Source organism: Schistocerca cancellata, chromosome 1 (assembly GCF_023864275.1).
Source record: "Schistocerca cancellata isolate TAMUIC-IGC-003103 chromosome 1, iqSchCanc2.1, whole genome shotgun sequence".
NCBI classification, from domain to species: Eukaryota; Metazoa; Arthropoda; class Insecta; order Orthoptera; family Acrididae; genus Schistocerca; species Schistocerca cancellata.
Window position 1 is genome coordinate 99441339 of NC_064626.1, and position 72089 is coordinate 99513427.

A 72089-nucleotide genomic window follows, 5' to 3' on the forward strand; every position below is an offset into this window, starting at 1 on the left:
GCACGCGGAAGGTCGGAACTGTATAGAGGGTGTGTAAGGGGCTCTGCACGAATCTTGTGTAGTGTAAAGGAAAAACCCTGCCAACAATATGCCCAACCACACGTTGCCATGGTTGCTTCGAGTACGCTGCAAAGTTTCCTCCATGCAGTCTCGATGGCTCCCCATGCGATTTCCATATTTTTGGAGCCCTTAAGAAAGTCACTGGCTGCAATCATGGCTACGTTGGCAGCCACAGACACTTTTAAATGATGGCACAGACTGTCTTGTCTCACACTGGGGTAAACGTATTAACAGTTGTGGGATCACTACCGAAATTATGAACAGTGTACTTACTGTGTCGTTTTCATTTAATTGCTCTTTATAGCTAAGCAAACAAGTCCAGTGTGCCGAGGAAGAGTTGTTTTCGGTCCAGTGTTCTTGAGTGACCAGGACGAAACATTCTCAAGGAAGGCATAGTCTTCTGGCCGGCTCGCACATCGAATATTTGTGACAGCAAGCTTTTAGCTTCTACTTATGTACATGGTGGTCCATTGATGGTGACCGGGCCAAATATCTCACGAAATAAGCATCAAACGAAAAAACTACATAGAACGAAACTCGTCTAGCTTGAAGGGGGAACCCAGATGGCGCTATGGTTGGCCCGCTAGATGGCGCTGCCATAGGTCAAACGGATATCAACTGGTTTTTTTTATAGGAACCCCCATTTTTATTACATATTCGTGTAATGTGTAAAGAAATATGAATGTTTTAGTTGGACCACTTTTTTCGCTTTGTGATAGATAGCTCTGTGATAGTCACAAACGTAAAAGTACGTGGTATCACGTAGCATTCCGCCAGTGCGGACGGCATTTGCTTCGTGATACATTAACCGTGTTAAAATGGACCGTTTACCAATTGCGGGAAAGGTCGATATCGTGTTGATGTATGGCTATTGTGATCAAAATGCCCAACGGGAGTGTGCTATGTATGCTGCTCGCTATCCTAGACGACATCATCCAAGTGTCCGGACCGTTCGCCGGATAGTCACGTTATTTAAGGAAACAGGAAGTGTCAACCACGACCTGCAACAAATGATAATGACCAAGTAGGTGTTTTAGCTGCTGTCGCGGCTAATCCACCCATCAGTAGCAGACAAATTGCGCGAGAATCGGGAATATCTGAAACGTCGGTGTTGAGAATGCTACATCAACTTCGATTGCACCCGTACCATATTTCTATGCACCAGAAATTACATGGCGACGATTTTGAACGTCGTGCACAGTTCTGCCACTGCGCACAAGAGAAATTACGGGACGATGACAGATTTTTTGCACGCGTTCTATTTACCGACGAAGCGTCATTCACCAACAGCGATAACGTAAACCGGCATAATATGCACTATTGGGTAACGGGAAATCCACGATGGCTGCGACAAGTGGAACATCAGCGATCTTGGCGGCTTAATGTATGGTGCGACATTATGGGAGGAAGAATAAATGGCCCCCATTTTACCGATGGCAATCTAAATGGCGCAATGTATACTGATTTCCTACGTAATGTTCTACCGATGTTACTACAAGATGTATCACTGCATCACAGGTGGGTACGTACTTCCAACATGATGGATATCCGTAGCTCCCTTCAAATGGCATCGGTGACGGATATGATGTCCAAGCAGAGAGTTTCTTTCAGCAGAAACCAGATTTTTAAGGAGCTTGTAGAGTGTCTAGGGAAACCTGGCAATGAACAACTGCACGGTGACTCACTGAGCGGGACATCTGTCATCAAAACAAGATCAGGCAAAATCGTCCGAACTCCCACGTGCCAGACGGCCGCTCACATCTGTGCTACTCTCAGCAAATTTAAGAAACAACTTCAGCGCGTGTGTCGCTAGAAAAATGCAAACGAACTACTCCTTCTCCATGACAACGGAAGGCCTCACACAGGACATGGCACCCGAGTAGGTGTCACAAAACTTAATTGGACTGTTCTTCCCCATCCACCCTACAACCTGGATCTCGCTCCTTCGTCTGGTACCGAGCGCCGCGGCTTCCGAACGGTATGGACCTCGACTGCCACTAGAGGTCTCTGCAGCCGTCACGCCGTAAGCCGTGGCTGCACGCATTCATGGCCCGTGTATAACGTGAGGGCGCCACAGTGGTCACGTGGTCCCAGCAGCCAATAGCGGCGTATCATATCCTGTATATAAGCGCCTGACTCTCGCTCAGCTAGGACTCGCACACGCTCTGTGAACATTCGCGCGCCGGAGATCGTCGCCATCAGTGTCTCGTGTGTGTGCCTTCGTCTGTGTTTAGTGTTCTTTCGTCGTCACGCATCCTCTGTTCACGTGTTCCGTCGCAGCCGTCCGTGTTTTGCGCGCCGTGTCAACTAGTGTCAGTGATGTTTTTTCGTCCGGCGTGAACGACTCTGTGTTTTTTTGTTTTTTGGTGTCTACATTGTTATGCCCACCATTTTTGATTGTATTCTCTGTGTCCCCTCTATTTTATTGTAAATCTCAAGGCTGAAGAGCGGCGTACTCAGCTGCTGGCAGCCCGCCTTGTGTAAGGTGTTAAAAATTACAATAAAGAAAAAAAAAAAGCTCAGCTAGTCCTCTCTGGCCGGACATGGGGGTTGCACCCCTCTACCATCCTCCACAGCTACGCATCCTTAATCCGTCCCATCCTCTGTTATGCCAGTCCTGCCTGGATATCTGACCCCCCCCCCCCCAATTCTATAAGTCCCTCCAGATCCTTGAGCGTCATGCACTCCGCCTCCCATCCCCCACGCGGATCCTCTATGATCTCATTCCTTTCCCCCATCTGCTCCTATTCCTCTAACATATCCGCATCCTCTACATCTCCCACCGTCTTGAACCCCCTCACCCCCTGGCTGCTCCTCTCCCCTCCCATCCCCGCCCCCTGCCACGTCTTCACCGTTGTGTCCCCCCTACGCTCCATCTCTACACCCTACATCTCCTTTCCCAAGGTGGCTTCCATCAACTCCCCCTCCCGGATGATGCCCTCTCTCCCTCCATTTATCCTTCCTATCAACTCTGATCCTCACCACCCTCCTTTCCTCCGTCCTTTCCCTGGGCTCCCTCTTCCTCTCCCCTTCCATCCTGTGTTTTCTCCCCGCCTATCCTCTCCCTATCTCCTTTCTCCCTCCCCCCCCCTGAATCCTTTTGTACTCCCCTCCTCTGCCTTCCCCACTCCCTGGCACGTCTGCTCAGCACCCCCACCCCTCTCCTGTATCCTCCTCTTCCATTGGCTCCTTTCCCCCCTCCCCCTTCACTTTTCCTCTCCTTCCCTCCCCCCCTCCCTTGTTCCCGTCATCTGACCAGTTTCCCCCCACCTGCTCTCGGGTGTGGTATGTCATATTTGTGCCAACTTTTAGTGCAGTGTTTAAGTGAGTGTTCAGTGTTGTGCGTCCTTCCACAGTGTTGCGAACAGGAATCATGCTGTCGCTGGGTGTGCTTTTTATGTCTCTTGCGAACAGAACCCAGACTGTCGCCGTGTTTTTTTAATTGTCTGTCTATTATTTTTCTGCGTCCTGTGTATTTTATTAGCATCATCCACCCTGTCTTTTATGTTTTAAGCTCCAGAATTTTCGGCCCTTTTACCTTTAACTCACCGATTTTATCGCCAACTGTTATTATTTTTTTATTATCTTCATCTTTTTAAAACAAGTTCTGTAGGCTGAAGAGCGGTGTAATAAGCTGCTGCCAGCCCGCCCCCTTTAGGGGGAATCGAAATAAAGGAAAAAAAAGCTCAGCTAGCCCCCCCTTCGCTTTTCTTCACCTTCCCCCTTTTTTATCGTCCCTCATCTGTCTAGTTTCACCCCACGTGCTCTCGGCTGTGGTATATAATATTTTAGCGCAGTATTCCAGTGAATGTCAGTGTTGTTTCATCTTTTCCGGTGTTGCGAACAGAAACCATACTGTCGCTGGGTGTGAATTTTATGTACTCTGCGAACAGAAACCAGACTGTCGCCGTGTTTTTTTTAATTGTCTGTCTATTATTTTACCTGTCTACTTCGTATGTATTTTTTTAACATCATCATCCCTTTGTTCTATTTTACGTTCCACGATTTTTTCGTCATGTTACCCTTTAAGTCTTAGATTTTATCGCCTATTTTTTATTATATGTTATCTTCACCTTTTTAAAGCAAAGTCTGTAGGCTGAAGAGCGGCTGCCAGCCCGCCCCCTTCGGGGGCAATCGAAATACAATAAAGGAAAAAAAAAAAAGCTGAGCTAGCCATTCTGATATTTGCGTGGGTCTATCGACATCTCGGCTACAGACTGAGTGTTTACCGTACTTAGTTTTCGTTTACGAGTGGACGTTGTGGATTCGTTTGGTTGTCGCTTGTGACCCCGCTGCTTCTTGCGTGTTGTCGTCATAAGCTCTTGCTCGCTCGTCCGTTTTTATTCGTTTGTTTGTTCGCGGGCCGCTCCCGTTTGGTACCGCCGCTCTTCGTTCTCGGCAACCCCGCCACCATTCTGGTTGCGGTTACAACACTTGCGACTTCCATCTATTTGGTCCACTGATGACTGCACACTGCGGGAAGTGGTGTGTGGGTGCTGAGGAGGTTACTGATGCTACAACACGTTGGAACCGACGTCCACTAGTAGAGTGTTACCATGCTGACATACAGGCCCTCACAGTAAGGTGGCATAAGGCCGTCGCTTTGAACGGAGCTTATGGTGAACAATACGGTTCCGTAATAAAAACAAAGGGGAGTAATATGATGTAGCGAAGTCGTGCAAAAAAACCAAACTGCTTTCAGAAACAAAAATTATTAGGTTGCTCAAGTAACTCCCCTCAAAACACCTCTTGGTTTGGAAAAGTGATCTTCCTAGATGATTTGGTGCGACACCGACTCTGTTTTGCCTTAGTCCTATACCTTGAATTTAGGAAACCTTCTTTTATGTTAACTGGGATGTATACTGCATAACGCAGGGTCAGTTTATATGAACTATGGTATGTTTTAGGCACACGAGGCCACCGAGAGCGTTGGGTTCCCCACTCTTGTGGGATGACTGGTGACTGACTGAACCAGGTGCCTCCCGTCGCACCATGTTAGATCCACTCATTGACAAAGAGCTATTGTATCTCTGGAAACTGTCAGCCAGTATGCATGGCTGACACTTTCCACTCCCGTATTCGCGCTCAGTCACCTCTGTGCGCAACTGTAGCATCTGAGGTTAGATTTACTGTCTCCTTAGTCACAGGAGTTGCACAAAAGTATGGAAACACCATGAGAAATGTATTCCTGAATACAAATGCAGATTCTAGTTTAACTTGCAGACGGCCCTGTTGTAACGGCACCTATGTAGTGCCCTCAATACATGCCAAGTTTCCGTCGTGGTCAGTGTTCTGTGTAGTTGTGAACGCATTATGTCACAGCGAAGTGATTTCGAACGTGGGCAAATTGTCGGTGCTCGTATGGTTAATGCTTCTACAAACATGGTAGCCTAACTGTTTAATATCCCGAGAGGCACCGTTTCGAAGATTTATACTGCAGACAGGGATAGTGGAAAAATATCATCTGCTGAATCACAACGAGAAGGAGAGTGCCGGTCGCTGTGACCGAGCGGTTCTAAGCGCTTCAGTCTGGAGCCGCGCGACTGCTACGGTCGCAGGTTCGAATCCTGCCTCGGGCATGGATGTGTGGGATGTCATTAGGTTAGTTAGGCTTAAGTAGTTCTAAGTTTTAGGGGACTGATGACCTCCGATGTTAAGCCCCATAGTGCTCAGAGCCATTTGAACCATTTTTTGCAGAAGGATTTTGGAACCATTTTCATATAACGACTATTGCCGCATCACTTTGCAACCCACCTCTCCCTACTTTTGTGTACACGACTGTATTGATATCTTACACAACAAAGGTCATCCACAAGTGTACAGGCTGATTGACATCTACGACTTTTCAACCAAAGGAATCGTGCGCTCTGTGCTCTAGAACTGTATTTGGGGTTCGAAGAGGCTGGATGTGAGTGCTGTCCTTAGGTTTAAGTAGTTCTAAGTTCTAGGGGACTGATGACCTCCGATGTTAAGACCCATGGTGCTCAGAGCCATTTTTGAGAAGGAGAGTGTGTGTTGAGTCATCGTTACAGACAGTCGTTGAAGAGGATTTTGACTAAACATAAGAGAACGAAAGCTGGGAGAGTCACTGCAAAATTTGATGTTGCACTCGTGAATACCATAAGGAAAAAAACAACACGATGGAAGCCCAGTAAGCTGGGACTTGCAGGGCGAACTGAAATTCCAAAGCCACAGGAGGAAAACGTGGTGGAGAAGACATAAAACCAGGAAACTCGAAAACGAAACTCAGTCCGAATAGACCACGGGAGCCACAACAGTACCGACGGAACACCTTGTCATACTCAGCCGATAGGTGTAATTGGATGCTGATGTAGAGGGCCATGTGGTCAGCACACCGCTTTCGCGGCCGTTTTCGGTTTTAGTGACTGGAGCCGCTACTTCTCTATCAACTTGCTCCAAAACTGGCCTCACAATGAGTGAGTCAATCTCGATTGCCAATAGCGCTCAGCAGACCCGAACAGTTACTGATCTAAGCGCTAGCCAAGCCCGACAACGCTTCACTTCGGTTATCTGAAAGGAACTGGTGGACCACTGAGGCAAGGCCGTGGATATATAAGTCCTGGACTATGAATCAATGGCAAAATGTCATCTGATGTATGACCCTTGGTTCACACAAACTTCAGCCTGAGTTTACGTGCCAATAGTGAAACGTGACGGGGGTTTGGTGATGATCTCAACGGCCACATATTGATACTCCACGGGCCAATGGCTATCCTGCAAGATCCTTTTACTGCCAAGGATTATGTGGTCATTTCGGGCGATCAGGTTCATGCTCTCATTCCGTTTTTGTTGTTGAATGGTGATGCTGTCTTCCAAGGCGACATCAAAGATGTCCACCAGTTACCATCATCTGGGAGTGGTTTGTGAGCATGAGTATAAATTGTGGCATCTGCAGTGACAGTCATCAGATCTCAATTTTGTGGATCATTTGTAGTCTACTTTGGAGAATAGGGAGCATGTTCGCTCACCACCATCATGCTTATCTGAAACTGCCGCTGTTTTGCGTGGAGAATCCACCTGTGAGAACAATACAGGAACTGAAACTTTCTGGTAGTTTAAAAGTGTGTGCAGGACCAGAATTCGAACTCGGGACTTTTGCCTTTCGCAGGCTAGTGCTCTACCATTTGAGCTACCCAGGGACGACTCACGACCCGTACGCACAGTCTTGCTTCTGCCAGTACCTCGTGTCCTATCTTACAAAATTTCAGGAAGCTCTCCCGCAGACCTCGCAGAACCAGAACTCCTGGAAGAATGGATATTGCGGACATGGCTTAGCCAAGGCCTGGGGCTTGTTTACAGAATGAAATTTTCACTCTGATGTTTGGAAGGTAGGAGCCGATGTACTAGTGGAATTAAAGCTGCGAGGACGGGGCGTGAGTCGTGCTTGGGTAGCTAAGTTGGTAGAGCACTTGCCCGCGAAAGGCAACGATCCCGAGTGTCGGTCCGGCACACACTTTTAAACTACTAGGAAGGTTCATATCAGCACACACTCCGCTGCAGACTGAAAATTTTATTCTGCATACAAAACCTGCATTTATCCATTCCGAGACTACAGGAAGCTGTTTTAAATGCCAACAGCTTTCCTGCAACAGTTGGTAATGTGTTTTGCATGTTTCCATTTTTTTTTACAAAGCCTGTATTAGCAGCGGTAATTATAAGGTTTCAATAATTATATCGACCATGAAACCAGGTAATAGTGAAAGTATTTTCCGCCTATTCACTATTCAATGTCTTATACGTTTTTCCAGTAATGGGTGACTCGAAGTAGGGCTTGGTTGTGGAATTCACATTTTTGATCAAAAAATATTCCACCTCGAGAATCCCCTCATCAGTTTTTGCACATGACGCCGAATTTTAGCATCTCCACTAGCCATCACAGTCAACATAACTCGTTATTATTGAGCCTTGGTGATCTACGTTGGACAGACGTGTGCGTGAAAGCTAGCCACTTCCAACACCGTTACCAGAACTTGCCACCGTTTTGAAAACCATATGACACCTGAATTTATACATTCCATGACGGTTGTATTGCCAACGGTTTTTCCTACACCGTATTAGGCACGGAAATATGTTGCGTTTTAAATATTTCCATATTTTTGTCCACCCCCCTGTAAGTGTTCTGTTGCATTATAATAAGAGCCCATTACAGTGTCCGACTACAGTCTACACATGGCCGAACCATTTACACGCTGTGTGCCCTCTGCAGTACGGTGACATTACTCGACAGCACCACGCAAGCACTTTGCATTTCACGAGTGTGTACTCGGCGAGCACAATAGCTCAAGTGGGCCGACCGATGGCTTCGTTAAATTTAATTACGTTCGGAACGGGCGGGCGGTCCGGTGCACGCGGAGTGGCGCAGGTGCTCGGCGGATGGCGGGCGGAAAGCAGCGCGGGGCATCCGTGCCGTAAGTTAGGACCAGCGTCTGGTTCGCGTGACCTGCGGTCGTTTATAACGGCGACCGCTGGTTTACCCGCGCCGCTGATAAAGAAGCAACGCGGCCGCCCGGCCAGAGCGTGCGCCGATTACCCGCCTCTGCACCTGAGCCAGCCCCCACCGCTAGCAGTCCAGACCCGCACCTCACCGGGCCCCTCCGTGTTCACTAATGCACCTGCAACCGCGGCTTCCTTTGATATTTTTCCTATCTTCGTCCCTACCACAGTCTCTCCATACGTTCTTGTCTCACTCTGCATACTTAACATTCACTCGCATCAGAGCTAGAACCATGAGGATGGCATGTTAAAAACGTCTAACTGCTAGCCCACTAAGCACAACAAGTTTTCCATCACTACTGTCGTGCACGTGTATTGCTATTGTGACTGCTCCTATAACGATCATAACGTAAGGGAACGCAAAAACGCAAATTGGCTATTTTTTACAGAAGCTCGAAATTTAGCGCGCACTTCAGTGCAAGATGCCTACAGTAGTTTCCACAACGAAACTTTGACTCTAAACCTAGTAGAAAATCCAAAGAGACCCTGTTCGTCTGTAGAGTATGTTAGTGGGAAGACACAGACAATGCCTTCTCTGCGCGATATCAATGAAAATACTGTCGATGACAGTGATGAAAAGGCAGAGTTATTAAACGCAGTCTTCCTCAATTACTTCACCAAAGGAGACGAAGTACATATTCCAGAATTCGACTCAGTAACAGCTACCAACAAGAGTAACGTAGAAATAGATATCCTCGGATGCAACAGCTCCATACTTACCAATCAGACACAACCGTCCAGTCGACGAAAGATCCGTACCGAAAGGCCGGATAATTGCACAGGTCACACCAATATTCAAGAAAGGTAATAAGGGTAGTCCATTAAATTACAAGCACATAGACGGCCGCTGTGTCCGAGCTGCTCTAGGCACTTCAGTCCGGAGTCACGCTGCTGCTACGGTCGCAGGTTCGAATCCTGTCTGGGGCATGGATGTGTGTGATGTCCTTAGGTTAGGTAGGTTTAAGTACTTCTAAGTCTAGGGGACTGATGACCTCAGATGTAAAGTCCCATAGTGCTCAGAGCTATTTGAACCACTTTGAACAAGCCCATATGATTAATGTCGATATGCAGAAGGAATTTGTAATTTGTGTTCGAACGTTATCAGTTACCTGGGAGAGAACAATATACTGCTACACAGTCAATAAGGATTTAGAAAATATCGTTCTTGTGAACCACAACTAACCCGTTACTGAAACGAAGTGTGTACAATCGAAAAGGAATTTAAAATTGACTTCGCATTTCTAGATTTACATAACGATTATCGTCTCAGTTATGCGACTGCATTCATGATTTCCTGCCAGAGAGGCCACAGTCCGTACTAACGGACGGAAAGGCATCGATTAGAACAAAAGTGATTTCTGGCGTTCCCCAAGGTAGTCTTATATGTTCTCTGTGCAGCAGTCTTAGGTTGTTTGCTGATGATGCTCTCATTTACATCATAGTAAACTCATCAGAAGATAAAAATAAATTGCGAAACGTTTTTGAAAAGATAACTGCACTGTGCGGCAATTGGCAACTTACCCTCAATAATGAAAAGTGTGAGGTCATCCACATGTGTGCTAAAAGGAATCCGTTAATCTCTGTTTTCATGATAAATCCATCAAATCTCAAGGCCCTAAATTCGACTAAATACCTAAGACATTACATTTACCAAGAAATTAAATTAGGAAGGACACATAGGATTAACGGAGTACATAGAGAAAGTTGAAAAGAGGGTATTTCTTTCTATATTACCGAGAAATATGGGAGAGAGTATCATGGACACGATACAGGACAAGAGTTGGGCATCATTAAAACAAAGGCGTTTCACGCTGCGACAGGTTATTATCACTAAATTTCAACTACCGACTTTCTGCTCCGAATGCGGAAATTTTTTTTGACACCGACCTACATTGAGAAAAACAATCATCATAATAAGGGAAATCAGACCTTGATATATGTGTTCACTTTTTCCGCAGTGTTCGACATTGGGATAATAAAGCATTATTATGAAGGTGGGTCGATGAAACCTCTGTCGCCGACCTTAGTGGCCACGCGGTTCTAGGCGCTGCAGTCTGGAACCACACTGCTGCTACGGTCGCAGGTTCGAATCCTGCCTCGGGCATGGATGTGTGTGATGTCCTTAGGTTAGTTAAGTTTAAGTAGTTCTAAGTCTAGGGGACTGATGACCTCAGATGTTAAGTCCCATAGTGCTCAGAGCCATTTTTGAATCCGCTGTCAGGCACTTCATTGTGATTTGCAGAGTAGCCATGTTGATATAGATACAGATAGCGTTTTTAGTAAACATAACCACAATTACCTACAGGCAGAATGCCGCATCTGAATGGCCTGCAGCTATTCGGTTGAAAGTAAAGCACCAACAAGATCCCATTAGAGACATCTATGGAACAGGTCAATGAACGTCCATTATGCCACGAAGGACAATCTTGGTCAATGGCGGCGTCTGTATCATCACGTTTGCCTCAGACCAGGGAAACTCATTAATGTGTGCACCGGACTCAAAGTGATGTGGTGCGGCCATGGAAATGGTTCCAGTCAATGGGTAGTGTTTGTGGTATAACGTACCGATACAGCAAAAAAATGGTTCAAATGGCTCTGAGCACTATGGGACTTAACATCTGTGGTCATCAGTCCTCTAGAACTTAGAACTACTTAAACCTAACTAACCTAAGGACATCACACACATCCATGCCCAAGGCAGGATTCGAACCTGCAACCGTAGTGGTCATGTGGTTCCAGACTGAAGTGCCTAAAACCACACGGCCACACCGGCCAGCCCGATACAGCACCACAGAAGTCACGAAATTGGCAGTGGAATTGCAAGCATCCTTCTGACAGAGATAGCAGTTGTGTCCAAATATATCGTCCGCAGTTGTCAGGCTGCAAACTGATACGATCTCCATCTGCAGACAAAATCCAACGCCAGTTCTGGGGCGTCCATTCTGAATGATTTGTTGCCCATTTCTAAGGAGCCGCTGGTGGTCCAATGTACTAATTGGTGGTCTCCTTGGGCGCCGGAAATGGAGATTCATATCATCCAATCGTCTCCCAACTGTTTGATGCGATATATTAATACCTGTAGCCTCTTCGAACCCCGGACGTACAAAGACTCGATACAAATAATGTGGCAAGAAACAGAGACCGGATTTCAGCATCAAGAAGGAAGAGGATCTCTGAAATAAGCATGACTCAATTAAATCTTGATGACCTCTCACTGTGGCAGCAGTAGCTGATCTAACAACTGCGCCAGACTTGTTGTCTTATGTAGGCGTTGCCAACCACAGTGCCGTACTATGAAATTTGTATGTTTCTGTATTTGAATACACATGCCTATACTTTTATTTTTCTTTATTGTGATTTCATTCCCCTGCCCCATATGAGCAGGGGAGGGCTGTCAGCGGCACAATCCGCCGCTCTTCAGCTGAGTGAAATAAGAATAAAATGTTACACACATAATGCGATAAAGAAGGGGAACATAAAAGAGAGTAAAGGGATAAAATGGAGGTAAAAGTAGACTGAGAAGGAGACGTTCCTGGAGGACAGTTTAAAAAGTCCCCAGAAAGTTAAAAAACACAGTTGGCGATTCTTCAAAACTCAGAGAAGACACTGAATGGACATGCACAGGTTAAAAGTCGGCCACAGTATTAAAAACACTCCGGAACATCAGACTTAAGACCCACTTGTAGCACACACGACAAAGAATAAAACTGCCAGGTTGGACCTGCCGAGGTAAAGGTCAGAGAGGATGCAAAAGGAGGGGAGAGCAAGGGGCAGCAGGGGAAGTGGCGGGATGAAGTGTGTAGGGGCATCAATGGGTACACAAAGAGTCAGGAGACACATGGGGTGGGAGATGAAGAGGGAAGACAGGGCAGGAGGGAGTGCAGAGATACTGAAAGGGGGCACAAGTGAGGGAGGCGGAGTAGGAGGGGGAAGCCCCTCAGCAGGAGAGAGGGGGAGGAGAGGGAGCCCTGAGGAGGAGGCACAAAGATGGGGTTAGAGTTAGTGGGAAGGGTAGATGTCAGGGCGAAGCTCATCATCCGGGAGGGGTAGACAGTGGAAGTTGTGGTAGGAAAGGAGATGGAGGGTGTGGAGATGGAGAGAGGGTGGGACACAATGGTACAGGCGCAGTAACTGGTTGGGGGTGAAGGGAGACACCAGGGAGTGAGGGGGATCAAGGCGGTGGACAATATATAGTGTGCGGATCTGTTGAAGGAAAAGGGGAAGGTGGGGGAAGGGGATGCGGTTGTAGAGGATGCGCATGGGGATGGAAGGCGGATGTGGAAGATGAGGCGGAATGCATGCCATTCAAGGATTTGGAGGCCTTTATAGAACCGGGGAGGGGCAGAAATCCAAGCTACGCTCACATAACAGAGGATAGGGTGGATCAAGGACTTGTAAGTGTGAAGGATGGTGGAAGGATGCAGAACCCACGGCCAGCCTGACAGGAGTTTCAGGAGGCGGAGGCAGTTGTGAGCTTTGTTTTGGATGGTAAGGAGATGGGGAGTCCAGGTGAGGTGGTGGCCAAGGTATTTGAGGGTAGGAGTGAGGTGGATAGGATGGCCATAAATGGTGAGGTAGAAATCATAGAGGGGGAAGGAGCGGGTGCTGCAGCCTATGATGATCGCCTGGGTCTTGGAGGGATCGATACAGAGGAACCACTGATTGCACCAAGCGGTGAATTGGTCAAGGTGGGTTTGGAGGGTACATTGGGACCGTTGAAGGGTAGGATAAAGGGCTAGGAAGGCGGTGTCATTAGCAAATTGGAGAAGATGAACAGGTGGGTGAGGTTTGGGCATATCAGCAGTGTACTGGAGATAGAGGAGAGGTGAAAGGACACAACCTTGGGGCACACCGGCAGAGGGACAGAAAGTGCGGGAGTTGGAATTGTGGATAGTCACATTGGAGGGACCATGGGAGAGGAAAGAAGCAACGAGATGGCCGAATTTGATGGGGAGAGCATAAGTCTGGAGTTTGAAGAGGAGCCCAGGATGCCAGACACGGTCATAGGAGTTCTGGAGATCAAGAGAAACAAAGACAGTGGAGCAAGGCAGTTCAGTTGGGTGGTAAGAAGATTGGTAAGGTTAAGGAGCTGGTCGTTGGTGGAGAAGGAAGGCTGGAAGCCACATTGGGTAAGGTAAAGGAGGTGGTGCTGTTTAATGTGGCGGTGAATACGGTGAGAGAAGATGGCCTCGAAGACCTTACCGAACATGGAGGTGAGGCAGATGGGACGATAGGAAGCGGTATCAGAGGGGGGTTTGTAAGGTTTAGGGAACAGCTCGACACGGGAAGTCTTCCACAGGTCGGGGTAAAATCCAGTGGAGACATGACTATACCAATTTCTTTTCAGTGTATATTATGCTCACTGCTATCGCGAGATTAAATGCCAGCTGACAGATCAGTGGGCATGTGACACGCTAAGAAAATTATATAGGCGTAGCGGTGTCGAATGGCATATAATTGCAGGGACGAAACAGGCCGTAAATGGGAAACTTTTCTGACATACTTGATTTTGATACAAGCCAGATTGTCAAGGCTCGGCGCCTGGGAACGAACGGCTGTTTCCTTGCTGATTCAGTGATCATCTATGGAAAATGTTCGATGGCCGGTTAATTGAGTTTTCCCTTCCTTCTATGAACATTTAGTGGATAGATTTTTAATTTTGGTATTTCATAAGATTATTGACCGAATTTAAAGTTCGATATGCTGTTATAATCTACTTATTAAAAGGTGTAATCCTTAGTTACAGGTTAGACGTTAAATTAGGAGCAGTGTAGCATATATGTCTCGGAGCAGTATTGTTCGAGAAATCCAGATTACCCACATTACATTCATCCAGTGTCTGAGATAGAAAGCACTTTGCAATTTAGAGCCACTTAACTTAAAATTTTGGGAAGTGCTTTCCGATGTCACCACCTCGCCCCCCTCGTCCACAAAACAATGAAACGATAAAATATTTATCACTTACTACATTTTAGGTGTTCATGTAGTAAAATTTCAGCATCAGGAATGACATTTTAATTATTTCTTTGCACACAGTATCGAAATATATCACTGAAAATACCTGAAAACCTATATCATTGTACGACACATAGTTCAGGAGATAGATATGTCATCATAAACACCGAGATGCATAAAAAACTAGAATTTTTTTTGTAAACAGGTTGTAAATTAGATAGTTTTTTCTTTTACTTTTTCAATACTCTTTGCCTGAGTGATCATAAACTAATAAAACTGGCATAATTGTGTTTTTCTGTCTTCTAAACTAAAGATTCAATGTGCTTAACCCTATGGCACAGTTGTACACTACAGTGAACAGCTGTTAATGTCGCTTCTCTACCTTTTGTAATCACTCGAGGTTGTAAATGCACGCAGGGCACAGCAGAGCAGGCGTAGACTGCGTGGATCTGCAGCCTCAGGACTGGATAAAAAACGTAAAAGAAGCAATATTAACAGCTGTCTCCTGCAGTGACCAACTGCAACACGAGGTTAACGTCAAATATTGAAAATATTAGCGCATTTGTAATCAGACGTTTGAACTGTATTACAGAATCTTACATATGGGAATTCGAGACTTTAAAATATTGGCGGGGGGCCAGCGGAGAGAGGTTACTGGTTTCTTATTAACAGTTATCTACAAAGTGACAACTGCCCTCTATTTGTGGTTCCCTTTTACATAACTGTCCTCGCTCGCATCTTCCTCAGAAATATGTACCGCTTAGTGGCTATAATATCCTACCAGAGTCCCCATGTTTTGTGTGTCCCTTCACCAGGACGCGTAACAGCTCATCATTTTTTATGAGATATGATGACTTCTGCATGCTACTACCTCTTGGCAGCGACTTACTGCAGATATAGTTGTTTGAGGATGTGTATCACTTTTTGATAAGCGTCGTTCAGACTGCTTTTCCAGCAGGCATGTCTATGCAACTGATTCGCCAGCCTGTGTCTTACCGAACGAATACTTTATCAACAACTTTTGTTGCTGTTGCAGAATGCCTTATTTTCCCACGGTGTTTACACTATGTCGGTTTACTTTATCCGATTGGTCCGGAAACGTGAGACATTCTTAAAAAGTGCCCTCTCCCATACCCTGGAGAACTGAAATGATAATTCGAACAGTCTCTTATGGTCGCTGGGCCACAGCTTGTGCAGTAACTACAGCTTGTAAGTCTTGGTCTGCAGGCGTAATTTTACAACAAGCCCCACCGGTGTTTAAGAAAGTTATACATTGATGTGCCAAAGAAACTGATATAATTGCTAATTGTGTTGGGCCACCGTGAGCACGAGAAGTGCCGCAACACAACGTAGCATGGACTCGACTAATGTCTAGATTAGTGCTGGAGGGAATCGACACCATGAATCCTACAGAACAAAATCCGTAGGATTATGAGGGGGTCGAGATGGCTTTGAACTGCACGTTGAAAGATATCCAGTACGCACAACAGTTTTCACGTCGGTGGAGTTCGGTGGCCAGAGGACGCGTTTAAATTCAGAAGAGTGTTCCTGGAGCCACTGTGTAGCAATTCTGAACGTGTGGGGTGTCGCATTGCCCAAGTCCCTCGGAATTCACAATGGAAAAATGGAATGGATCTTAGCACTATGGGACTTAACAGCTGTGGTCATCAGTCCCCTAGAACTTAGAACTACTTAAACCTAACTAACCTAAGGACATCACACACATCCATGCCCGAGGCAGGATTCGAACCTGCGACCGTAGCAGTCGCACGGTTCCGGACTGCGCGCCTAGAACCGCGAGACCACCGCGGCCGGCAATTCACAATGGACATGAATGGATGCAGGTGATCAGACAGGATGTTCAAGTACGAGTCACCTGTGAGAGTCGTATCTAGACGTATCAGGAGCCCCATATCACGACAACTGCACACGCTCCACGCCATGACAGAGCTTCCACCACCTTGAAAAGTCCTCTGCTGACAAGAAGGATCCATGGATTCATGAGGTTGTCTCCATATCCGTACACGCCCACCCGATCGATACAATTTGAAACGAGATTTTTCCGTCCAGGCAACATGTTTCCAGTCATCAACAGTCCAATGTAGACGGGCACAGGCTTAAAGCTTTGTGTCCTGCAGTCATCAAGGATACACGAATGGGATTTCGCCTCCGAAAGCCCATATCGATAATATTTCGCTCAATGGTTCGCACGCTGCACTTGTTGATGGCCCAGCGCTTAAATCTGCAGCATTTTGCGGAAGGGTTGCACTTCTGTCACATTGAACGATTCCCTTCAGCCGTCATTTTTCCCGATCTTGCAGGGTCCTTTTCCGGCCGCAGTGATGTCGGAGATTTGGTGTTTTATCGTATTCTTGATATTCACGGTACACTCATGAAATGGTCGTATGGGAAAGTCGCTTCCTCGGAGATCCTGTGTCCCATTGCTCGTGCGCCAACTGTAACACGACGTTCTAACTCACTTAAATCTCGATAACCTGCCATCGTCGCAGCAGTAACCAAAATAACAACTGTGGCGGACATTTGTTGTCTTATATAGGTGTTGCTGACCAGAGCGACTTATTCTGCCTGTTTAAATGTCTCTGTACTTGAATACGCATGCCTATAAGAGTTTCTTTGGCGCTTGTGTAGTTCCTGGCCCGACCGTCATGTCATCTTCCGTATGAACGCATATCGGACACGCTCGATATTTTCATGAGACCTGTGGCCGACCAGTGCTCTTTTCTTTGCATACGCAACCAACTTCGAAGAATTTTGTATTCCAGTCATGAGCCTGCTTGTGCAGAGGTGGCTTATTCCTGAAGCGACGGCGAATGCACTGTCCATTTGAACAGTGGATTTACTCAAATTTCAACACACTAAATAATTTCTGTTGTGGGGTATTCTCCACGTTGCTACAAACAAACAATAGCGAAGCTATGTGAAAACTTTGAACCTTCCTTTATCCACTGGCATGCTCAATGTATTTCTATCTGTTATAGTATGTCTACTAATAAGTAACTTAAATCTGTTGTTTCTGTTTTGAATTACCCAGTCTTTAGTGCTTCTCAAAGGCCGCCGTCCTCTGGGTTCCCACTTTACTGAAAACATGTGGATTCATCGCTGCCGATAAAGGTACGTAGAGTGTTCTTGAGGGCTGTCGTGGTTCTTTTCCAAGAGATTAGGCTTGTTAAAGGCAAAATGTGTGTGTGTGTATGTGTGTGTGTGTGTGTGTGTGTGTGTGTGTCCGAGTCCTGAATCCTGAATGACGATGAAGTGATTTTCAAGGTGGAATGTCTTTTGATCAGCCAAAATGAGTTATACAAGCAAGGTCTCCGTCAAGCCGTCAATAATTGGGAAAATTCTTAACACATTAAAAGGAGAATATGTAGAGAAGTACTAACGCCTTCGCAAGGATTCGTGGTCGGGGTGTGATTTTTTCGATGCTATAGTTAAAACTTTGTCACTAACTCTCGCAATATCTTAGTTGAATACTTGAACTGTCCTGTTCGCGAATCCTTACCGACATTTTCTCGACCTTTATCATGCTGTAAAGTTATCTCGAAATTTCACAGAGGGTCCTACAGGTCTCAATTCATGAATCGTTTACCTTCCTAGTGCTAGTACTGTCTTTTTGAGTCTGAGAGTTTAGAAACGACGATTTCCAGCTCCCCCGTAAAATTTAACGGAATTCATTAGCTGGAGAAGGGAACTGTAGCAGAGCGCCCTAGCAGCCCATAAGCGGTTAGCGGGAACGGCCTGGGCAGCGCCTGACGGTGCGGCTACCCGCAGTGCGGCTCCCACCGCTAATGAATTGGTGGGTCCGCGAGGGCCGCTTACCACCTGTTTATGACGATGGCTTCGGATCAGAGATGCTATTGTGCGCAGCCGATAGGCGCAGTGTGCAATATGACATAGCAGTACTAGGAATTCTATAGTGTACGTTTCTAGACTGTGTGTACATGTCTGAAAACTAGAAGCGTGTGCGCTTTGTACTTCATGGTTTAGCATTTTTCCACTTCATTCGTTTCGTACCCAGCACGTGAAGTACAACGCAAAACATACCTTACGTAGATCTCATTCTTGAGCTCGTGTTTGTAGTAGCTGGAAGATATATCAACACGGAACCTGCGTGTGGATAGTCTCAAACTGAATAAAATTTCGCAGATTCGATAATATGAATATCTGCAGATACTGGTAGTTTTAATTAAATCCGTTAATTCATGCAAGGGGCTATATTATTGTAGAAGATTAACATGATAATCAGTGAAATGGTTTGTCCCATAGAAGTCGTTTTCAGACCATGTGTACGTGTGTAAAAACTACACACGAGTGGGCTTCGAAGCTCACGGTTTAATATTTTTTGTCACTCCATTCATACCGTAATCAGTACGTGAACTACGATGCAGCTATATAGACCTCATTCTTACGGTCGTGTTTGCAGTCCTTGTTAATTACTCCTAAAAGCTACATGGGAAAGAGGAATTTTTTGTTTTAATAATCAAAAATCTAATAAAATTTCGTAAAGTTGACGTTATGAATTTCTTCAGGTACCGGTAGCAGCTAATTAAATCCGTAAATTTCCGAAAGCGGACTTTTACTGTGAAAGACTGACATGATAATCACTGAAATAGCTTCACCCACAGACTTACTTGTTAATTTCATACACTGAGTAAAATACGCCCTGCAAACTCGTACATGGAGGAAGAGCGCTTTAGTGAATTCTTTCACTTTAAATAATACAATTTCCTGTCACGATCGTAGTATGAAATATGCCAAATATTTGCACTATTAGGAAAAGAAAACATTTTTAACATATCAGATAGAAGCAGAACTGACAGGAAACATTGAAAGTCGTCATTGAAAGCAGTGTTCTGTACATAATAGGAAAAGTGAGCTGAATTGTCCACTCATTACCACTCATGCAGAAAGAATACAAACGCTCTGTCCACAACAACTGCCTTTGACATCTTGAAACTGCTGCGTTCCTTTAAGACTCAAATATAGACATACCAGGTGGGCTAAAATACAGAGGAGATGCCTGTGTTTCTTACAAATTAGCTTCTTAAAAATTTTAATTGGTGAAGCGTGGAAACTTATTTAGTTAGGATATTGATACTGCTGCCATTGTGAAGAGTCTGTGGAGCACTACTAGAACCCAAAGTGAGAAAATGGCAACGCAAATTGGTGAAGCGTGGAAAGGTTTTTAGTTAGGAGATTGATTCTGGTCTCACTGCGAAGAATCTGAGGAGGACTACCAGAATGCAAAGTGAGATAATAACAATACTCGCAGGAATAGAAGTGAAAGTCGGTATTAGCCCTTACAGTACCAAAGTATTTCCTATAACGCGCCGAAACAATGAGTGCCGACCACAAAAAATTTTTATAATTAAAATTTCTTTAATTTTTTGACCTTTACTATCAAAATATTGTAGAAACAGCTGTTTATGTGCATTAAAGGTCCAGAAACTATAAATTTCTTCTAGTACCTTCTATTAAAAATGCAGTTAGTATTTTTAGTTTTTTAAACATTTAAGTTTACTTGGTCTTATTTTATTGAGTAGTATCTCCTATCATTGATTATAAAAGCCATTACAGAATTATTGATGAACACTTGATTATAATTCAAAAACAGTGTAGATATTTTAGGTTAGGTAGCAGTTTACATTACGCAGTTTCTGGGATCACTTATTCATCATTTTCTTCGGTAACGTCTTCACACTTGGAACATATAACAGTTTTCTTGCTTTGTTTACTACATGTGTACCTCTTACAGTTCTTGGAGATCATTTTTTTCTTTTTGTCCACTTTATTACACTTCACTGCTTTAGATTGCCTTTCACGACAATACAAATGACATCTTCCCCTTTCCCCCTTCAGTTTCTTTTTAGTGGACCTCTGATTTATATTCTGTCCGAGAAACCTGTGGCTGAAACCACACAATTCTGGAATCCTCTACTATTCGTAGCCCTGTCTTCAATTATGGTTTCGTGAGATGTAGTCCCAGTTCTTGAAGAAAAAGCCGTCGCTTATTAGATTTCGTCTTATTCCACTTGGGAAGCTGAACAAAAAAGTTGAACAAAAAATATTGTAATCGTTTAGTGCTGTTATATCAAGAATATAGAAAATAGATAAGCTGCCATCTTCCTATAGCCCTCTTAGCTGAAACTTTCCTCGCCATTTGATCGAGTGTGTTAATGCCACCTTTCGTCTCATTATAATATAAATTTATAACTGTTTTTTTTCTTAGTGTCAGTAGTTGAACCACCTGCAGCGTCATAATGTTGAGTCGACAGGAACAAAGGTTTACTTAGGGGTGGGGGGTGGGGGGGGGGGAGGTTCACGGGGAATATAAGAAACAATTGTGATTGGAAAATTTCTAGTACTATAATCACTGAAAAGAACCTTAGTTAACTATAATTCTGTTCTTGAGATGTCTTTCAGTTCTTGAGGTATGTGTTTCCTATTAGCTTGTAATGTTCCCAAGGGTGTTAGCTTGTGATTGCTCCTCCAAACAACGTCCAAATCAGCTGAAGTGTAATATCTGAGGTGACATTGAGGTTTGAATTATGTATAGGAACAACCAGCCATTTCACAACAGCTGCAGCTGAATTTTATTGCTGTGGACCACCACGGCTCCAAGTTGAGAATATATCTGGCTTTACAGTCTGTGAGCATTCGTATAAGGATACCATACTTTCCAGGTATTTCCTTCATGAAGACCCCTAAGCGCACCTGCCAAGGAACAATGAAAACATCTTGTCAATAACTGTGTACCTCCCAGTAGGATAATATCTTGGCCGTAATTCATTCATTTTATCAAATAATTCTCGTACTGCAGCAAACTTGCCATGTTTCCTGCGCTCGTTTCGCCTCCGTCATCAAATCTTACTATTTTAGTAAACTAACGAATCTCGCTCTACTCATAGTAGCAGCGTAAACAACCCTCCTGAAGTGTGGAACATAATTCGGAATAGCTCTCCTTCCTCACAATAATAAGTAACCCTACATATGCTATCAATTTAAGTTTGTCTTTTTTGGGTAAACTCTGTCTCACTGGTTCTTCGTTGCTATGCTTTATTATGATTTCAACAATTTCTGGAGTAAATCTTTTCATATAATTCTCTTATTGTTCCTACTTTATCTTCATTTCTTACGCCTTCTCGGTCTTTCACTACGTTTTGTGCTACTCACTTTGTGATAAGAGACGATTTGGACGTAAAAACTTTTCCTGTGGTTGTAAAATACTTCTCACTAACCTCATCAGCTGCGTTATCATCCGCTGCAGATTCCCAGAGTTCCTCTCCAGAGTCTGTTTGTACGCCTTCAATCTCTACAGCCTTATGCTCAGTTCCGCTCACCACTTCAACACTATCACCAAATTCAATTTCAGAATCTGTGGACTCATCTGAAGTGTCTGACACTTCTCTCTCAGTAGGACAGCGACGGTACATATTCAATCATAGCTGTCCCAAACACTGGACAAAACGGCACTTAATAAGAAAGAACAAGAAACAGTCGGAACCCAAAGAGAAATGAATCACTGTTGAGATCACTGTTGATACCTACACTGCCCTAATAATATAATTTATGAGGTAAGGCATCCGTTGTCAAGTCAAGTCTACTACTAACTTTATAATGACCGCTACTAGGTTTAAATTAACGGAATTAGAGCAAATGGAAACATTTATATATTTATAAAACCTCCTTTAGGAAATATTAAAAACAATAACTACTTCTATCTGGTTGTAAGAGCTCCCAAAGTATAATCAGTCAACTGTGTCGAAATTATCTGACTGTTTCTTTTAGTTTTTTAGTCATGGCTAATGAAAAGGCAAGTACTACATACCTGCATAAAAACAGTTTTTAGACGGGCAGAGTAACAGTGCTCCGCCAAGCCTAGGTAAAATATAAATTACATTTTGTTTTGCTTTTTGGCAGGGCGATGAACGCTGTTTCCGCTATTCGTTTCGAACAGCACACAGCAGGTAAATCGCGGTAGCGTATTAAGCAACTTCAGTGCATGTTAGGTAGCATACCCCAGCCACTAGAATTACAGCCCCATGCTACAGATGTCAAATTGGCATGATGTGTTCCACGTGGTTGGTGATGTAAATTGTTACCACTTCGGCGCAATTACGCAATACAGGTAGGAGTAGCACCATGTAGACTTTATATAAGAAAAAGTCTGTATGGTGCATTTAATAGCCTGTACATTGCTGTCACCTGAGTTCATCATGTCCATATATGAACTTCGTGCAACAGCACTGTGTTTGGTGCTAAATACACTTTGCATTTTGTTACTATTTATTACCTGGGGACACTATCAGCCTTATCATCAATCATTGATATATGAAGGGCTTATTTCAATAGTGGTACAAGTCCATTTTTGTTTATTCTGAGACACAGAGTCCTAAAGTTAAATGAGCGCTGAAAAATATCCATTTGAGATACCAGAAATAATCAAGTATCTCATTTAACTTTAGGACTCTGTATCTCAGAATGAACAAAAACTTACTTGTACCACTATTGAAATGAGCCCTCCATATACTCATTTCCAGTAATACGGTGACTGGTTTATGAGATCTGATGTATGTTACATGGATGATGACATGTCGTTTAGGCATGTCGGACATTTTATGACGTTCGAACTTGCGCATGAATATGGCTATAAAGCCGAAATCATGATTGTGTGAAATAAACGAATACAAACTTGTAGTCAAATGGCGGAAATTTCTTTCATAAAGCATTTGAATGTTGTTTGTGTAGTTATGTTACGCATCGTGTAAGAAGGGAAAAAATCTTCCACCATGTGTCGCAAAGCAACAGCTGCACAGTCGCGACATATTGGGACTGAGGTTTTTTTAGTACACGCTATTGCTTATCGTATTGGTTGGATACCCAGTAGGTCATTACATAAACCGCTGCAGGTTCTCAAAGTGCAACTAAAGCTCCAGAAGGCAGACATATTGTTCCCTCGACAGTGAACTATCTTACAGGCACATCAGATATCGTGAATCAGGAAATGGGCTTAGGAATTATTCACATGTACATTGTGACAAAGCGTGAAACAGCACGAACTTTCAGTATCGCGACAGATTTTGATGGTTCCTTCATCCTAGCATCAGCATCGAGTATAATGACTTTTCTGGAGACTAAAAATCTACTCTGTAGGAATCAGCATAGGTTTCGAAAAAGACGGTCATGTGAAACCCAGCTCGCGCTATTCGTCCACGAGACTCAGAGGGCCATAGACACGGGTTCACAGGTAGATGCCGTGTTTCTTGACTTCCGCAAGGCGTTCGATACAGTTCCCCACAGTCGTTTAATGAACAAAGTAAGAGCATATGGACTATCAGACCAATTGTGTGATAGGATTGAGGAGTTCCTAGATAACAGGACGCTGCATGTCATTCTCAATGGAGAGAAGTCCTCCGAAGTAAGAATGATTTCAGGTGTGCCGCAGGGGAGTGTCATAGGACCGTTGCTATTCACAATATACGTAAATGACCTGGTGGATGACATCGGAAGTTCACTGAGGCTTTTTGCAGATGATGCTGTGGTGTATCGAGAGGTTGTAACAATGGAAAATTGTACTGAAATGCAGAAGGATCTGCAACGAATTGACGCATGGTTCAGGGAATGGCAATTGAATCTCAATGTAGGCAAGTGTAATGTGCTGCGAATACACAGAAAGATAGATCCTTTATCATTTAGCAACAAAATAGCAGGTTAGCAACTGGAAGCAGTTAATACCATAAATTTTCTGGGAGTATGCATAAGGAGTGATTTAAAATGGAATGATCATATAATGTTGATCGTCGGTAAAGCAGATGCCAGACTGAGATTCATTGGAAGAATCCTAAGGAAATGCAATCCGAAAACAAAGGAAGTATGTTACAGTACGCTTGTTCGCCCACTGCTTGAATACTGCTCAGCAGTGTGGGATCCGTACCAGATAGGGTTGATAGAAGATATAGAGAGGATCCAACGGATAGCGGCGCGCTTCGTTACAGGATCATTTAGTAATCGCGAAAGCGTTACGGAGATGATAGATAAACTCCAGTGGAAGACTCTGCAGGAGAGACGCTCAGTAGCTCGGTACGGGCTTTTGTCAAAGTTTCGAGAACATACCTTCACCGAAGAGTCAAGCAGTATATTGCTCCCTCCTACGTATATCTCGCGAAGAGACCATGAGGATAAAATCAGAGAGATTAGAGCCCACCCAGAGGCATACCGACAATCCTTCTTTCCACGAACAATACGAGACTGGAATAGAAGGGAGAACCGATAGAGGTACTCAAGGTACCCTCCGCCACACACCGTCAGGTGGCTTGCGGAGTATGGATGTAGATGTAGATGTAGAGAGAGATGCATCGGTAATGGTACTCCCAACAGCAGTGGACGTAGCAGTGGCATACTTACGTCCCAGTTCGGCGAACAGCATCACGTTGGACATATCGATGTGTGAAGGCCCCAAGGGATTGAATATCTCCAGACACCATTTGTTTTTGTCATACAAGCCCAGCACCTGGAGTGCTGGCTGTGGTGGGCCAGTAGATATAATACATGACTGCATCGGGCTTGCACAGCTGGTAACTTTGGCAGCAGCCAATCTTACACTATCCAGCGACATAGAAGCGGCCACCAGACATAAACCAGGATAACCACCTTTCGCAGTGTGGACCACTGTGAAACGTGCAGGAAGGGTGTCACTGAGGTTCCGGAAGGTACCGACAAGTATGTGGAGCCATGCGTACTCCACTGCCACGCCCGTCTCTGGGGGGAACAACCTGGTGGAAGTGGGAACAGTTTCTCGATTGAGTTTTAATTCATGAATTTTCGTGGCTAGCGGAGTGTGAACCACACACATAGACTGCCAGCTGTGTGACATGTTGGATTGGCCAGATGGTAGATGCCATCATGCTGAGGGAAAGCTGACTACCTGTAGAGTTGGATATGGTCCCCACTGATAGATGCATATTTGTGTTGATCCACTGTGCATTTCGTGGGAACGTGACGAAAATCTTCCCTAGACAGAAGGGCTCCCTCCTCCAACTTAGACCCTTCCAGATATTGTTACAGGGTGTTCAGACATTTCACAACGATGGTGCATAAAACGTGATTCGTTTCAAAAGGCCACGTGTCCCACTCAGTGGAGGCCAAGCTGCAAAACTGGGGTGCACATTCTGGCTGTCATCGCCAATGAACAGAAGCCAACATGGATCCATGAACCAAGCACCAGCTGTGGAAGCCCATACTCAGAAACGTTTGCTGAATGGTCGTTGAGGAGGCACTGTTGCTACCTCCTTAGTTTATCTTGGCAACCAGTTGCTCAACTGTTGCACGTCTTTTCGAAGCCATGATTCACCCCCATCGGTTTTGGATAGTGCCATTTTGCCATACACAATGTGCTATAACAACAGCGGCATGCAGTTTAGCTTAGCTGATTCGGAAACGTTTCCACGCTTCGCCAGAACGCCAGTGGTCATGCCCTTTTGGACGTCACATTAATCACTTGGTTTCTCCATTACAATGACTGCACTGTTTTTCGCTTTCACACGACCCTCCACTACTAGTACTGGCGCATGCTATCTATGTGTGGTTACTGCACGTTGACATCAGCTTCACACAGTGGACACAATATGACTGTACCATGTTTATATGGCAGGTTAAGGCTTATGAATGCTCTTTATCTTCGTTGTCTCCGTGGTGCTACATTCCAAGCAGATGCAAATCTGCGCGATGCTCTTGTTGTCATGACCCGCCTCGGTACAGAGAATGTGAAACCATTGCCCTATTCACTCATTCTCCATATCTTTCATCCACTCAACACAGCGGCTGGCACACCATAATTCGCCGATCACTACACCTGATGAATCCCAGCACAGGGCTGAAACAACATCAAATGGCATAATCGTATCTGTTATCCAAGCTCAGCTCCACTCCACACACAACTGAGTTAGAACTGTTGTAGGTGATAAAGCTGGGAGCACTATGTATTAAATTTTGCACTCAGTATATTACCAAATTACTGACAACTGAAACTGAGCACTCTTTCTAGTATACCGTAGACATTATTTGTTATTCTTCCTTTTTTGTGATTTTAATGGGTGAAACTATAGTATATATATAATTTCATTCGCTAGCTATTTTTGAAAATGAGACTTACCCTGAAAGTACATCCTTCAGTTGAAGGTAGCTGTTTTCTGCATATATTCGTCGTGAAAGGAACTGAACAGCCACTCCTGTACTTGCGACATTCCTTGATAAATACAGTAACATACAAATTTCTGATGAATCTAAATTAATAAAATAACTATAGTGCTTCATATCATTCATGTATGCAAAAAGTATCGAAAATACCTACAAAATATACCGAATAATTATGCCAGCAGGATTATCTTCCACTAACTACATGAAGAATAACTCTGATAATTCTTCCATTTGGAATTCTATAGATGATCTAACATGCGTGAGCCTGGTCCTCCTCTATCGGTCTACCGCAGCTGCACAAGGGCACTTTATGTGTGTTTTAGGAATTTGGTGTTGAATCTACGGCCTGTAAGGTAGAAACATACCATCTCATGCATACAGAGTTCAGAATAGTGCAGCAGTACGGACAGTGATGTAATCAGACCATGATCTCAATGTCAGTTCCACTACACTCTCTGTAAAGGAAACACTATCGCTGACAGAAATTAGTGTACGGGTTCAGGCGTAACTATGTTTTAGCGAAAATGAAAATCTTAGAGCCGGTCCGGGGAGGCCGAGCGGTTCTAGGCGCTTCAGTCTGGAACCGCGACCACTACGGTCGCAGGTTCGAATCCTGCCTCCGCCATGGATGTGTGTGAGGTCCTTAGGTTAGTTAGGTTCTCTAAGTACTGGAGGACTGATGACCTCAGACGTTAAGTCCCATAGTGCTCAAAGCCACTTGAACCAGCCAAAATCTTAGATTTTGTTATTAAGGTTCGTTTGTCCTCTAAATATGACTTAATTACTTAGCAATGTTAGCAAAATTGCATACAGAATGGTAAAATATTAATACTGGGTCTTCACAACTGTGAAGCGAAATTCCTATTATAAGGTACTTTAAAGGTAATATGGTTGATGGCCATTACTGAGGGCGATACAAATACATTCAAATTAAATGCAATTGGGGCCAGAGATATCAATTAAACTAAAATGCAGAATTAAAATACCCAAAATGGAATGGGGGTGGGTAAAGAGCAACCAAAAAGAAGTACACAATGAAAACTTCGTAACTCTACAATGGCTGATCAGTCCTTATATTGGACATCTTGTGTGGGTCAATTAGGCCCGACAATTATGAATGTGTATAACTACAGGTCATGGTTGAATGTACGAAAACAAGGCGAGAAGGAGACGACCACATTTCTGAGTGTTAATTATTTATCACTTGCTAGTCAAGTGCGAGCGCGTGTGATTACCTTGTGTCGGCGGCAGCATTGGCGGCTGTCGGTGCGAGCTGTGAATCTAAGAATCTACTCTAAATCTCTCTCGTCTGTTAAACGACAGTCTGATACATTTTCTATTTCTTCGGTCAGACAGAGACTCCTATTTTTCCCTAACTAAGTTAATTGGCATGGTACACACTATTTGGCTGGAATAGTGCAGACGTCATTGCCCTTAAACCGCTTGCAAACATTAACTGTCAGTGCTCGTTGTGATTCTCTATACTAGGAGACTTTGCAATTTAACTTCTTACGAGTTAAGACGAGCATGTGAACAATTCCATCCCTTAGGCACCCTGTAAGAGACGAGTGGGCAGGGCCCCACATTGGTGACGAGGATTTACAAGCAAACCCCGCTCATGACGGCCACGGAATTTTAATTTTTGTGTTTCCTGGCACTTTAAGACTCTCTTATTTTTACTTTGCGGGGGCGTATACATGCTTTAACAGTATCTTCTCGTTTTTGTTAATCAGTGATATCAGGTGGGCGTTGCAGAATTTTTTTTTGCTTTTGCCCTTATTTTGCTCGCTTGCCTTGTCTCTTTATCCATTTGTCTTTTCCAACATGCCCACCCCACCTATCCCTCCACCTGCTAAGGCGCCACAGTCGCAAGCGTTAGATGCGACACAGCTAATGCAGATGTTTCAGTACCAGATGCTACAGATCTCCACCCTGCTCAACACGGTGCAGCAGCTAGTGGCCAACGCTGCACGCCTGACGGAACAAGCACCACCTACTAAAGCTGCTATACCACCTTTTCCACAGTTCCGTGTACAACGCGAGCAATGGCTCGAGTGGTTGTCCCAATCTGAAGCTCATCTACTAGCTCACAACGTACCACCTACTGTGACACTTCCTTATCTAGTATCAACGGTAGGAAGTGCAGTGTTCAGTCTAATCAACAAAACTTTCCTAATGCCACTCCGAGTGTATTTGTTTACGACCAAGTGGCACAGTCGCTAACTAACAATTATGACCGCCGGCCGGAGTGGCCGAGCGGTTCTAGGCGCTACAATCTGGAACCGCGCGACCGCTACGGTCGCAGGTTCGAATCCGGCCTCGGGCATGGATGTGTGTGATGTCCTTAGGTTAGTTAGGTTTAAGTAGTTCTAAGTTCTAGGGGATTGATGACCTTAGAAGTTAAGTCCCATAGTGCTCAGAGCCATTTGAACTATTATGACCAACAAGCGAATGTGGTAGTAGCTAGGTATCAATTCTTTAATTGCAAAAAAACGGTGGGAACTAACTTACTGTGTGTGGGTAGCAGATTTTCAGGGTATGATAAGGAAATGCAAATTCAGATGTGCTTGCGATGATTTATATTCAAATGTTATGTTGCGTGATGCGATTGAATACAATGTATCTGATGTCAAACTCAGAGAACAGATTTTGAAACAGTCTGATCCGTAATTTCAGCAGGTAGCGCAAATACTGGATCAGTACGATTCAGGTACCCTGTCAGCCGTCCAATTTGAGCAGCTACCTATTTGTCCGGTTGAGTCCCTGGTTTGTTATCGGCCCCATTCAATGGCAGCTTGCGCTAACCACTCCGAGTAAAGAGTGTTTCACGCTGCGTAAGCAGTTCACTAAACAGGCCTCTACACAGGAGAACAGAATTAAGTCTTGCCCTAGGTGCTACTCACGGCAAAAACGCCAAGACTGCCCCTCCCGACAAGCTCAGTGTTACGCTTGTGATAGGAAAGGACATGTACAATCCATATATTTGCAACGCAACAAACATAGGAATTCTGCCCACTCACAAAAATCTACTCACAAGGCCCATGTCATTCATACAGTTTATTCCAAGTCCGCAACAGACAATGGCCAACTAGCAAGCGTGCAGTTTCTTCAGTGATAACACACTCAAACAAACTTTTTGTTCACTTACTTATTTGTGGGAAACGTGTCAAATTTCAAATTTATTTGGCCTTGCGTGCCTCTGTCACATTGCTAAATTGTCACACATAAGAACTGTTAGGCTCCTCTCGCCTGTCTAAATCTAGCACGCAACTGACGGCTTATAATGGACATTCCCGTTCTCGGGAAGTGTACTTCGCTTGCCATGTATCGCTCGCATACGCGAACAGAGGCTTGTACGCGATTGTGAGAACGTATTTGGTCTTTATTCTGTATACTTGTTTCCCTTTGATCTCCAAGACAATGTGTTGTCAGTGTCTGCATCCAGTGCTAAATACAGACTCGCTAAAAGAATTCCCCGACCTCTTTTCTGAAGGTTTAGGCGAGGCTAACATTTTTGTTGTACATAGTACTCTGAAATACAATGCTGAGCCGAAATTTTGCAAACCCAGAACCGTTCCCATTGCATTACGGGACTAAGTCACTGCTGACCTTAAAGAATTGCCAGCTAATGGAGTTATTGCACCCATTTCAGCTAGTCAGAGAGAAAATCCACTGCCGACCGGTGTGGACGTGCGGTTCTAGGCGCTTCAGTCTGAAGCCGCGTGACCGCTACGGTCGCAGGTTCGAAACCTGCCTCGGGCATGGATGTGTGTGATGTCCTTAGGTTAGTTAGGTTTAAGCAGTTCTAAGTTCTAGGGGACTGACGACCACAGATGTTAAGTCCCATAGTGCTCAGAGCCATTTGAACCATTTGAGAAAGAGACTTTGGGTATTGTGTATGGTATCAACAAATTCCACCACTACTTGTATTCTACTTAGTAACGGATCACAAACCGTTACAGTCCTTGTGTCATCTGACGAAACAGGTTCCTGTACGAACTGCCCAAAAATTGCAAAGAAGGCCTTTGTTGTTGTCTCAATAGCAGTAAGAGACTGTGTGTCTTCCGACGGCTCAACATAGTAATGTGGACGCAATCTCAAGTCTTCCGATTGGCCCTGATACTGACTTTGACGCTTGTGCTGCATCTTCTTGTCCCATCGATGCTCAGGATTTGGAACTGCTCCAGTCTTTTCCGCTAAACTATAGGAAAATTGCACAGGCCACGGAAGCGGAATCAGATTGGAACATATTCTAACATACATTCGCACATCTTGGCCTCGTTCCTTGCATAGCATAAAGAATTCGGTACTGCGCCGGTACCTTGCAACTCGGCGTAGCCTCACTGTACAAATGGTTCAAATGGCTCTGAGCACTGTGGGACTTAACATCTGAGGTCATCAGTCCCCTAGAACCTAGAACTACTTAAACCTAACCAACCGAAGGACATCAAACACAACCATGCCCAAGGCAGGATTGGAACCTGCGACCGTAGCGGCCACGCGGTTCCAGACTGAAGCGCCTAGAACCGCTCGGCTACTGCGGCCGGCCATCGCTAAACAGAAAGGACTGATTCTTGTTCAAAATGACAGTGGACAGTCACGTGTGTTGATCCCTAAAGCTTTGGAGAAAGAAGTGTGGCAGTTACCTCACCAAGGACACTGGGGGATTGTTCGTACGAAACAGCTAGCGCTTCGACACCGTGCTTGACAGGGTATGGACGCCAAAATAGATGACGTCACAGTGTCACACATGTGCAGAAAAGCAGTCCGCTCCGCCACAAAAATGGTCTACTTGGCCTTAGTCGCAGTCACCAAGTCAACGTGTGGACATAGGCTCTGCTGGACCTTTTCGGAACACTCGGTGGTTGATTGTGGTAGATTCTTATAGCAAGTTACCTTTTGATGTGCCAATGAACCCGCCAATGTCACGTAGCACAATACAGGCGTTGTCCTCTATTTTTTGTCTCGGAGGTTTGCCTGAAGTCATAGTGTCGGACAACGGCCCTCAGTTCAAAAGAATTTGAAAAAGATGCAATGGCATCCAGTATGTAACTAGTGCTGCGTCCCATGCACAGTCAAAAGGCGAAGCGGAGCGTTCCGTCAGAACATTCAAGTAGCAGATGGCTAAATTTCGCACCGCAGCACCAGGGCATTGCAACTGTTTCTCGCCTCCCACCGTTCGCATCCACGAGGTGGACCGTCGCCTGTGGTATTGCTTCACGGCCACCGCCACCGCCACCGCACACTGGTCCACTTGCTCCACCCTCCTCAGCATCCGGTGCCGAAGGAAGGCCGCGAGTATCGCTTCGCGCCGCATAATATTGTATTTTACAGAGTTTTTAGCGCCAGCAGTCGGTGGGTGTGAGGTGGGATCGTCCGACACCTTGGCGCTTGCATGTATCTTATTTCAGCTCCAGATGGCTTGCAGCGCAACCATCAAATCAACTTCTCCTCTGTCATGTGCACGATGATCTTTCAGTGTCTCTTCCCACAGATCCACGGATCCAGAGGACAGCGTGGCCACAACATCCGCCAGAGGGTGTCATCACGACACCGCGGGACGACCGTATAGAGACGGAGCCTTCGCCTCCTCCGCCTCCTCTCAGTCTAACGAAGGAGCTGGACTCGCCCACACCACAGCAGTCGCCGCCTTAACCCAGATAACCCTGACGTCCTTCTGGAAGGACGACGTAACTCACTGTTGAAATTATTTATTTTTGCGAATAACGCATTGTTGCAGCGGACTGTGACGCATTGTTATATGAAGTAGGCAGAGCCAGTTGCGCGCTGCGACAGTCAGTTTGACGCTGTCGCTCATAGTGAGTGAGAAACTGTGTGTTGAAAATAGGGCCGATTTTACCATGGACGAACTGACTGATTTTGTCATCGAGGAAACAGAGTTAGGAATTGTACTCTATCATTTGTAGATAAAATGATAAAAGAAAATAGAGGATCATATGGAATTTGTTCTGACTCAGCATCCGGAATTTCCATTGTACGCTGGAATAACGCTTTTGTCACTGTAGCCACCAACTTTGACAGAGTGCACCCACTACGCTCTGTAGCAAGATTTTCCAGGGAACAAAAGAAAAGGATTAGCGTACTCCAACCTAACTTATTACACTCCTACAATACTCATATGGGAGACATAGATCGAACTGACCAAAATGAATCCCTATATAGATGCTCTATAAGAGGGAAAAAGTGGTATTTCCCGATCATTGCACATTTTATATATATTGCAGAGCAAAGTGCCTGGGATCTTTAGAAGCACAACGAATAACCCATAGATCAACTGATATTTCGTCGTCGAATCGTCACTGCAATTCTTGAAAGTATCAAAAGAGTCACTACTAGCAGAGGATGTCCTAGTAAGAGGGCAAAAGTAGATTCTAGATTTGATGGAAGACAACATTATGTTGCTGGATTACCAACGGATGAGATAACAAAAAAGAAGAAGCAGCTGAAATGTCGAAGTTGCCACAAAAAACTACTACTATGTGCGTAAAATGTGACGAACCACTTCATGTTTGTTGCTTTTTCTCTTATCCTACTATTGCATAAAGTATGTGTATAGGTTATTTTCTTTGTTTTTTGTGTTTATTAGCTGTCTTAGCCCATAATTCAAATTTATTTATGTTTATTTGAAAGATTAAAAAACCAAAACAAGTTAATTGTGCAATGTCATATACTTTAAAAAAATGTTCCCTTATTTTCCTGACGTCCTTCAGGAAGGACGCCCATTTTTGGAAATACTAAATAAAAATAAATACTCAAAAGTGTTTTTACTTTCTTCCTTACAACCTTGTGAATGAATGTAGATAAGATATAAATCAATTTTTTGAAAAACAAGTAATTCAGGACTATCTGGTTTAATCTGGTTCATGGCCGCAGGAGGTGGACGCGTACCCTTCTTGTCGTTTCCCGGGTGACGTTTTTCGCCAGAGCGAAGGCCGGATGGAGTGGTACGACAAGAAGCTTGACGTCCCCTGCAGCCACAACCGAACGTCGATACGAAAATGAAGAAGGGCAGAGAGGGCTGTGTGACGACGTCAGCCAATAGCTCGTTGGCTAGGCTAGGACGTCACCTCGACAGGAGCGGCCTCTACCCGAAGAGAATGCAAGTGCCGCTCCTGCCAGCCTCGGCCGGACAGTAGAAGTTCCGGACAGTAGTAGAACGGCACTAGGAGATCCGCACTGTAGAAGAAGGGCACTAGTACACCCGAACTTGTGATAAATATCCATTACTTGTATGGATATTGTAAATAGCGAAAGACATTGATTATTTGAATGTCGGTAATAGGTTGCGACACGTTATTGTAAACCGAAGTTAAGTACTGTAAATGTACAGGGCTATTACAAATGATTGAAGCGATTTCATATATTCACTATAGCTCCATTCATTGACATATGGTCACGACACACTACAGATACGTAGAAAAACTCAAAAAGTTTTGGTCGGCTGAGGCCGCACTTCAGGTTTCTGCCGCCAGAGAGAAAATGGCGTAAGGAGCCGAGAAAGCGTATGTCGTGCTTGAAATGCACTCACATCAGTCAGTCATAACAGTGCAACGACACTTCAGGACGAAGTTCAACAAAGATCCACCAACTGCTAACTCCATTCGGCGATGGTATACGCAGTTTAAAGCTTCTGGATGCTTCTGTAAGGGGAAATCAACGGGTCGGCCTGCAGTGAGCGAAGAAAGAGAAGTCGACGAATAAAGCAAGCAGGGAGCTAAACGTACCACAGCCGACGGTTTGGAAAATCTTACGGAAAAGGCTAAAGCAGAAGCCTTACCGTTTACAATTGCTACAAGCCCTGACACCCGATGACAAAGTCAAACGCTTTGAATTTTCGGCGCGGTTGCAACAGCTCATTGAAGAGGATGCGTTCAGTGCGAAACTTGTTTTCAGTGATGAAGCAACATTTTTTCTTAATGGTGAAGTGAACAGACACAATGTGCGAATCTGGGCGGTAAAGAATCCTCACGCATTCGTGCAGCAAATTCGCAATTCACCAAAAGTTAACGTGTTTTGTGCAATCTTGCGGTTTAAAGATTACGGCCCCTTTTTTTTTTTAGGGCACATATCGAACATTTGTAAATGCCTAAAAAAACTTTTCGAGTTTTTGTATGTGTGTGCAAAGCATTGTGAAACTATCTCAAATAATAAAGTTATTGTAGAGCTGTGAAATCGCTTCAATCATTTGTAATAACCCTATACTTTATTGTAATAAAAACCATTAATGTGATTTGTTCGAATTGTTGTATAGCTATCCGAGAAAGCAGCATCCTTTAGGCACCCTGTAAGAGCCTAGTGGGCAGGAGCCCACATTTCCAATACACCAGATACTGCGCCTTTGGAAATGCAATTGGAAGTCATTGATTTGCGAAACTGCACTCAAGTGAGGGACAGATATTAAACACAACCAGTTGCTTAAAATGGCACCGTGATGATCATTCAGAAGGCTTTCCAAAGCTACACGGGAATGCAGCAACCATTGTATCTGTTTGGCTCAGCATATGTTGTTGTTGTTGTTGTGGTCTTTAGTCCTGAGACTGGTTTGATGCAGCTCTCCATGCTACTCTATCCTGTGCAAGCTTCGTCATCTCCCAGTACCTACTGCAACCTACATCCTTCTGAATCTGCTTAGTGTATTCATGTCTTGGTCTCCCCCTATGATTTTTACCCTCCACGCTGCCTTCCAATATTAAATTGGTGATCCCTTGATGCCTCAGAACATGTCCTACCAACCGATCCCTTCTTCTAGTCAAGTTGTGCCACAAACTTCTCTTCTCCCCAATCCGATTCAATACTTCCTCATTAGTTATGTAATCTACCCATCTAATCTTCAGCATTCTTCTGTAGCACCACATTTCAAAAGCTTCTATTCTCTTCTTGTCCAAACTATTTACCGTCCATGTTTCACTTCCATACATGGCTACACTCCATACAAATACTTTCAGAAACGACTTCCTGACGCTTAAATCTATACTCGATGTTAACAAATTTCTCTTCTTCAGAAACGCTTTCCTTGCCATTGCCAGTCTACATTTTATATCCTCTCTACTTCGTCCATCATCAGTTATTTTGCTCCCCAAATAGCAAAACTCCTTTACTACTTTAAGTGTCTCATTTCCTAATCTAATACCCTCAGCATCACCCGACTTAATTCGTCTACATTCCATTATCCTCGTTTTGCTTTTGTTGATGTTCATCTTATATCCTCCCTTCAAGACACCATCCATTCCGTTCAACTGCTCTTCCAAGTCCTTTGCTGTCTCTGACAGAATTACAATGTCATCGGCGAACCTCAAAGTTTTTATTCCTTCTCCATGGAATTTAATACATACTCCAAATTTTTCTTTTGTTTCCTTTACTGCTTGCTCAGCATATAGTTGTTATCAATTGTTATGCACGTCGTAGAGTGGTGGATGAAAACTGCTGTAATGTCCTAGCTGCAGAACACAACACTGAAGAGCGTTTTGCTCCTTGCAGCAGTAAGGAGTCTCATTTCAAATATTTTGTCTCTCGCATCAAAAAGAAACAGCTTGTTTCACAAAGGTCATAAAATATTTGTATTTTTCACTTGGATTGAGTTTTTTCTTAAACAAATCGTGCTAAAATGGCTTTACTTGTTCACTGTCCCCTCACTACTCAGTTGTTATATGCGTTGTTTACTATTCATAAGCGACACATTTGCTCATCCAGGTTCACGTGCAGCCAGCTCCACGACTGCACGGACATGTGCAGTGTGCACACCCCTCTCCAGCCCAGCCCCTCGGCTGGTACGCTTGCTGGAGAAGGCTAGAATGGAGATTTCGATTCAGACCCCATCGTTCTTTCCGTGCTTTCGGCTCTTATGGAAGAACAGTTTTGCATTTTCACACACACACACACACACACACACACACACACACACACACACACACACACACACACACATTCGGTCACTCCACTGAAAGTGCTCCAGCTGAGTTGAGGCGTACGTGTAGGACACATAGGCACTGATGGTGTCCGGATACTTTGATCTGTGGTGTACAAACATTTGTAAAGAATTGACACAGTTGTCGTGTGGGATATTGGTTGTGGCTGGGTGCATACACGTACGAAGCGCAGGACCAAACTCCATTGACCAACAGAGGAACCACCCCAAATCATTACGCAAATTAATTTAAAACCAGGGTACTATCACACAACGGAATCGTCTTATTTAAATAAATATTAATAGGGGTGACTCAATTAAGCATTAAACGAGTTGGTACCACAACATTCACATCGATATACCGAAGTCTCACTGTTGCTTCGGTCCATTTCTTGTTTTCATGAAGGAGAAATATCTGCGAAAGAGACAAAAATTGTGAATTTTATTTAATGGATCTCGATTTACTTCATGGTACTGTAATTTCAGTTCCTGAATATTACAATTCAATTCCACTCCTAAGTGTTATAACAATGATAACTAACAAAAGTCTCAATGGGTCCAGGCCCCTTATTTGTTCTATATTTCCTCGTATTAGTTATTCAAAAAACAAATGTGTGTGAAATCTTAAGGGACTCAACTGCTAAGGTCATCAGTCCCTAAGCTTACACACTACTTAACCTAAAGTATCCTTAGGACAAACACACACACCCATGCCCGAGGGAGGACTCGAACCTCCGCCGGGACCAGCCGCACAATCCATGACAGCAGCGCCCCAGACCGCTCGGCTAATCCCACGCGGCTATTAGTTATTCCTGCGGTGTTTTCTTCCGGTTTCATGAAGTCAAAATGTGGATATTTCGCCGTTTAGCAGATACAGAACGTCTACAAAAGAGTGGGCACGAAAAACTCCAAATAGTAATGAAAGTCACAACTCTGTGATGATAGGAAAATCACACCCGAAGACAACATTTGTTTCCACATCGGCCGGTGAAGTTGCAGCGTATGATACTTTTTTAGTTTTTAACTGCGCTCATCTCGGCAGTCTGTGGGCTCCTCAGACCTAGGATTTAATCTAGGAGGTTTCACACTGTTGGTACTGAAGAAAATCAGTAACAGGAGAAGTGATGCAGCTGACATTATTCTTACTCGGTTTGAAAATAGGGTTACCTAAAAGGACAAACAAAGGAAAGACGACTTGAGGATGAAGAGGAGAATGCATATATTTTGCATTAGTTCAGTCAGATAAGGTAATGTCTAATATAAACATTGTCAAATTTTTGCTTCAGGTTTCCCGTAGCTTACGTTTTGGCAGCTTTATGTAAGTCTACCTCACAAATCATTCAGGTTTAAATTTAGCACGCTATTTGTCAATACTATAGTGAATTTTCATTTACTACAATAGTAAGAAATTTATTTCGTATATTTTTTTCGCAGAAATTTATAGAGCTGTATAAATCTAGCATAAGAAGATATAAGTATTCAGTTCCATACGTATCTGTTGTAATGATATATCGAACTTCGTACAGAAAATGATTTATATCGTTCTTACAGATTTTTCAAAAAATGAACATTCGAACTCACTTTGTCGGAAAAAATTCAGTTGCTTAAAATTAGAAACTTATAACTTCAATAAGCATGAAAGCATATGTGTGTATACATATAACATTCCCTTGCAACTGTGCCAAATTTGACTACAGTGTTTACTGACATTCTGCGGCTGGTGGCTGAAGTGGTGGACTCTTTTGTGTCGAAAATGGCTCTGAGCACTATGGGACTTAACATCTATGGTCATCAGCCCCCTAGAACTTAGAACTACTTAAACCTAACTAACCTAAGGACATCACACAACACCCAGTCATCACGAGGCAGAGAAAATCCCTGACCCCGCCGGGAATCGAACCCGGGAACCCGGGCGTGGGAAGCGAGAACGCTACCGCACGACCACGAGATGAGGGCTTTTGTGTCGATTTACATGTCGCATTCCCTTCTCCCTTCCCTCTATTTCCATCCTGGTGTATTTGACTGCATGGAAGTGAAAGTTTGTACCAAGCGAACCTTGTGAGAAAAACTCAGCGAAGCGATGCCAGTACCAAAGATGAACCGAGTTAACATAGCAGAGAGTGTCAGTTTGGTCGCTGCCATGGAGAACCCACCCCCTCCACTGAGGTTGAACAGAGAGCCGCTGCCCCTCTAGTTACGCCGTATTAAGCACAATTGTCTGGCTGGCGAACTGCGCTGACGTGTCGGCCTGAGTGGCCGAGCGGTTCTAGGCGCTTCAGTCTGGAACCGCGCGACCGCTACGGTCGCAGTTTCGCATCCTGCCTCGGGCATGGATGTGTGTGATGTCCTTAGGTTAGTCAGGTTAAAGTATTTCTAAGTTCTAGGGGACTGATGACCTCCGATGTTAAGTCCCATAGTGCTCAGAGCCATTTGAACCATTTTTGCGCTGACGTAGCTGGATGCCGCCCCTCATATTACCGTAAAAAAGGGGTGTTTGAATGTTTTGTTAAGTGTGCAGAACGCTAATAACATTCCTTTCAGAATCAGTTTAGTCAGGGAAACCTTAAATGATATTTTAATGATCTTTAATTTGGTGGATTAGATGGTAAAAGAGGAGGACTGAGTCACGAGTTAATGTATAGTGAGGAACATCTGCCCACGCTCTTATTTCGAATGCAGGGTATTTTATCAGTGTATCGGTGTTGCTTGAACGGTGTTCGTTTGGTTCATTAATTTCACAGTTTCAGGCTTTTATTTGCATACAGTAGTTGGTCATATGTTGGCGCTGCTTGCTGCGAAGTTGGTTAACTATGCTGAAATCTCAGTCTAGTGTCTGTTTCCGATTGTGCTCTAAAGGTAATACGATTGCAACCATATTTAATTTGTGCCGTTTTCTTTGTGACTTGTACCCAGGCACGTGGGCACGCCAGTGGCCATCTGTTAGAATGTATGTGAGTAATTTCTTTTTCGCCCACTTTAGCGCACTGCAAAGTTAAGTAATACACTATGAGTAGACCTCACCAACTTTGTGTGAGAAATTCATTATTTTTACCGTGTTTCTTTGTGAATAGTTCCGATGACATGGTCATGTTATTAGTCTCCAATAGGGAGCATTATCCCTAGTATGCACTTTCACGATCTACATGCAGTAGAAGTTTAAAAAGCGAAATATTGGTGCACCGATACCAATTTTGTGGGGAAATTTTATTGCATTTTGGGTGTTTTCTGCGTAATTATCATCCACTCACATGTACACATTTCTTACTAAGTGTCATATTAAGGTACGCTACTGTTTCAGTTTAATAATTTTGTATCCCCCCGTCCCACCGAACTTACTTGAATGTTGTTTACTGTCGGTGACCCATTTTGTATAGCAATTACCATATGGGAATTTAATAATTTTGATTTGGTTCCATTGTGAGCTCAGTATTGACAAAGCATTCTCGCCTTTAGGGTCCACCCTGTATTTAAAACTGATCACGCTATCACCAGTAATCCTCTTGCTGTCACACTAAACTCAAGTAATGTCCTAGTTTAGATTTTTCGTTGCAAATCTTGACTTTTCTGGTTACGTTCAGACCTCCCCCTTGTCTTCGTACGGCAGTATTTGGTTCGGGTCTATGTGGACAGATATCATTGTGTTCCTTCATGTTACTGTTAAATTTACTAAAAGAATATTATGCGGATTAGCGTAAATCGGCGAAAAAAGTATAGCCAGTTGTGTGTTTCGCAATAGCGATTTCATAAACAGTTGTCACCAGACAAAGCGTTAGAGAATATGGGTTTTCCGGCCATATATAGCCCAGGGGAGATCGAGAGTTTGGCGACGTGGTCATTAATTACATAACCTTTGATGCACGCCCTATATTACACTAATACAATGCGCGTGGATTTCTATAGAATCCAGATTTACTGGTCGTTAAAGGATGAGCTTGAATATTGAGGCAAATTGTTGTCACTTTATGGTTTTCTAGCTTTAATATGAAATAAATGTGAATCCCAACAAAGGTAAACCTTTGTCATTGCTCCTCCCTCTCACTCAAGCCAAAAGAAAATAATTTAATGCCTTTGCCATTGGTAACGAAACTGTGAGATTAATCAGGTAATCGAAGTAGAAATCCTACAGGAAAGTAATCTCGGGATATTGAAAAAAAAAAGTGTTACATTCTCCAGTGCTGTCCCGTGGTAACGGGGCGTTATCGATTTCATTCCTACTTAAGGGGCTCCGGAAAGGCTCAAAATCATGAAAAGTTCAATTTTTACTTTTTTGCGTTTTCTGAATCTGCAGACTATTACCTTTTAATAGATATATAATTTATTCAGTTCCGAAGACTACAACAATTTTTAAATTTTTTTTGAAATGTGTTCTACATGGGCGTGACCCACTGTGGCGCTGTTAAACTGCTGTCAAATGGTGTTATTATTAACGTCCGTGTTGATCAGGTACATTTTAGTGATGTGAGATAAAGTATGTGTTGTGGCTAACCTATTTTCAGAGACTTAGCAACACCTGAACTGTTGAAAAAGTGTATTCACGGAAAAACTCAAAACCCCAATGAAAGTGTAAATAGTGTTATGTGGTCGAGAATCCCCAAGACTGTATTTGTTGGAATAGAAACACTTCACTTTGGTGTGTATGATGCTGTTGCGACTATCAATGATGGCAACATTGTAAGGTGCAAGGTATTTAGAAATATGGGAATGAAGATATGTTCTAACATGGTACGAGCGATGCTTGCATTAGACAAGGAACGCCTTCGGGCTGCAGACAGGGCAGTAAAGAGTCTAGAAATACAAGCAAGAGTAAACAGGAGGAGGAACAAGAGGAATCTGGAGGAGGAGTTTGCAGAGGATGAAGATAATCCATCCTATGGACCTGGAATGCACTAAAAAGTTAATCCAATCTTCATCGCTCGATTCCCAAAACTTTTATTTTCTCATACTAATTACATGTTTTCTAAGGATCTTCCAAACATATTTGTTTCAAACTTTCAGTAAATGTTACACAGTACCTTCTGCATAATTTAACACAGCCTTTTTCCAAAAAACTGTATATTTTTGAATATATAAATAAAAAATTGCAAAAAAAGTTGTGAATTTTCATTACAATTGAAAAAAAATCATCTTTAATAACTGAACTAAAATTTTGTACAATCCCTGTGTTAAGTTGTAGCCCATATTCCAATAAATAATCTGTAAAAAATTCAACTTCCTACCTCAAATACTTTGTGAGGAAAGATGTAATTTATAAGCGTTATTTTAACATTGCAAGTACAGGGCATTCCGGAGCCCCTTAATATCTGTTAACAATTCTGAGGAGGAGTTACATTGACCCTTGCACCAAATACACTGATGGGCCAAAACATTACTAGCACCTGCTAAATGTCTGATTTGTCCTTCTTTGGAACGAGACACGTCACTGACTCTGCATATCACGCTCCGACAATTTGTTGGCAGGTTTTTGGCGGTAAGTGCATTAGACGTTTACGCACAGGTCACGTAATTCGCGTAGATAACGGCCCGCTGATGTGCGTACGCGTCGATGACGCCCGATAGCGAACCCAACGGGTTCCATAGGATTTACGTCATGCGACTTTGGTCATCGCCAAATCAACGTGAGTTCGCTGTAACGCTACTCAAACCACAGTAGCACGGTTCTAGCTCCGAGACACGCACGATTGTACTGCAGGAAGAGTACATCGCCGTCGGGGAAGACATCAAGCATGAAAAGATTGACGTGGTTTGCTGCTGTCAGTTTACCTTCGATTACTGCCAATGGTCACATGTAAGCGCAGGAGAATGTCTCCCATAGCATAATACTGATCCCATCAGCCCGTGCCCGTGGCGCAGTGCACGTTTCGAGCTGCCGTTCTCCTCGATAACGGCTTTCGTGGAGACGACCATCGACCTAGTGTAGCAAAAACGTGATTACCCAAAGGGCTGACACGTTTCCATTGGTCGACGGCCGAATCCCGATGGTCTAGTGCCCTCTCCAATCGTAATGTGAACCCGTAGGTGTGATCCGCTGCGGAGCTCTTATGAAATCTGGTTTCGCAGGACAGAGTGGATCAGGTTGTGGAAGGGACCAAGGTCATTTACTGTTAGTTATACAAGAACAAACAACTTTATTCCTCAAACCAATGCACAGTTTTCTCTTTAAAACAACAAACATCAATTCACGGCTGAGGACCCAAGTATTTTCTCCTAAATAAGTTTAAATGATTCCTTTTAAAACACCAGGATTTAGAGTAACGACTGAAGGCCTTACTTAAGTAAAATTGCAATATCTTCTCGGATAAAGGCCGAAGTAGTATTTTAGATTAGGTGAGGAAATTCTTTAAAAGCCAAGCATTTAAAAATTTCGACTAGAGGCCATATTAAGAGAAATTCAAATTAATTCTTCGGCTCAAATCCAATTAAAAAAAATTACTTTACATAACAAATAAGAAATTTGAAATTTGGATTAAAAGTAGAAATGAAGACCAATACAAAAATACAGAAAAGATCATAGATACAATGAGGAAGAGACGGCTAAAATTTTATGGACATTTAAAAAGAATGGAAGAAACACGAATTACAAAGAAAATTTTTAATTACGTTAGTAAGCTGAAAAACACCGTAGGATGGATAGAAGCAGTAAAGAAAGACGCCAACAAAATAGGTGTTACAGAAGAAATAATACGTGACAGGAATAACTTTAGGCTACTTATAAAAAACGCAAACTATGAAGAAGATGCCCCAAAACCTCGACCCAAGAGAGTGTGGACAGATGAGCAGAGACGAGCAGTTGGCGAGAAAATGAAGAAGTACTGGGAAGAACGGAAGAAAAAGAAACACCAGAAGTCTTAAGTTGTATGCGGTCCATAGCTGGCCAAATTCATAATTAAAAAAAAAAAAATAAGAGACTTTAAAGATAAGTTTTTACACAGTACAACAGAAAAACATTCTGAGGAAACGTGAAGTATCTTGTCGGCTGAAGGCCCAAACAATTACTCAAGAATAATTAAATACAACCTTGAGATTAACATTTAAAGAACACGGCTGAAAGCCGTTTCGAGAATTCAAGATAAGTAAAGAGAATCCTTCGGACAAGGATTTATATATTAAGGCCACAGATTCAGAAACGAACGCGGCTGAAGGCCTAAATATAGAGCAACAAGAATTTTAAATAAAACACGGCTGAAGGCCTAAGCTTAAAATAGCTGCCATGAAATTCGGCTGAAGGCCATATAGTAAACATAAAACAGACAATATTAATACACACCTGAAGGCCTGGCACAGTATCTACTACCAAATAAAAGTACAATCACAATCAATAAACGGTAGTGCTCAGGAGTGTTCCAAGTATCGGCCTGGGGAGGAAACTTAAGCACAGTTTAGGTGAGACAGGCAGCCAAACCTAACGCTAATCATTTGGGTGACAACAGGACCTAGGGACAGCTGAAGAACCAATTCCCTTCCACCCGATACACTCAATGCTCTATTTCAACCGACGGACTCACTACTCCAGAACGGAGACATCATTCATCTGCTCAATGGATATCACAGAAGCTACACACGGTTCCACGTAAACACACTTGCGCAAGAACTCTAACAACCGTAAAGGCAATCAGTGTGGAACAACAAGGACGAATCGATTCGACACACACAGTTTCCACGAGCGGTCGGCGACCAAATACACGTAGTCCAATGAAACAACCAACCGAACGACCGACCCAGGTCGTTGCCACTGAAGTTACGTTTGTCGGTAACGGTCGGGCGAGTCTTGGCTGTCCGGAACTGACTGAAGCTCCAACCCGACTCAACTCGATGTCCGTTCGGAATTCGGAGACACGGCGACCCGGGCACATTGGCTCGGAGCCAACCATGTTAAGGGAACACTTGCCCTTTGGGCACCCGACATCTCCGCGCAAGGAAGGAGCCGACCCACATCCGGCAAGAAGACCAAGTGACGAGGCCCAGAAACGCTCAAAAGACAAAATACACGTCGCCCGATGAGACGACCAACGGGACGACCAGCCAACGGTCGTACCGCTCCGATCTCCTTCGCCAGCGGTCGGCAAGTACTGGCTGCCCGCACCTCGCTATCGCTCCGTCCCCGACTGCTGCTCTGTCGCCGACTTCACCTCTGCTGCGTGCCGACTGAGCTCCCAACTGAACTCCAGACACACGACGACCCGGAAATACTAGCGGTCGCTCCAGAGGTGCACTTATCGATAAGCGCGGCTGCTGCCACACACGGGCAAGCAAAACATCAACCAACTGACACCAGTAAATCGATTTAAAAGAAAAAAACTAGGAGACAGATCTATAAAAACAAGAGGACGAGCAATAAACGGCATGAGCGTGAGCCGCGCACAACTCACTCTTTTTTCTACAATTTACGGTATACGGTGTGCTCTGAAACGTACGTGGCACCAGCATTGTGCTCCTTCGGCAGAGATGCCCCAAATCTCTATCAATCCTACTTTTCAGAGCAGAAAAACCTCCAAACGTCAAGTTCTGTTAAGAGTCGTGGGTGTACAGTCATTTAGCGCCTAGTGATAGTGCCATTGTCGTTCTTATTGTGTCTAGGAATCCTGCATACTCTGTTCGCTAAACAATCAGACAACTCGTAATAATGACTTTTACTACAAGACAACTACAAATACTTCACTCTGATCTGAGAATTCTTGTAGTCCTTTATACATGCTCATGCACAAATACAATTACATATATGTGTTGCAAGCAAAGGGCGACGTACAAAATAATCAGTGTTCATCAGAGTAGACAAACGCAAGTAGCACTTCTGGTCTTAGCGACCGCTACTAACAAACAGTCTGTCAACTGTAATGTAGTGACTGCTGATCTCTAACTGAGGCTAGTATTAAGTGGGCTGCCACAAGTAGAGAGCTGCGCTTGTTGTCTTCACCTAAGGACCGCTTCTGTCGCGTTCATGTCCTGAAGGTAGGTCGGTCAGCGTGCGATTGGCTGTCCTCTTCTCACAGCCTTCTCTTCTCTGTCGTTCCCGACTGGCGGGCCAGCGCCGACTTCACGCCGTAACAGTTCTACATTTCTCCGTATATTCTCAAGGGAGTAGCATGTGAACGTTCAAGGAGCTTCGCCGTTTCTGAGATCTCGTTCATAGGCCCTGAGCCTCTGTTTAATTATAATAAGCCGTTTGTCAAATTAGCTTATCTCAGTGGATTTCCCAACCTGAAGCCCATATTTTCGCTGGGGCGATCCTCCGCCTTGTTTGCTCTGCTTGTTGTGATCGCCACGCCAGAAGAACGAAGTGAGTCAGCGTTACAAAACATTTTCGCGTAATCATCAGTCCAGCTTTCAAAGTGACATCGCCATTTGCTAAGTTTTCTCTTCTTCCACAGGATGACCACAGCATATACGAAAAGACTAAGTAACATCAGTATGACCTTTTTGTAATTCCTTTTAGCCTGAAGATGAGGTTTAACCCTCGAAACATGTCGCTAAATAAATAAGTAATACCATAGTTGACAAATTTTGTGACTGGTAGCGGTAATTTAAAAAAAAGAAAGAAAAAAACCTTTACACATTTCTTGAGACAGTCGCGGTCGAAAAATAGTCAAAGTGGCTTCGAAAACGGAAAAACGTTACAGTAATAGACTACCAAAAAGTTTGCATTTAAGGGCGCTACTGCAGCATATAAGCAACGTACAACTCTGATGTCAGTACAGAAGCACCGGCATGTATGCGACGTATTAGTGTGGCATTCGTGCCTTGCAGCAACGTGAATCATGGCGACGTTTTACCAAGTGTGCTGTTATAATTTTCTTGACTACTGAGGGACAAGCATCGGCAAACATCCATTGTAGACTGAAGAATGTACATGGGGCTGCGTCTGCCAAAACCAGTGTTGTGGAATTCCTTGCCGGTCGTGATTCGACACCAGACACTGGTCAATCTGGGAAGCCAGCCTCACTCATGTGCAACCTCTCTATAGTCCTGATCTCTCCCCATGCGATTATCACGCCTTCCGTCCCTTACAGAAGGTCTTGAATGGTCGGACGAGGGTGTGAAACGAGCAGTTACAGACGCCTTAACGCAGCAGGACAAGGTGTTTCACCAGACTGATATCTTGAACCTGGTGCAGCATTGGGGTGATAGTCTCAGTGTTCATGCACGATTTTGCCTGACTGGCATACTGCTTCACGACTGTATGGCATTCGAATGGAACCTTTCTGATCGCCCCTTACACCAGCGAGAATCGAAACAGCGGCTCTACAGTTGTAAATCTTTTCTGCTACGTCCATAGTTACCAACGATAATGTAAGGGGAACGAATAATTCGAAACCAACAACGCTCGAAATCTTCTGATATTCAAAGGAAATTTTATCGAGTCTTCTTAAGAATTATATTGCATTGCTTTAGGAAACTGATATCCCAGCTTAGAGCTTCTTGTGATAAAAGTATTAAGTTTTTAGCCTTTTCTCGTAATTTTGATAAACACAAGAGATATACATAACTGAGATTTTAGTCATAATATATTCTCCTTGACTATTTACAACAATATGCCAATGATGGGGTAACTTTCCGTTTCCGCGAACCACTTGTAGAAACCACGTGGTTTTGAGACGAAAAACTCATCGAACTATGTTCGGAGCGCATATTCATCCGGACAGGAAGTTTCTTGAATGTTCTTCGACTTAGAAGAGCAGAAAATGTGAAATTCTGAGGGCGCAAGATCAGGTGACTAAGGTGGGTGGGGAGTTGCTCTCCATTCCAACTCCTGTATAGTGTTTTTTGTCAGTCTAGCAGAATGTGAAAGCGTGTTCCCGTGGAGTAGTAACACTTCACGCAGTCTTCCTGGCCATTCGTCTTGGCCTGCGTCTCCAGGATCTACATCTACATTTATACTCCGCAAGCCACCCAACGGTGTGTGGCGGAGGGCACTTTACGTGCCACTGTCATTACCTCCCTTTCCTGTTCCAGTCGCTTATGGTTCGCGGGAAGAACGATTGTCTGAAAGCCTCTGTGCGCGCTCTAATCTCTCTAATTTCACATTCGTGATCTCCTCGAGAGGTATAAGTAGGGGGAAGCAATATATTCGATACCTCATCCAGAAACGCACCCTCTCGAAACGTGGACAGCAAGCTACAGAGCGATGCAGAGCGCCTCTCTTCCAGAGTCTGCCACTTGAGTTTGCTAAACATCTCCGTAACGCTATCACGGTTACCAAATAACCCTGTGACGAAACGCGCCGCTCTTCTTTTGATCTTTTCTATCTCTTCCGTCAACCCGATCTGGTACGGATCCCACACTGATGAGCAATACTCAAGTATAGGTCGAACGAATGTTTTGTAAGCCACCTCCTTTGTTGATGGACTACATTCTCTAAGGACTCTTCCAATGAATCTCAACCTGGTACCCGCCTTACCAACAATTAATTTTATATGATCATTCCACTCCAAATCTTTCCGCACGCATACTCCCAGATATTTTACAGAAGTAACTGCTACCAGTGTTTGTTACGCTATCATATAATCATACAATAAAGGATCCTTCTTTCTATGTATTCGCAATACATTACATTTGTCTATGTTAAGGGTCAGTTGCCACTCCCTGCACCAAGTGCCTATCCGCTGCAGATCCTCCCGCATTTCGCAACGATTTCTAATGCTGCAACTTCTCTGTATACTACAGCATCATCCGCGAAAAGCCGCATGGAACTTCCGACACTATCTACTAGGTCATTTATACATATTGTGAAAAGCAATGGTCCCCTAACACTCCCCTGTGACACGCCAGAGGTTACTTTAACGTCTGTAGACGTCTCTCCGTTGATAACAACATGCTGTGTTCTGTTTGTTAAAAACTCTTCAATCCAGCCACACAGCTGGTCTGATATTCCGTAGGCTCTTACTTTGTTTATCAGGCGACAGTGCGGAACTGTATCGAACGCCTTCCGGAAGTCAAGAAAAATAGCATCTACCTGGGAGCCTGTATCTAATATTTTCTGGGTCTCATGAACAAATAAACCGAGTTGAGTCTCACATGATCGCTGTTTCCGGAATCCATGTTGATTCCTACATAGTAGATTCTGGGTTTCCAAAAACGACATGATACTCAAAAAACATGTTCTAAAGTTCTACAACAGATCGACGTCAGAGATATAGGTCTATAGTTTTTCGCATCTGCTCGACGACCCTTCTTGATGACTGGGACTACCTGTGCTCTTTTCCAATCATTTGGAACCTTCCGTTCCTCAGGAGACTTGCGGTACACGGCTGTTAGAAGGGGGGCAAGTTCTTTCGCGTACTCTGTGTAGAATCGAATTGGTATCCCGTCAGGTCCAGTGGACTCTCCTCTGTTGAGTGATTTCAGTCGCTTTTCTATTCCTTGGACACTTATTTCGATGTCAGCCGTTTTTTTCGTTTGTGCGAGGATTTAGAGAAGGAACTGCAGTGCGGTCTTCCTCTGTGAAACAGCTTTGGAAAAAGGTGTTTAATATTTCAGCTTTACGCGTGTCATCCTCTGTTTCAATGCCATCATCATCCCGGAGTGTCTGGATATGCTGTTTCGAGCCACTTACTGATTTAACGTAAGACCAGAACTTCCTAGGATTTTCTGTCAAGTCGGTACATAGAATTTTACTTTCGAATTCACTTAACGCTTCACGCATAGCCCTCCTTACGCTAACTTTGACATCGTTTAGCTTCTGTTCGTCTGAGAGGTTTTGGCTGCGTTTAAACTTGGAGTGAAGCTCTCTTTGCTTTCGCAGTAGTTTCCTAACTTTGTTGTTGTACCACGGTGGGTTTTCCCCGTCCCTCACAGTTTTACTCGGCACGTACCTGTCTAAAACGCATTTTACGATTGCCTTGAACTTTTTCCATAAACACTCAGCATTGTCAGTGTCGGAACAGAAATTTTCGTTTTGATCTGTTAGGTAGCCTGAAATCTGCCTTCTATTACTCTTGCTAAACAGATAAACCTTCCTCCCTTTTTTTATATTCATATTAACTTCCATATTCAGGGATGCTGCAACGGCCTTGTGATCACTGATTCCCTGTTCTCCACATACAGAGTCGAAAAGTTCGGGTCTGTTTGTTATCAGTAGGTCCAAGATGTTATCTCCACGAGTCGGTACTCTGTTTAATTGCTCGAGGTAATTTTCGGATAGTGCACTCAGTATAATGTCACTCGATGCTCTGTCCCTACCACCCGTCCTAAACATCTGAGTGTCCCAGTCTATATCTGGTAAATTGAAATCTCCACCTAAGACTATAACATGCTGAGAAAATTTATGTGAGATGTATTCCAAATTTTCTCTCAGTTGTTCTGCCACTAATGCTGCTGAGTCGGGAGGTCGGTAAAAGGAGCCAATTATTAACCTAGCTCGGCTGTTGAGTGTAACCTCCACCCATAATAATTCACAGGAACTATCCACTTCTACTTCACTACAGGATAAACTACTACTAACAGCGACGAACACTCCCCCACCGGTTGCATGCAATCTATCCTTTCTAAATACCGTCTGTACCTTTGCAAAAATTTCGGCAGAATTTATCTCTGGCTTCAGCCAGCTTTCTGTACCTATAACGATCTCAGCTTCGGTGCTTTCTATCAGCGCTTGAAGTTCCGGTACTGTACCAACGCAGACTCAGTTGTTAACAATAAATGTCAGCAATGATGCTTAGACCTCTGGGAAGTAATTCGTAGTACACCGCGATCCGGAATAAATATCATCGATGTTGTTTATGAGCTAACTGATGACGAGCAAGAAGAGATGCACATATGACCTACCGCTGATTTTTGTAAGTTTGGCTTAGAGCATATGGTATCCATACACCCGATTTTCGTACCTTCTCCAATGCATTCAAGTGTTGCACTTGGAATGACAACATTTGCCAGTTCTCGAGTACAGTGACGTGGATAGTTGTGGATTAATGCGTTTAAACGATCTCCATCAACCGCTGAAGGTGTTCCTGAATGTGGAGAGTCGTTAATGTCAAAACGATCCTCCTTAAAGCAAGAGAACCATTTTCAGGCCGTGCTCTGTCCAGAGGCATTACTACCACACACGGCGCAAATGCTTCTGTCTGCCTCCACTGCTGTCACCCCTCTACTAAACTCAGATAGAAGAGTACGTCGCAAATATTTTCGCCACTTGGCACTCCATTTTGAAGCGTTTAAAACTCCAATCACTATCTCCAAATGACAAAATAACAGCTTGTAAACTCAAGTAGTAACAGAGTGACAATCGATAAATAAACCGTTGTTGTTGTTGTGGTCTTCAGTCCTGAGACTGGTTTGATCCAGCTCTCCATGCTACTCTATCCTGTGCAAGCTTCTTCATCTCCCAGCACCTACTGCAACATGCAACCTTCTGAATCTGCTTAGGGTATTCATCTCTTGGTCTCCCTCTACGATTTTTACCGTCCATGCTGCTCTCCAATACTAAATTGGTGTTTCTTGATGCGCAGAGTATGTCCTACCAACCGACCCCTTCTTCTAGTTAATTTGTACCACAAAATCCTCCAAAATCCTATTCAATACCTCCTCATTAGTTATGTGATCCATCATCTAATCTTCAGCATTTTTCTGTAGTACTACATTTCGAAAGCTTCTATTCTCTTCTTGTCCAAACTATTTATCGTCCATGTTTCACTTCCATACATGGCTACATTCCATACGAATACTGTCAGAAACGACTTCCTGACACTTAAATCTATACTCGATGTTAACAAATTTCTCTTCTTCAGAAACGTTTTCTTGCCATCATCAGTTATTTAGCTCCCAAATAGCAAAGCTCCTTTACTACTTTAGGTGTCTCAATTGCTAATCCAATTCCCTCAGCATCACCCGACTTCATTCGATACATTCCATTATGATCGTTTTGCTTTTGTTGGTGTTTATCTTACATCCGCCTTTCAAGACACTGTCGATTCCATTCAACTGCTCTTCCAGGTCCTTTACTGTCTCTGACAGAATTACAATGTCATCGGCGAACCTCAAAGTTTTTATTTCTTCTCCATGGATATTAATACCTACTCCGAATTTTTCTTTTGTTTCCTTTACTGCCTGCTCAATATACAGATTGAATAACATCGGGGAATGGCTACAACCCTGTCTCACTCCATTCCCAACCACTGCTTCCCTTTCATGTCCTCTGGTTTCTGTACAAATTGTAAATAGCCTTTCGCTCCCTGTATCTTACCCCTGCCACCTTTAGAATTTGAAAGAGAGTATTCCAGTCAACATTATCAAAAGCTTTCTCTAAGTCTACAAATGATAGAAACTTAGGTTTGCCTTTCCTTAATCTTTCTTCTAAGATAAGTCGTAGGGTCAGTATTGCCTCACGTGTTCCAGCATTTCTACGGAATCCAAATTGATCTTCCACGACGTCGGCTTCTACCAGTTTTTCCATTCGTCTGTAAAGAATTCGCGTTAGTATTTTGCAACTGTGACTTATGAAACTAATAGTTCGGTAATTTTCACATCTGTCAACACCTGCTTTCTTTGTGGTTGGAATTATTATATTTTTCTTGAAGTCTGAGGGAATTTCGCCTGTCTCATACATCTTGCTCACCAGATGGTAGAGTTTTGTCAGGACTGGCTCTCCCAAGGCCATCAGTAGTTTTAATGGAATTGTTTCGACTTAAATCTTTCAGTGCTCTGTCAGACTCTTCACGCAGTATCGTATCTCCCATTTCATCTTCATTTACATCCACTTCCATAATATTGTCTCCAAGTACATCGCCTTTGTATAGACCCTCTATATACTCCTTCCACTTTTCTGCTTTCCCTTCTTTCCTTAGAACTGAGTTTCCATTTGAGCTCTTGATATTTATACAAGTGGCTCTCTTTTCTCCAAAGGTCTCTTTAATTTTCCTGTAGGCAATATCTATCTTGCCTCTAATGAGATAAGCCTCTACATCCTTACATTTGTCCTCTAGCCATCCCTGCTTAGCCATTTTGCACTTCCCGTCGATCTCATTTTTGAGACGTTTGTATTCCTGTTTGCCTGCTTCATTTACTACATTTTTATATTTTCTCCTTTCATCAATTAAATTCAATATTTCTTCTGTTACCCAAGGTTTTCTACTAGCCCTCGTGTTTTTACCTACTTGATCCTCTGCTGCCTTCACTACTTCACCCCTCAGAGCTACCCATCCTTCTTCTACTGTATTTCTTTCCCCCATTCCTGTCAGTCGTTCGCTTATGCTCTCCCTGAAACTCTGTACTACCTCTGGTTTAGTCAGTTTATCCAGGTCCCATCTCCTTAAATGCCCACCTTTTTGCAGTTTCTTCAGTTTCCGGTAACAACCGGAAAAAATATTCAAAACGAAAACGCTATGAAGTTATGCACCAACTTAATACAAAGAAAAAATAGGCGACTCGGTGAAGTCCCCTTGTGGGTATCCTACGTCACTGTTGAGATGCTCCCTACATCTTTCTCTCAGAAGGGCCTGAGTGAGGTACAGCGGGAGGTGAAAAGTTGTATCTAGGCGTGGCGCGGGCGTTGCGGGCGCGGTATTCGGCGGCATCTCGCGTGCCGCGTCCGCTGGCAGGCGGAAAGCCCCCGTCCGAGCGCGGCCACGCAGTTGGCAGCAGTGGCTTCGCCTCAGTGCGCCGGCGACTACGGAGCAATCTCATAACGCGGCCGCCACGGCCCGACCAGGAATTCCCCGATACGCGCCGCTCCTCATATAAAAGTGCGTCGTCACCGGACCGCAGGTATGTGGCGCGCAGCACACACACACACACACACACACACACACACACACACACACACAAAACAACCCGGCCACCAAACTCTTCTCCTTTTTCACGGCGGCGAGCGTTTGTGTAACGGCCGCGAGGCCCGACGAGGCACGGGATATCCGAGGTGAAATTAATTGGACGCAAAATAAGTTTAGAAAAGCTGATTACGTGCCAAGCTCCGTGGGCTGTTGCCGGGCGCTTCCGACGAGTACAAAAATAACTTGCTGCTGCTGTTACTGCTCCGCGGCAGTTTCCAGGGAGATTAAAAAAGGAAGAGACAGAGAGACAGAGAGAGGGACTGAAACAAGACGAGGCTTAAAACATGACATCCGCGAGTGAAAACACGTTTGATACTTTTTGACTTCATTGTCGTGATCCGAAAAGCGCGCGCTGTGCGCAAAAACCATTCTAATGAGCGCGCTACATAAGCTCTTTGTTCTTCTAACTTGTGCATCAAGTTTAAAATGTTGCAGTAACTGCCTTGTTATCTCGATAACACAAAAAAGCCGTGTTCTCTCACTGGAAAGGTTTAAAATATTAGTAAACAAAGTGTCGACAACGCAACTGCGTTTTCACGGCTCGAATCACATTGTCGTGAATGTGGAGACAAAATGTTTTTATTATCGCAGAAATTTCTGAAAAGTGAGCTAAACAAAACAAAGTGTTCAAAACCGGCCATGGACATCAGTAAGGAGTGATCTGCAATCGGTCTCTGTTGACCCATCATAGACAGGGGATATCAGCTAGTCAAGTAATTATCAATGAAATTTGTCAACAGCCGTGTGGTTGAGATGTTATTCTTTTTTATTTTGATTGCAAGTTTCGGCATTCTACAACGCCATCTACAGGCCCCACATGCATCTCTCAAAATTAAACGATATCGTCATACAGTACCAAATATTCCTGGACGTCGTCAATTCAAAACTGTATCCCATGTGCTGGAATCAAGTTTTCGGATGAAGCACTTGGGATATGCCTTTGAATTCACGACGTCCAGGAATATTTGGTACTGTATGACGATATCGTTTAATTTTGAGAGATGCATATGGGGCCTGCACATAGCAAAGGAGAATGCCGAAACTGGTAATCGAAATAAAATAACATAACATCTCAATTAAACAGTTGTTGGCGAATTTCATCGATAATGATCTCAATCGTCACATCCAGAAAATACTGGTAATGTGTACATTTTATAAAGATAACGATATACACTGCCTGATGGGAAAAAAATGAGGAGCATCCAGAAGAGGGGAATATGTGATTGATTACAAAGTAGAGTCAAACTTACAAAGAACCTGACTGAATGAGCCCACTTATCGGTATAAAATTGTGCTCTATGCATGCACTGATACTAAAGAAAGCCATTCTATTCTCTTCTAAGACAAGCTGACCCAGAACTTTGTAATTGGTCATTAATATCCTCAGCACTAGACTGGGACGGATTTGACATCCTGGCTACGTGTGAATGATCACAAACCTATTGTAAAATGGCACCACGATATCGTCGCTTCTGAGGTAATACGTCAGCGCGCAGGATGCTTTTCGCCACCAGAGTTCCCTCAATCCCTCAGTCGTAGTGATACCCACTGGCTTCCCTCGGCATGACGGCAGGAGTACCATTGCTGTGGCTTTCCAAAATACTGTAAGAATGAGAACTCTCCCCTCGTCGTCACCATATTCGTCGACGATCATAACCCAGGTGTCATGCCAAGTACCGGATGTTGTCCAGATGTAGATGTGCACCCAGGGTGCACGCAACAGAGTAGTGCTCGAAAGCAGTGCAACAGGTCTGCCTGGCGGGTTGTCTACTCTACATGCATCTGCCGTCGGTTCTCGATATATCGAAAAACATGTCGATATATCGACATGTCACCGGAGAACATGTCGACGTACCGGCCAAAAATAAAAATCTGCTTCGGCTTATAAATATACTTCCAGCTTTAAGGCTGTATATTAAGTACTGATTTATTATTAGATATTCAGTATATCAAAAGCTAGCAGCCGCCTTATCCCGCTTACAGCAAGAACTGAAAGGAAAACGATGCACGTTCATGCTTGGTGATAACTGCGTTGCTAATAATGGTAGCTGCGTGTAAGCGGCACAATAAAAGGTGCCAGATGCATTCGTCGTTCGGTTTTGTCACATACTGGATTTGTCTGGAACACTTCATGTCGACTTGCCCGTTTTTTTCATTTCAGCATACGTCAGCGAACCAACAGTCGTAGTGTCAAAATTATGTGGTGAGGTTATACGTTGCCGTATCTCTTGGTAACGCCGAGATCCGATTACGTGCACCCACACCAAGACAAATCTTTTCATTCAGGTTTTTGTTTCAGCACCCATTTTTGAAGAATGCCGATGTGAAGGTATAGCACACTAATTGTGATATAAATTGTTTTTTAACGCAACTGGTATGCTGTTTCTTCACATCGAATATCTTGTTATTCCATTCACACAGTCGCCCCTCCACCCCCCCCCCACCCTACCCTCCCCCGCACATCCCTACAAGTGCAATCGGACTTCTTCTTTGTGTCACCTATAATTGCTTCACACAGTCAAAGAGAAAGGCTGGATGTGAACAAACCTCAAAAAGTAGTACGACTTCTACACACAGTGAAACTAAGATTATTTTCTAGTACAACTTCAAACGAATAATTGCAAAGAAATATAATGGAAAATCGAAATATCGGCAGTCTATACCGCCATTTCGATATCGATATATCGAAATATTTGTGATAAAATATCGCTGGTGTACGTAGACAATTTTGGGAGAAACGTCGATATAACGATGTCTTATCAGATGTCCTAGGTCGTACACTGGCACCCATGTCCAGTGGGCCAGCGTTGGAACGATCTGAGTCCATCTCAAAGGTACCACATTGCAGTGCCTGTGTTATACTGAGAACGATGCTAAGTTCCTTTGGAGATGCATGCCTGTCCAGAGGAACAGGCACTGCGGTGACTACAGCCGTTATGACATTCGTTAAATGCATTCGCAATTGCGAATAACGACCACCATCAGCTGTAGAATGGGATGTCGACAGTGAAAATTCGTGCTGGTCTGGGACTGGAATCAGGATTTACCGATTATCGCGAGAAGTGGCTTTATCATTTGGCAATCCGTGCATGGCACACGGCCAGACCCAAACTTCCTTATGTCGCCAACCATGCGCCTACGACCTGCACTCGTACATCAATTATTTATATCCCCCTACAGGTCAGACGTTCTACTTGAAACTCGCTTGCCGGTTTCGGTAGATAAATAGAATATTGCAGTGCCAGTATTATTCTCATGAAGACGCAAATTTTTTGGACACGCCTGTATGTCCAAAAGAACTTTGCATCTTCATCATAATAACACTGGCACTGCAATATTTTGAACATTTTTTGAACGAATTTTCACTGTACTCTTACTCTGCAGCTAATGGTTGTCCTTATTCGCAACTGTAAATGCATATAATGTAATGCACCTCAAATGTTTTCCGTCGAGTTCAGGTCGGGACTTTGGGCAGGGCAGTCCTTTTTAGGAATGTTACTGCCCACCACCCATTGTCTCATAGATGATGCTTTATGATGACCGATCGCTAAACACGGTGCGACGCCATTCATCAGCAGTGTGTGGTTTATGACTGGCTGCATTGTCATGCTAATGTAAACAATCAATACCTCCGAACTTATTCTCTACTGCATGCAGTACCCAATTCTGAAATGTGTTCATATCATTGTGCACTTATCTTTATGAGGATATTACACTCTGATACTAAAATGTAGACTTTCACGGCCGGAAATATCATGTCCATTATAATAATCCGGGCTGTTATGCCGTGGTCGGTTGACGAATTCTGTGTCGATTCCCAACGTTTCGTCTCCGACTGCGGGAAACATCTTCAAGGGGGTCCGTAGCTCAATGGAAGGTCCAACACACCCACTGGCACGCTACTGACTGAGCCATGCAGTCCGTAGCGAGCCAGTGGGTGTGTTGGACCTTCCATTGATCTACGGACCCCCTTGAAGATGTCTCCCGCAGTCGGAGACGAAACGTTTGGAATCGACACAGAATTCGTCAACCGACCACGGCATAACAGCCCGGATTATTATAATGGACATGATATTACACTCTAACCACGAAAAAAACACCCCCCCCACCCCTCCACCATCGCGTACTATAACACCAGCTACGTTCTCCAGGCACTTATCAAACCCGAACTCTTTTATCGGACTGTCGCTAGCTGTAGGGTGATTTACCACTAGAAACCACTCGGTTGCAGTAAACAACTGTCCAGTGGCGTCGCCTTTTACACCAACTAAGGCATCGCTCAGTTTTGAATACAGAAATATGTGCGTTATAGGGAGCTTATCGACCACTATACCGCATTCCTTTTAACTCGCAATGCACAGTCATGGTACTAGGTGGACTGCAGGTAGTACTTTAGTACTTTGGAACTCTTGAGTGAGTCCCTCCCCAGATTTCATGCTATATTTTACAGTCTCCCTCTGCGAGGCTTGACGTTCCCCGTCCGTCAGTATATGATAGCATATCAAAGAAGATTGTTGCTCAGATAACGATCTTACAGCCGGGTCACTCCCAATAATAAGATACCACTTCATGGAAACTCAAAACCCAATCATCTCCCCTTGACGAAGCCTCGCATCTTGGACACTTGTGAGGTAGTCATGTGTTGAGATCACTTGTGTCTTGCCATGTTTTTTTGCCAGTAGTCTGGCATATAAATGCAGGAAACCTCCCCCCCCTCCCCCCCCTTTCTCGCGTTACTATTTACTATAATTTTAACGATTTTCTCCAAATATTTACGCTTCCATTCTAAGGAGTATATAAACACATGGTTTTAAAAGTTTCACAATTAACACAGTGCAATGTTTAAACACGTTACACCGACATCACAAGTTGGACCACTAGTACAGCGTGATAGTTTAATTAGATAGAATAGATAGAATTAGCACAGAGTAAGAAATACATACCAGGTCTATCCCTGCATTATTAATGTGTGACGTCACTACAAGACTATCCCTAGAATTTGGTAAATAACAACTGGAAAAAGTCGATTTCCAACAAAATGGTTCAAATGGCTCTGAGCACTATGGGACCCAACTGCTGTGGTCATAAGTCCCCTAGAACTTAGAACTACTTAAACCTAACTAACCTAAGGACATCACACACATCCATGCCCGAGGCAGGATTCGAACCTGCGACCGTAGCGGTCGTGCGGTTCCAGACTGTAGCGCCTTTAACCGCTCGGCCACTCCGGCCGGCGGTTTCCAACAAATTAATAAATAATAACTTTTAAAGATTTCGCCGGCATAGGGTAGGAATGGCAGGGGAAATATATTTCATTCAAAAACAAATTTAAAAATGCGAGGAGAAGAGCGAAGTTTAATCGTCTCAGAGATCGTGTGCGGATAACCAGCTTAGTCCCTATGCCGCTAGAGGGAGCCGCTGCTGCTGCCCCTTCCCCACGGGTCTTGCAAGTCTCCAATCGAGTTTCAGCATCACCACAGTTGGAAGCCCAGGGAAGCACTTTAGTTGCCCACACCTGTGTGTCTGCAAGAGGCAGAACTCAATACGTATTGGCTGGCAGTAACTGCTGGAACCTTCCTATGCATATGGCAAATGGAGAATTCCCGCCCTGCTAATGGTTAAAGAGCACCCTGCCCGCTTTAGGAAGCATCTGTCTGGAAGTCGCATGTACTTCTTCCACGTGTCAAGTGTGGCTGCTTCGCTTTATTAAGATGCACGCCTCCCGTCAGCACCTACACACTGACATCCGAGAACCCATGATGTTGTGTTAAGACCGGTATGCTATCGGAAACAGTTAGAATCTAGAGGACACAGAAGTAGGCTGCAGTAGCCACTCCAATAACTCTTCACTACATTACTTTCCAAATCCCGAGAATATTTCCAGCAACTATTGTTACAGACACTCAACGAACTCGACATACTACACGACTGATAACACAGGTTTTGGTTTTCTAAGCCCATACTATAAAAACGTTCTGGGACATTGATAAGACAATTAGGCAACACAGTGATGGAATCATTACGTTTGAATTTGGTTTATGGGCACAGTGATAAACTATGACTGCTGTATCACCTGGCATTGTGCAATGCGCGCTTTGCCTCTTCAGAACCGGAAATGAAAGGAATTCGTGGAACACACTGGCAGGAAGCAAGGACAGAGTGATATGACGCGTTACCTAAATCAGGGTGGCTGGATGGAGCTTTGAAACGTCATCTTTCTGAATATCAGAATCGAGGTGCTCACAGCGAGTTGCTGCTCGAGATAAATGTAAGGCGATGTATAGCGTTATAGATTAGCCAGGAAGCATATATCGTCGGACCCAAACTAATAGCAAGCGCTGATACACTGCTACTGTGTCCTTCGAGACGAGGTGAAAGTAATCTGGCAAAATCCGAACAGAGATGCGAACCTGGAATTTTTACGTTTCAAGTGCAATCGCTCTACCAGCTTAACGATCCAGGCAACATTCACAATGTACCTTCAGAGCTTCACTCCAGGCAGTACCTTTCTATACATACTGCAGAAGTTCTGTTCATTAATGAGTTACGGCATTTCGTTTTGGGTCTTTGCGATGTGCTACGGTACTGCGGTGCTGGGATTTCAGCGTGTATGAGAACTGCAGACACGTGCAAAACGCTCAGAGAAGTGATCACCCATTTTTTTCGAGTTGATAATTAAGAAGGAAGGAAGGAAGATTGGGTTTAACGTCCAATCGTCATCGAGGTCATTAGAGACGGAGAACAAGCTCGGAATGTGTGGAGGATGGAGAAGCAAATCAGCCGGACCCTTTCAAGGGAGCCATCCTGGCTTTGCCTGGAGGGATTTAGGGAAACCACGGAAAATCTAAATCTGCATGGCTGGACGTGTGCTTGAACCGTCGTCCTCCCGTGTGAAAGTCCAGTGTATTAACCAGTGCGCCACGTCGGTCGGTGAGGTGATAATTAAAACTGTGTGGCTACATCTCTTACGATTTATAGTCAGCCTAATATTTGCTCTCAATCAAACATATAATGTTACACTGACCATCACATGCGTACCACAGCCAAAGAATAATACAGAAAACATTACGTACAAATATTTCGGTACAAACGATGGTATCCGCACGCGGCTGCCGACAATGCCATGGCAATGGGTGGCGCGGAATCAACGATGTTGGCAGCCATCAAACTGGGTACGTCGGCGGTCGACAGGGGGCGCCCGCACCGTGTGTACTGGAGGGAGACTCCAGTTTCCAAGGCGAAAAGTTATGGCGCCGCCGACTCAAGTCACTTGTATTTTACACTGAAGAGCCAAGAAAACTGGTGTAGGCATGCGTATTCAAATGCAGAGATATGTAAACAGGCAGAATACGGCACGGCGGTCGGCAACGCCTATATAAGACAAAAGTGTCTGGCGCAGATGTTATATCGGTTTCTGATGCTACAATGCCAGGTTACCAAGATGTGAGTTGGAACGTGCTGTTATAGTCGGCGCACGAGTGATCGGACACAGAATCGCAGAAGTAGCGAGGAAGTGGGGATTTTCTCGTAATACCTTTTCACGAGTGTTCCATGGGTATCAGGAAGGCGACAAAACATCATATCTCCGACATCGGTGCGGCCGTAAAAAGATCCTGCAAGAACGAGACTAATGAGGACTTAACAGAATAATTAAATGTGACAGAAGTACAACATATACGCAGATTGCTGCAGATTTCAGTGCTGGGCGATCAACACGTGCCAGCATGCGAACCATTCAAGGAATCGTCATCGATATGCGCTTTCGGAGCGCTTTCGAAGCACTCGTGCACCCTTTATGACTGCACAACGCAAAGTATTACGGTTCGCCTGGGCCTGTGAACACCGACACTGGTCTGTTGATGACTGGAAACATATCGCCTGGTCGGACGAGTCTCGTTTCAAATTGTATCGAGCGGATTGACATGTACGGGTATGGAGACAACCACATGAATCCATGGACCTGCACGTCAGCAGGGGACTGTTCAAGCTGATGGAGGCTCTGTAATGGTGTGGAGCGTGTGCAATTGGAGTGATATGGGCCCCCTAATACGTCTAGATACGACTGTGACAGGTGACACGTACGTAAGCATGCTGTTTGATCACCTGCATCCATTAACGTCCATTGTACATTCTGACGGACTTGGGTAATTCCAGCAGGACAATACGACACCCTACAATATAAAAAATGCTACAGAGTGGCTCCAGGAACACTCTTCTGAGCTTAAACACAAAACTAACCAGACATGAACATTACTGAGCATATCTTGGATCCCTCACAATGTTTTGTTCACAAGAGATCTCCACTCCTAGTACTCTTAAGGATATATGGACGGCCGTGCAGAATTCATGGTGTCAGTTCGCTCCAGAATTACTTCAGACATGAGTCCATGCCACGTTATGCTGCGACACTTCTGCGAGCGCGCAGAGGTCCTACACGATATTAGGCAGGTGTACCAATTTCTTTGGCTCTTCAGTGTACTAGCGTAGCAGCCTGTCTTTGGAAAATTTGGTGTTAGGTGTTCGTGTTTTTAGAATCTCTGCTTGCTGATCTCTTCAACATGTGTGCTATTGACGTTCTGACTTTTGTTCTGGTCTTTCCTCATCGAGCGATATAATTCGTGCTGTTGACGACTTAACGTGGTAGGATATAAAACAAAATTTACTAGCAATCGAATCATTCACAACAGATCAGATGCTTGGGCCGATATGTGCATTTCAGTGTCATTCGCCATGGCAGACCGGAAAAATGTTGAAGTCTAGATTCAACAAACACCCGTTAATAAAATAAAATAAGGCCAAGTGAAGTTGCATTCTGCCTTTTCTAGGCATTTGAAAGCAACTGACCACCAACTACCAACGCTGGACGATCTTGAGATTTCTTCACGGAGAATTGTAAATTCTTAAACATACATGCACAATCAACGATCGGCTGATTGGTAAAGATCGGAATTATTTCGACTGCACGATGTGAAATTCTAAAATTACTTAATAGGTTTTGCGTTTTATAAATTTTTTAAACTTTAATCTCTGTTCTCTTCTATGTTAGTCTCTGTATTCTGCAGACTTCACTGTTGCTACCAGTGCTTACACATCAAGATCTTCCTGCTGATTTTAGGCTTTTGTATTTGTACATTTTTATATTTTAGTTCATTTTTGTTGAGACGTGCTGCTAGCGCGCAGCCTATTGGTCCCATATGGAAATGTTCCATCCCATTGCGTTTGAAATGTTTTGTTTGGTAGCCTAATTTTTAATTCCTGTTATATGTTTTAAATTAAATTTTTAATTTCAAAATTAATTATGCACCCCCATCTGTGTGAGTTTCCGCTACTAAGCCGCACGAGGAGCCTGTTTCAGTGCTTAACTGTTTACGTGCTTGACGTGTTCGTCCGTATTGGTCAATTTCACTGAAGTGTGTTTAAATGAAGCCACATATCTGCAACTCTGTAAGCGTGGTCCTTCCGCTGGGCCGCCGCGATCTGCCGTTATGTGTGTGTCGAAGGAAATGTTAACACTTTTCAGTTTTGTCTCTGGTACGGTACTGCTTTTCCATTTCTTAAATATATTGTATTACTTCATATTTATTACATACCTAGGTGCGTTTTTTAGCGCCGATCAAAACGTATGCATATTTCCCAGCACAACAGCAAACGTAAGTTTTCTTTCTAATGGTTGTTAGATCGTCTCTGATATTTTCATTTGGAGCTGTACCTCACAGGACCATATTCCTGGCTATTTGTATTTTGATATCTTCTTTCATGTAAAAATTTGATGATGGCTTTAAAATGTTAAACGCGTCGTTAAACAATAATTCTCGCAAGCAGGACTGTCGTTCTTCAAAATAATCAAGACATGGTTGCTGCAACGGCCAGCCTGACGGAATCGGGAAGGTTTTATATCTTCTACAAAATAAAATTAAAATTACGAAGACGTCGGTGAGCGCGCAATTGAGCGACCAAGCTCGTTCCTGTTTACCTTTTTAAACATTTAAAGAAACGCAAGAACCAATATCCAGGTAAATCCAATTTAGAATGTGCTATACTTCTTATTTACGAAGAAAATAAGAATATTCACAAACAAAAAGATAGATATAATGTTTTAGAGCTATTTTGATATAGTGAGGCTCCTAATTGATGATCGTTTTGATGAAATAATGAGTCATATCAATATTTGTGATAATAGTCAGCTGACAGCTAGAATGCACAGCAGATGTAAAACTGAAAAGTAAGGGAAAAATGTATTGCCAACCATCACGAGATTTGGCTGAAACAACAAATTCCTCATTCCTCATTTCGTTTTGCGGAACGCACATTAAAACTCAGAAGTACTGAGTTCAATGCGCAGCAGCGTCAGCTGTTAAACAAGCACAATATTCAACAACGGCTAGATGAGAAGGCAGCCACCTCTCTAGTACTTGACATTGAAGTAGTTGTAGATGAGACAACTACTAAATAGCCTTAAGAATTAAAGATAGCTTGTACAGCTTGCAAATCTGATGATGACCTTAAAACGCGAAACGCGTCATAAAACAATAATTTTCACAACTAAGACCTTTTCCTTGAAAATAACTATATTTGTCCTCTCTCTACAGAAAAATTTCATTTTTTCTCGCCTGTCTCACAATATTGTGATAATCAAGTAGCCATGGTACACCATGTAACCGGCTATCGTAGATATTAACTCGTCCGTAGCGAGATGGCACCAGCCGAGAACGCATGAACAGGGAGGTCGCAAAAAGTGACCGAGAAAAAGGACGCAAGACGACCGAAAGATTGCCCGTTGCACCATAGGTAGCTCTCCTTCGCCCCGCGTTTCTCTCTGCCATCTATAAGAAGAAAGTGGATCGTTCGCAAAAAAGTAATTGCAGAAAATACGGTCGTTCGACCATTACCTAAATGTTGTTCGTTACTATGGCATCGATAACAGATATGTTTCATAGAGGAAATAGAGAAGATCCAAAGAAGGAGCAGCACGTTTTATTGCAGGTTCATGTACGCTCATGTTCAGAAAAATCAGTACAACTTGAACGTTCAGTGACAGGATGTTCATTATTCGCAGGACATGTACGTTACTACGTCCTGCGGAAATGATTAACACTTGAACCATGTCGGTCCGCGGGTTCAAGGTCAACATCGATATCGCGGGGCAACACCACCTCTTGGTAAAGTGTGCCTGCTGCTCTCCGGAAGACCTGAACAGTGGTGCAGACGTATGAGAGGACCGTTCCGTCAAATCAGTGAGTTTGAAGAAAAGGCCACATTATTGGCATGAGAGAATGTGATGCATCCATCCTGGAACTTGCTGCCCAAGGTGTTTCTTCAGTACAACGGGCGTGTGCAGAGTTGTTCACGGAAGGCCGTAGAACACAATGACATTAGTTAGGTCACACCACACAGAACACCTCCCGAGACGATCGACACCTCATCGGAATGGCACTGCAGGGCAGATCTGTATCCACGTTGGCTCTGGCGCAACTGTGGAACAGTTAAAGACATCGTGCAGCATCGGGGGTGACAGCGCATCGCCGTTTATTACGGCATGGGTTACGTGTGCGTCGTCCACTTCTCCACCTGCCTTTGACGAACATGCATAAACTTGCTAGACGGCAATGGTGTATGGAAATGGCAGATATGGCATCAGTTGGTGTTTTAGGACAAATCCAGGTTCTGGTTGTTTGAAAATGATGGCCGCATTTTGGTGCGCCACAGACAGGGGCAGCGCCATAACAGTGACTGCGTTCACAGAAGACATACAACGCCAACTCAAGGCTATTATGGTGTGGGGTGCTGTTGGGTGCAACAAAAAATCACAGTTGGTGAGTTTCCAGCGCACTGTGACTAGTGCGACCTACGTGAATAACAACATCCTGCGACCCGTAGCCATAGCCTTTCTGCACAACCCCCAAGGCGCCAGTTGAAAATGTGTGATATATGGTGAAACAATGGGTGCATCACTGTGACGCAGTACCAACTACCACAGATGAAGTTTGCCGGCCGGTGTGACCGAGTGGTTCTAGGCGCTTCATTTCGGAACCGCGCTGTTGCTACGGTCGCAGGTTTGAATCCTGCCTCGGACATGGATGTGTGTGATGTCCTTAGGTTAGTTAGGTTTAAGTAGTTCTAAGTTCTAGGTGAAAATTTTTCACCGAGTCAGACTCCGTGCCCCCTTCCTGTACCGCCGGGTAGGGACTTGGCCAGCAGCTTCACGGCTGGAATCCGCCTTGCTCTGGACTAGGAGGGAGGGGGGTACAAAAAAAAAACCGGGCTGGAAAACGCACCAACTATGACTTATGTAATTTAAGTTAGACGTAGAAGATAGGATAAGGCTTTAGGATAGACTGCAGCGAAACTAAGTTAAGGGCCAGCCTAGTGCCAGGGGCATGCCCACTGGGATTAGCTCAGTGGGGCAGGCCAACATCCATTAGGTTTATAGTAGCACTGGCACACCTGTAACGCTGCAGGTAGCATTAGTTTCTTTGTAGATTAAGTAGATTAAAACCACATAGCGGTAAGAATACAATTAAGATTACCTGTAGTGTAGAATAGAGAGCTGCATTTCTTCTGTATCAGTAGTAGGTCCCACTAATGTAGTTAGGTAGTGGGTTAAATATGTATAATGTAATGAAATGAATAAAGATTTTTTTTAAAGTTATAGGTGACTGATGACCTCAGATGTTGAGTCCGATAGTGCTCAGAGCCATTTGAACAGATGAAGTTTGGAATCAGGTGAATGAAGCATGGATGGCTATACCACATGACGCCAATCGCACCTTACACGCGTCGATGCCACCACGCATGGGAAAAGTTGTCAGGGCCCATGGCGGAACTTGTGCCTACTAGAAAACAGTACACATGCTGAATAGAAGTGACTGAAATGCTAATAATTTCTGCAGAACGTACTAATGTACATGTCCTGTGAATATGGACGTTACATCCCTAGTCGTTCAAGGTGTTGTGTTTTGTTTTATGAACATGAGTGTAGTAAGCACGAATGTGTCAGAAATGATCAGCCAGTACCAATGGCAGACGCTGCAAGAGAGGCGTTCCATATCACAGTGTGACTTGCTGTTGAAGTTCCAAGAACGTACTTTCCTAGAACATTCAGCAAATATATCGCTTCCTCTTCGGTATATATCGTGAAAAGTCTACCGCCACACACCTGGAAGGTAGAGAGAAGAAGGTAAACGCACACGGTTGTCACAGTGCCATTTCCTGCGGCAAGTAGCACAAAGGCCCTCCGCACACCGACCGACTCAAATTAAACCCGTTGCTGATGTTAAGGTGTAATCTCTCAATTGCGAATCACTTCCTGTGTAGTTAAACAGGGCTCCGCAGACTACACAACTGCAGAGTGAGTCAACTGTAAATCGCTTTCAACGCCGTGCCAGCCAATTGCCAGCGACTCAACATCTGCGTTACTGAGCTATGGACTGGTTTACTTCGGAGGGGAACAAACAGGTTGTGAATATTACCTACGTACGGGAGGTGGAGGAACATCCCGTTTTATACAGATATAAGCCCCCAGGCTAATTCAGAAGGGATTTGACAGAGAAAGCATCGTTCAAAATTGTCTCTAAGCAGTATGGAACTTAACATCTGAAGTCATCAGTCCCCTAGACTCAGAACTACTTAAACGTAACTAACCTGAGGACACCACACACATCCATGGCCGAGGCAGGATATGAACCTGCGACCGTAGCAACAGCGCGGTTCCGAAATGAAGCGCCTAGAACCGCTCGGCCACAGTGGCCAGCCAGAAAGCATCGTATGAAAAGGAAAAAAATATTTCTCACAACATACACAGTATATGTAATGTACTGTACTCTGTTGTTATAATACAATTACGGGTATGTCAATAGGAGCGAGTGAACACAAAATGTAAATCGTACCGGAAGTATACTTTTGTGTAACTATCAGTCTTTTTCGTTCTGTAAAATCACATTGTCAAATGGAAACAAACAGTGGCAACGGCGGAAAAAGACAGAAAAGCCACAAACCTCAGATACGTGTAAACGCAATGTTGTTCACATAACGAATGATTTAACGAGCACAAACCGCTACCACCACATTTCCGTATGTATTAATCTCAGGACTTCTAGGTTTTCAAAATAAATGTAACGATATGTTATAGCGAAAAAAATCTACTGTGCCAAATCACTGTAGCTCCCTTTAGTACGTCTGCAAACAGCCACGAATTTCTAATCTGTCTATTGTAGTTTCTTGGCTGCTACGTACAGACGGCAGTGTATAGTTGCTTGGATGTATGTATCTAGAATTTTCTTCGTTTTCTCATCCGTGAGTAACATAAATTGAGAACGACATCTTCCTCTGTGTTTGAATCTATACTTGACACGCTAGTGTAGGCTAAAGGTACTCTGACAAGACCAACAATATTCCCTCTCACCCACGTTCACACACTGCAACTGATAGTACAGTTGCGCCAAGTGCAGAAGTGTGTTGCCTTCTAGTCTGCATCCAGTTGACTATGTAGATCCCCTGCCTGTTGGGTCCCTCTTCAGTCGCTCCGTGTGCGTCCGCACAAAGAAACAAATATTAGGGAGCAGACTTCTATCTCTAATGTTGTTTATCAGCAGTGCCCTGCTGCCTATACAGCTTGCTCATATTCAGGAATCGAATTCTTTGCTGCTCTTTCGATAAGGTATTTTAATATGTTAAAGGTTGGCCAGCTAGAGGAGAAACGAATAAGATACTTTACTGAGGGTGTTTTGTATTGATATATACCGACTGGGGAATGGATCCTGAATATTTGCGGTACGGTGCTTCAAAGCGTTTATTTTCTCTTATTGTTCTAAGTGAAACGGAAAACGGAACACACATAGATCACACTACTGTACCTTACATCAATAACCTGCCAGCAAGCGCCTTGAATGAAAGTCACGTGTTGCAGTGATACTTTTAATTTGTTGTTTGTAGTGTTTTCATCGATACTGTACACTTGTTCGCCCACTGCTTGAATATTGCTGACCAGTGTGGGATCCGTACCAGATAGGGTCGATAGAAGAGTCAGAGAAGATCCAACGGAGAGCAGCGCGATTCGTTTCAGGATCATTTAGTAATCGCAAAAGCGTTACGGAGATGACAGATAAACTCCAGTAGAAGACATTGTAGGAGAAACACTCAGTAGGTCGGTACGGGCTTTTGTTGAAGTTTCGAGAACATACCTTCACCGTGGAGTCAAGCAGTATATTGCTCCCTCCTACGTATATCTCGCGAAGAGACCATGTGGATAAAATCAGAGAGATTAGATCTCACACGGAGGCATACCGACAATCCTTCTTTCCACGAACAATACGATACTGGAATAGGAGGGAGAACCGACAGAGGTACTCAAAGTACCCTCCGCCACACACCGTCGGGTGGCTTGTGGAGTATGGATGTAGATGTAGATGTATATATACACTCATTGACAAAAAAAATTAAAGGAACCAGGAGGGGGGAGGTAAATGAAATGAGGGGATACGTGAAGTTATTTCAGCGACTACAACAAAGAGTAGAATTTAAAAATAAATTTGCGGTATGAGACCATTTATGACGCTGAGCTTCCTATGACCTGGTTGTACGAAGTGATTCGGTTTAGAAGAATGTATCTTAAAGTCGTTGCATTCTCTCCTAAGATAACCTGGGCTTCAGCTGTCCCTTGTCCCCTGGGATGGAGGTGACGTCAGAGCTAGCCCCACACATGCTCTACCGGGGACAGATTTGAGAATATGGCTGGCAGCGGAAGAACCTCCACATCACGTAGATAGTACGTAGGGACTCGGCCAATGTGTGGAAGAATAATGTTCTGTTGAAAAATTGTACCATAATGCTATCGCACATGAGATAAGGCATAGTGATCCAGGATGCACGTGTTTTACTTTTCTGCCGTCAGAAAGCCATAACGCTAGGAGTAACACCGCTACTTCTTCTTCTACGTGATCAGGCCCAGTAGACCGCACCTACTCCATTGTATTCTGTCCATTTCTGCTATCCGCCGTCCATCCACGGAAATACCTACATGCCTCTCCAAAACTTTGGCGGAGTGAGGGCACTGCCCAAGTCGGCACCACACTCACAGATGATGGTTGTCCGGCATGTATCTGAACCACGATTGGTCAACAATCCACGCTTCCCGGTAACAGAAATTCTTCAAAACCAGTCATTTGTGTTGTGTTAAAGGCAGCCTATTGTACTAGTTGCCCTGCGAGAACAATACTTATTCATATGGAATTACGAACATGTTTCTTGAAAGACGCACGTAAAAAGTACAGAAGAAAGGATTTGTTATTGAACGTAATTGTATTTAAAAACAATATCGATTTATTATGTGCATATTTCTTTGTTGTATGTTAAAAATCTTAATAACTGGGAAACAGTCGAATGATTTAGTGTAATTACTTACTTTGGTCTTGATCTTGGATGAGGATAGTAGGCGTGAGGGACATTAGAAGGGTACTTATTTTGCATTTTGTTTAAATATGTGTATTTATTTACTCTTAAAACCTTTATTTACGTATCTTTAGTAACCCTACATGTTAGGAATCAGAGCGCGCAATACAGCGCGAGCCTATGAATGATTGTAGGCGGCTATTTGCACGGCCGCTACCTCCTACTTTAATATTGCCAATATTAAAAAGCACGTTAATAACTTACAAAGTTTGCATTTCAAATACGTTTCAGTGTCATATTAATTGATTTGAAAAGACTAACAGTAGCTTCCATTAAATTCTTGTGGTTGACGCACAACGGCTATCTTTTATCTCTGGTACGTAAATTCACGGAAATTAACTTACTACGAAATGATCGTTGATAAATATTTCACGCAATAATGTTTCTCTACGCGAACCCATGACGTGAACGTACGAGTAGTATTAATTTCAATGAAATTTCAATGAAAAAAGAACTTGAGACATATTGTTAACATACGAGCTAGTACGATGCTTCACACGGAACGTAACGTGTTTTATAATGGGGACATTAAACCTTCAAATAATACTTCAGCAAAAAAGTCTGTGTAATTTGCCCTCAGTAATGTGACTGGCTTCATGTCGTGTATAACTGTACGTATATGTGCCTACAAATCGTACAGTTTAATGAACTGCTCACGTACAAACAACTAAAGCACATGGCTTGACGTGCAAAACAGAACAAAACAACATACACTGAAAAGCCAAAAAAACTGGTAAACCTGCCTAATATCGTTTAGGGTCCCACGAGCACGCAGAAGTGCCGCAACACGACGTGGCATGGACTCGACTAATGTCTGAGGTAGTGCTGGAGGGAACTGACACCAGGAATCGTGCAGGGCTCTCCATAAATCCGAAATTATACGAAGAGATGGAGATCTCTTCTGACACCACGTTACAAGGCATCCGACATTTTTTTTTTGGTCATCAGTCTACTGACTGGTTTGATGCGGCCCGCCACGAATTCCTTTCCTGTGCTAACCTCTTCATCTCAGAGTAGCACTTGCAACCTACGTCCTCAATTATTTGCTTCACTTATTCCAATCTATGTCTTCCTCTACAGTTTTTGCTCTCTACAGCTCCCTCTAGTACCAAGGAAGCCATTCCTTCATGTCTTAGCAGATGTCCTATCATCCTGTCCCTTCTCCTTATCAGTGTTTTCCACATGTTCCTTTCCTCTCCGATTCTGCGTAGAACCTCCTCATTCCTTACCTTATCAGTCCACCTAATTTTCAACATTCGTCTATAGCACCACATCTCAAAAGCTTCGATTCTCTTCTGTTCCGGTTTTGTTACAGTCCATGTTTCACTACCATACAATGCTGTACTCCAGACGTACATCCTCAGAAATTTCTTCCTCAAATTAAGGCCGGTATTTGAAATTAGTAGACTTCTCTTCGCCAGAAATGCCTTTTTTGCCATAGCGAGTCTGCTTTTGATGTCCTCCTTGCTCCGTCCGTCATTGGTTATTTTACTGCCTAGGTAGCAGAATTCCTTAACTTCATTGACTTCGTGACCATCAATACTGATGTTAAGTTTCAAGCTGTTCTCATTTCTACTACTTCTCATTACCTTCGTCTTTCTCCGATTTACTCTCAAACCATACTGTGTACTCATTAGACTGTTTATTCCGTTCAGCAGATCATTTAATTCTTCTTCACTTTCACTCAGGATAGCAATGTCATCAGCGAATCGTATCAATGATATCCTTCCACCTTTCTTGATCGTCCACTCTTATAATTTCCTCTTGGTTGTTGTACATATTGCATATGACCCGTCTCTCCCTATTGCTAACCCCTACTTTTTTCAGAATCTCGAACAGCTTGCACCATTTTATATTTTCGATCGCTTTTTCCAGGTCGACAAATCCTATGAAAGTGTCTTGATTTTTCTTTAGCCTTGCTTTCATTATTAGCCGTAACGTCAGAATTGCCTCTCTCGTCCCTTTACTTTTCCTAAAGCCAAACTGATCGTCACCTAGCGCATTCTCAATTTTCTTTTCCATTCTTCTGTATATTATTCTTGTAAGCAGCTTCGATGCATGAGCTGTTAAGCTGATTGTGCGATAATTCTCGCACTTGTCAGTTCTTGCCGTCTTCGGAATTGTGTGGATGATGCTTTTCCGAAAGTCAGATGGTATACCGCCAGACTCATATATTCTACACACCAACGTGAATAGTCGTTTTATTGCCACTTCCCCCA